General features: G+C 41.3%; 3 protein-coding genes across 13 annotated transcripts in view; 2 read left to right on the forward strand and 1 right to left on the reverse strand.

Annotated features, from left to right (window-relative positions):
- Positions 1-21,255: 21,255 nt before the first annotated feature.
- Positions 21,256-42,574, forward strand: Bnip2 (BCL2 interacting protein 2). 4 transcript variants are annotated; one of them, NM_001436461.1, is given in 11 exon segments: positions 21,258-21,446; positions 26,669-26,775; positions 27,383-27,450; positions 28,387-28,563; positions 30,374-30,550; positions 31,510-31,612; positions 32,593-32,724; positions 33,994-34,080; positions 34,184-34,282; positions 34,960-34,995; positions 37,838-42,574. In NM_001436461.1, coding segments are annotated over 10 exon segments (981 nt in total). In that variant the 5' UTR covers positions 21,258-21,446; positions 26,669-26,725; the 3' UTR covers positions 37,890-42,574.
- Positions 42,575-43,227: 653 nt separating this feature from the next.
- Gtf2a2 (general transcription factor 2A subunit 2) lies at positions 43,228-56,365 on the forward strand. 7 transcript variants are annotated; one of them, XM_087563933.1, is made up of 6 exons: positions 43,228-43,332; positions 46,811-47,001; positions 47,174-47,292; positions 48,482-48,577; positions 53,097-53,223; positions 56,062-56,365. In XM_087563933.1, the coding sequence occupies exons 3-6, from the start codon at positions 47,221-47,223 to the stop codon at positions 56,085-56,087; spliced, it is 321 nt and encodes a 106-aa protein (XP_087420059.1). In that variant the 5' UTR covers positions 43,228-43,332; positions 46,811-47,001; positions 47,174-47,220; the 3' UTR covers positions 56,088-56,365. The 7 variants fall into 7 exon arrangements, 6 of the variants coding, with proteins under 6 accessions (XP_087420059.1, XP_087420057.1, XP_087420058.1 ...); NR_178067.1 differs by lacking the exon at positions 46,811-47,001 and adding an exon at positions 48,826-48,873 and having other exon boundaries at positions 43,239-43,332; positions 48,473-48,577; NM_001412186.1 differs by having other exon boundaries at positions 43,239-43,332; positions 48,473-48,577.
- Positions 56,366-67,600: 11,235 nt separating this feature from the next.
- Positions 67,601-71,492, reverse strand: part of Gcnt3 (glucosaminyl (N-acetyl) transferase 3, mucin type) — a 9,598-nt gene continuing 5,706 nt past the window's right edge. For both annotated transcript variants that reach the window (NM_001433050.1, NM_173312.3), the window contains 1 exon segment: positions 67,601-71,492. This exon segment is cut by the window's right edge and continues 197 nt beyond it. In NM_001433050.1, coding sequence (NP_001419979.1) covers positions 70,323-71,492 — 1,170 coding nt within the window. In that variant the 3' untranslated portion in view covers positions 67,601-70,322.

Below are 71,492 nucleotides of genomic sequence, written 5' to 3' on the forward strand. Positions count from 1 at the left end.
CTTGTTCTCACTGGCCAGCCAATCTCACCAAATCAGTGAGTTCTAGGTTGAGCAAAAGATTCCTGTCTTAAAAAATAAGGTGGAGGGGTTGGGGATTTAGCTCAATGGTAAAGCGCTTGCCTAGCAAGTGGAAGACCCTGGGTTCGGTCCCCAGCTCCGAAAAAAAGAAAAAAAAAATAAGGTGGAGAATGACTGAGGAAGACACAAGGATGTCAACGTCTGTCTTCTACACAATGTGCACATGAACATGTACACAGAAGAAAGCAGGACTCGAGACTTGTTAAATTGTATTGTCTAAAATGAAAGTGCTTAACAAATGTTACCACAGATAAATGCAAGCGCGTTCTTTTTGGCATGTGCATTCATAACAAGGCTCTTCAAAATGATATTCATGAATCATACCTTAAAAAGAGATTCTTTGGAGGCAAAAGAGATGGCTCAGTGGTTAAGCACTTGCTGTTCTTGCAGAGAAGTTCCCAGTACTCACACAGGGCGCTCATAACCTCCAGTAACTCCATTTCTAGGGGAGACAGTGCCCTCTTCTGGCCTATAGACACACTATGCACATAGATTGCATGAACAGACAAGCAGGCAAACACATGCACTTAAATTTTAAGATTAAAATAATTTTCAACTACAGAATGAAGGCTCTGACATAAACATTATCTTTTTCACATGAACACTTCGCTCAAGCCATAATCCTGAAGGAAGGGCAGTTGGCGAATGAAGCTGGCTTCACAAACACTTGGACGATAACGAATGAAGCTCTCTAAGCTTAAAGATTATATTTCTACTAAAGGATTGTGTCCACCTCAAATACAGAGGAATCTAGCTGAAAGTGACTTGCATGAAAGACTATTTAGTGTGTCACGTGAAAAGAGGTTTACTGATGAATAGTGGCTGTGGAGAAGGTTGACTCAGTCTGCAATGTCTACTGTGTCCCAGGCTCTCTGTCTTAATGCTTGTTAGTCTCTAGTGTGGCCCTCTCATCTGTTTCCTCATCATGGCAAGGTGGCTGCTGCTGGTCCGACAAGTTATGACACATAACTGTGCCCAAAGGTTGAAACAGAAATGTTTACATATTCAGGGTTTGTTTTGTTGTTGTTGTTTTGGTTTTTTGTTTTGTTTTGTCTTTTTGTCTTTTTTGTTTTTTTTTTGTGATTTTGGTTTTTTTATTTGGTTTGGTTTTTGGTCTTGGTTTTGTTTTTTGGTGTGTGTGTGTGTGTGTGTGTGTGTGTGTGTGTGTGTGTGTGTGTGCCTAGGGAGGGAATTTTTCACATTACAGTATGAACCAGAATTTCAGATGGCTCAGACAGTGGCAGTGCTTGTCACACAAACATGAGGACCAGAGTTCAATGCCCAGTTTCCCATGGAAAGAAATCAAGCCTTGGTGGCTGTACTTGTAAATCTAGCGCTGTGAAAGATTCCTGGGTGGATTCCTGGGGCTCCCTAAGCTGACAGTCTCACCTAATAGAGAAATTCACACGGCGAGAGACTGTCTCAAAACAAACAAATGAACAAATAAATAAATGAAGGTGGATGGATGCCTAGAGTCCACATGACAGATAAAGTTGTCCTCTATCGGGTTAAACCTAGCACCACAGGATAAAAGAAGAACGGAAGCTGGATGAGGTAATCATTAACTCAGTTTACAGAGAGTAAGAGTAATCCCAAGCGTGTACTAACTCCAGATACTCAGTCATCCACCACCTCCCAGAAATTTTGATGCAGGAAGCCTTGGGGAGGGCAAGGGAAAAAATCTGGACAAGTGTCCAGGTCATTCTGATGGTGTGGGTCAACAGAATTACCTTCTAGTTTGGATTGAGCTGTTAGCCACTTAAGGAGCAGCAGTGTGCCTTAGATTCCTTTCGTATCCCACACAGGGTCAAATTACACTTTAAATGAGTTAGGTCACTGGGACCGACTCCAGAACAGCTATTCTATAAAGACGGGTATCTATAACTAAGTACCTGCCACTGCCAAGTGTTGTTCTAGGCACTACGGACTGGGTAGTGTGCACAGCAAAGTCCCTTCTCATGTTCAAAGGCCTTGGCGAGACTGGAAACAATGAGAAAATTACTACTTGACAGTGTTTCTTAAAGATAGCAGCTGTGTGTGGGATGGGAGGGAGGAGAGAAGCGAGTAGAAGGTCAGCTAGGAGACCAGGGTTAGAGGAAGCATAGCAAGAACTCAACAGTAAGAATGGAAAGGAGTTGATCAGTCACATTTTTTGGATTTGTTGATTTTTTTTTATGAGTATACATATACCTGTGTGAGTTAATGTGTGCCTCGTGTATGCAGGTGCCTGAGGAAGTCAGATGACATACAATCCCCTGCAACTGGAGCTGTTGGTAAGTTACCTGATACAGTATAGGGAGCTGAACTGAAGCCTTCAGAGCAGGACATGCTCTTAACCCATAAGTCATCTCTCTTGCCCCACCTTTTGGTCATTTTAAAAACAACAAATGGGACTGGGGAGATGGCTCAGAGGTTAGGAGCTCTTTTTCTCTATCTGACTGGTCTGATTCTTTTTTACTTTATGATTTTTCTCTCTTAAACAATTGCTTAGCAACCATCCCAGCATGCAATTTCAATTAATTTCTTAATATTACTGTACTTAATTCAACCATCAAATGCTTATCACGCTGAGCAGATGAGTAAGAGAGCTTGTTGTGTAAGTATGAGGACCTAAATTCAGGTCCCCAGAATTCATCTAAAGCTGGAAGTGGCTATTCACATGCCCACAACCTCTCAGTAATGTGTGGGGCAAAAACAAGAGAGTTTTTCTGGCCACCGTCTTGGCTTGTGGTTCAGTGATAGATCCTGTCCCAAAAGAAAAAGGTAGAGAGTAGCAGAGAGGGAGGGACACCTGGCATCCTTCCTGGCCTCTTCACATGCTTCTGCACACAGGTGTTTATGTAGCAGACACACACACACACACACACACACACACACACACACACACACACACACACACACATAGGATAATAGACTAGAGAAAGCAAATGAATCAAATGAATGGTTGAATGGAACCAGTAAGCATCACTGAGCTAGAATCCTGAATTTGGAGGCACAGGAAGTGGACCCCCTTCTTCCCAGAAAAGGAAAAGCAGGTACAGCCAGTGAAAGAATATTTTCAAAAGGCTTTGAAAATTCTGAGGACTGTTGGAGTGGTCAGGAGAGGAATGTTCTGGCAAAAGGAAGAGAATTGAGGGAACGAATCTTCATCCTGCCTCAAGCATTATCTGAATACTCTCAAGATGTCCCCCAATATACCACAATGCTTCCCAATGTACCATGATGCTGAGGCTCAGCCCCCCTCCCCACATCAGTGGCAGTGCCTTTAAAAAAACAGGCGATAATGTACACCTCTGTGTCTGTCTGTAAAAACTGGCTCTAAAGAAACTGATGAGATTAAGTGTCTGTGGAAGGGAATATTGCAGGGAACTGGTGACATCAGGGGCCTGCAGGGAAAATAGCCAAGGGCCCGAGGGAGTTTGCTCTGTATACTTTTTTTTTGTGCTTTGAGGATCTGGAAACATTTTTCTTTCTTTCTTTCTTTCTTTCTTTCTTTTTTAAGGTTTGGCTGGCCCGTGATTCACTATACAGATGAGGCTGCACTGGAACTCACACAGATCTACCTGGATTAAAGGCCCTGGCCACAATAGATCTTTCAACCACAAACAATGTTATTAACACTTAGAAAACAGAACAAACCCCTGATGTTGTGAAATGCCTGGCATACGGCCGGAACCCAGAGACCAGTCTCTGTTTGATGAGGTTCCCACCAACGTGTTGGCGAGAAGTGACGGCTGGCTAATTTGCTTCCAATATTGCTCTCTCTTGCTCCTGGAAGAGCCAAGGTGTTGAGCTAAGAGGAGGAACAAAAACGGAAACACGGACATGCAGGAGAGGAGAGCTCATTACCGATCTGCCTCTGCCACAACCACTGAAGCCCGCCTTTCCAAAGTAGACCTTATCTTAGTGAGGCTACCCCATCTGTGATTTGCCCGGAGTACACTGAGAGTGGAGAATCCAAGTAATGACAGTGGCCACAGATGTCAGGGCAGGTTGCTTTCAAATAGGTTACAAAATCCCACCACTGAGGAGACGTGGACATGAAGTCTCAGCCCTAAGCAAAAGCTGCTGGCAGTTGTTACTTGCTAGGAGAAGGAAAATCCGTTTTCTCCAATGGAGTGCCACTGGATACACCAGTCACACTCTAGGGCAGACCTCATGCCCAAACGTAGTTGGCCAATACAGAGTGAACTCCATGGTTATTGTGAGGAGGGAGTTCATTATATTTTGTTTTGGCTTTTTTTTTTTTGTCTGATTGGTTTTTTGTTTGTTTTGATTTTTGTTTTGTTGGTTTTGAAGAGAAAAAAAGGAACATGAAGTTGAGTGGGTAGAGAGATGGGGGTGATCTGGGAGGTATCAAGGATGGAGAAGGAATAGGATTAAATTTATATGAAAAATTTTTACTAAAAATTAATTGAAAAAAGAAACAATTTTAGCCGCTTCCACAGCTCAAGGGTGTTGTTCTCTCTCTCTCTCTCTCTCTCTCTCTCTCTCTCTCTCTCTCTCTCTCTCTCTCTGTGTGTGTGTGTGTGTGTGTGTGTGTGTGTGTGTGTGTGTGTGTGTGTGTTTGCTGACATTCAAGGTACAGAAGGAGCACTCTGTATCAGACATCCATCTATAGCAGAATTTCTTCTAACTGTGGGTCCCAGGGTCATTATTCCCCTCTGCCTTCTACAATATATGGTAGTAGATGAGTATTCAGATCCTATAAGTACTACTCCCATGGAGGGCTGCCGATTTAACTAGGGATCATTACACCTCTTAGAAAAAAAACAAAAAACAAACAAACAAATAAAAAGCAGGGCCCAGGTATGATGACCAGAAAGGACCCCCAATGCCACTGTGAGGGCTAATTAAGCTATAGATGTCATCTTTGTTTGCCAAATGAGGGGGAAACCTTCAAAAAGAGAGACAGATAGACAGAGAGAGACAAAGAGACAGAGAGGAAGAAAGAGGAAAAAAGAAAGAAAAGAAAAGCCATAACTCTTTTCTTCCCCACCCTAATTTTATCCATCTGGATAAATATAATTTTAGGTTCTAGATGACGGTTTGTTAGCATTTTATTTCCTGTGTTTGCAGGGCATTCAGAGTGATCGTAAGGCTCACAACAAGCAGGATGGGTCTCTGACTTTCACCAGAGAAGTACGTGACTTTGAAGCGTCAAATGCAGGAGTGAGCATTTGTGCAAATTAACTCTTCCTGGATTCTGAAGAGGATCGAGGCGACCTTGTCTTAGCTGATTTGCATGCACTAATTGCTGGTTCTGTGTTAATGCAGAGCGATCACCGACGTGATCACATTCATAAATTAATATTTTTACTTTGCATTTACACACAGAAAGAAACAGTATAAATAATTTTAAAGCTGTGACTACACTTACATAATGAAGTGGTTAATTAAAGTAATGAGCTGGTTAATCACAACCCCCTCCTCCAAATTTTTCATAAGACATCCATATAAGGGAGAAAGAAATATCTTAGCTTGGATAATTATCATAACTGCCTCAATATTTGATTTTACTTTTTACATGGATATATGCCCTAAATGTCACTCTGGTTATCAATCTGAATTATTCTTGCCTTTCTTATGAAAATATGAATGCCAAGGCTAATTACCAAGGTAACAGAGGCATCTCAAAGGATGGAGATGCCCTCATTCCACTGTCAGTACCAAAGGGCTTCCTCCTACCTTCAGCCCAGAACGCACATTCCAATTTGCAAGGAGCCCATTCTTCTAGGGAGCTCTAATCCTAATAGGCCCTTCCCTTAAATGAGAGAATGGGGAGACCCGGGGGGAGATGGCTCAGTGGTTAAACCACTTGTCCTACTTGCATGAGAAACAAAGTTTAGATCCTCAGAAGCCATAGAAATACTTGGTGGGCATGGCAACCGCATGCAATTTCAGCCTCAGAAAGTACAGTCGGAATTCCCAGAGGAAGCTGGCTAGGGAGACTGGCCGTATCTGCAAGCTCTGGTTTGAATGAGAGATGCTGACTCTGAATAAGGTGAGAGAGAAATCGAGGGGGAGTCCAGACATTAACCTTGGGTGTTCACAGGTGTGTGTCTCTGCTCCTCCACTCTGTTTGCTCTCCTTTGGTCATTCATGTTTAAATGTGTGTGTGTGTGTGTGTGTGTGTGTGTGTGTGTGTGTGTGTGTGTGTGTGTGTTTTGCCTGCATGTATGTATCTCTACCATGTCTGCTGTCCTCAGAGGGCAGAGAGGATGTTGAAGCCCTTAGAACTGGAGTTACAGATGGTTGCTAAAAACTGAACCTGGGTCTTCTGAAAGAACTAGCAAGAACTCCTAACCACTGAGCCACCTCTCCAGTTCCCACTCTAAAGTTATAAAAAAGTATGAGACCACTCAAACACAGGGCTTTGGGCATTTTTACTCCTGTATTACATCCCTTGGAATGGCCTCTGCCTATAGACACACATAGGTACCTATGACAGGTACCTTAGGAAGATCTGTGGGAGTGTTCTCTCATTTGTTCATTCCATGTACAGGAAATGCAGGTGTGGTTGGCTACTTCCTGTTTAGGTTTGGCCTGATCTGAACATGTTTCTGAATAAAGAGGGTTAGATGGATGACTGTAAGACCGCTCCACTCTAACCTCAGTGAGGGGAAGGTGTTATCCATCTCCTGTGATTTCATCCACAAGCACACAGAACTTCCTTGGGATCTAAATGGCACAGCTGAGCAATGTGTGACCAATGAGAGGTGGTGTCAGGGTGAGGGTGGGAGGGGGCGGTGACAGCAGTTGGAAACTAGTCGATGCGTTAACACCCACAGGACCTTAGAAATGAAAGCAGAGAGAATTCCACTTCAGCATGGTGACAACTCTTGTGTTGGGGAAGATGCGAGCATCTCCACCGATCTGTGCAGCTCGCTTGTTTTCCCTTTCTTTCTATTCAGGCTGGAGGCACAACATGCTTTTCGATGACTAAATACCACTCCCTTTGAGGAGAGAGGAATTTGAACCTCAGCTTAACAGTGTTTTCAGTAACTATATCCCCATGTTCAATATTTTCTTAAATAATGATTATATACAACAGGCCATTCTGGAGCATGATAAATGATGGATTCTAGGTTCTAAGAATGGCCAGTATTACTTATGATCCTTTCTGTGGCAACAGCCAGTAAAAGGATCATATTTTTAGCCTATACATATCCTTCTGAAGTCCCTAATGTGCAGAGTCTATTTCTTTAATTTATAGGACTGTGAAAGCCATTCTAAGAATAGCATTTCACGCGTCCACACTCATCAATATCTGATACCCGGCATCTCTCGTTGAGCCTCTCTCTTTCCCATTGTCATGTCTGAATTACCTCTGTTATTGTATTTCACCTATTTCAATGTCTACTTCTTTCCTCCTGAAAATGAATTCATGAAGTGGAGGTCAAAATGAGCCTAGAGACCCTTCCGATTTAAAACACACATTAAGTCGTCACCTATCCTACCGGAAAATCAGATGTGGCTCTCTCTGATAAGAACTATGTTTACATTTTTTCATCATTAGATCAGACTTATTAAAGAGACATTTTAACTGGAATAAAGAGAGACGTGCAAGCTAAAACTTTAATGTCCTGTTACTTTCTTGTTTTTCAAGTTTTAAGCTCTTCATTCATAAATGCTGTCATAACTACATTTCCTTTGTGCCACTTCTTAATTCTCTTAAGGGAAAAATTGGTGAAAGATTTAGGCCTACATATAAATAAATCTAAGAATGTGTGTGTGAACATATAAATATATACACAGCAGACAGTGCCATAATGGCTCACGAAAACCTGTAGGTGAGGCTGCTCCAATAGCAGAGATCACCCAGAGTTATCAGAGATTATCGTAAAGGAGCATTTCTCAACCTGTGAACTAAGACCCCTCTGAGAGTAGCATATCAAATATCTTGCATATCATATGTTTGCATTATGATTCATAACAGTAGCAAAATTACAGTTATGAAGTAGCAACCCAACAATTTTATGGTGGCGGGGGAGGTGGGGTCACCACACCATGAGGAACTGTAAAACTTAGGAAGGAAGGTTGAGAATCACTTGTGTAGAGGAACACATAATTCATTTCAGGTCATCCCTCATGGGGTCGATTATAATCAAGAAAACTTTGTTCCAACTTCTCATGTATAGCCTAGGCTTCCCTAGTGGACATTTTATAACAACTCTGAAGAATAATCCAGTTTGTAAGGATGCAGTCACTGTGTTGACATCTTACTTAACCCCGCACTGTAAATGTTCAGTTTTGCCTTCTAGTCGAATGGCTGAGAAAAATAAGGACGAAACATGGCTTTGTTTTATTAGCACTAAAAATCATCTAAAAAGTTAGCTTACTGTCCGTGGCTAAGTGTTTAAGTGTTTGACTCACATAAAGAAATTGTATGTATTACTGAATTGGGTGATGTTATCAACTGTATCAGACATTCAGACTTTCAATAACATACTATTTTCAGTTCTCATCTATTCTGCCAGTAAATTTTTCTTCTACTGGTTTAGCTTTTCTGTTCACTTTCCAAATATAAAGTTTATATTTTTCTACTGTAGAATAAATACAGTATCTTTGAGACAGGTTCTCCTGCATCCCAGGCTAGCTTCAAGTTCTCTACAGAGCTGAGGATGGCCTTGCATTTCTGACTTCTGATCCTCCTACCTCCAGTTCCCAAGCACTAGAATTATTGGCTCCCCCAGCCTAGTACAGAATGAATAAAATCACCTTGCTCTATAACCCAAACATATATAGTATAGAAACTATGAAATGTGTGACTTTTTAAAAAAAAACAAATAGATACCAGTTATAGACACTGATGCTGCATTTTCAAATGTCTAGCAGATACTGTGACATCAGGTCCTAGCTAACAGAAACTTAGAACAAAATAACCCAGTATGGAGGTGGACAATAACAACAAAGTAGCCAAGGAGGACAGGAAGGCCTTATCTCTGAGGAGAATCCACATAACATTCCCAGCACCCCATCAGGAGATCAACGCTAAGAAATAAACATTTGAGTTGGTTTTGTAAGACCCATGTATCTTTGCAGTTACTATTTATCTACAAATGAAACATGATGGCATTTAAGATAGACAGCTGCTAATTATTTTATTTTGTAAGCGCTGTCCAAATACAACTCAATTAACTTTTCTCCTGTACCTTTCTGAGTTTACCTCCATCCAGTGTTTCATCTACGGGGGAAATGTGAGCTGTTGACCATTTCCTAGACGGAACATCTATCTTCAAAACATTGTGCCAATGATGATTATTTTATTTTGCAAAATATTCTTTTCTCCCTAATAGACAATTTAGGCATGTAGAAGAAATAAAATAATTTTAAATGTGCAAATGAAATGAATACCACCACCAACAAAAACTGTTCGGGGCATTGGATAATAGAGTTTTAATGTATCTTTGCTGTCGAGTTAGTGTATTTGTGTGATAATTTTATGTGACAGTATAATTAAACTGTAAAACAATTCCCATTGCCTATGTATTTTATCTATTTATCATCATTTATTTCTCTACCTCTTTTGCTGCAATAAATATTATTGTAAGGAGAGTTAAATAAGTTAAACCAATGCAATTACTTTTACAGATTGAAATTAACTTCATATATCAATTTGTACACATTTATACAAAGTACCTATAACTGGCCTGGTATAAATAAATGCATTTATTGCAGTATATTTATGATGTCACTGTGGTTTCCATGTTTGCCTTCCTTTTGAGTAATGATATATATGTTTAAACTTGACATTTTAACAGTTTTTTCAAACAATTTCATTCATTATCAAATAACCATTTATTACACTGTGGCAATTTCATACCATTTACTGAACCCTTTAGGCGCTCCTAAACAATGATTTATCAACCAATATACAGATTTAAATGCTTATCACAGCAAATACAGAAAGCAACATTAAATAGTGACCTGACAAGAGATAACTAAGTTATCTTTTTAAAAATCTCCCGTCATTTTTAGTGTCCGCCCGCATGCGCTTACATACGGCAGACGGAAATTAGGGGTGCTATAGTTGACTGTCACAGTCTTCACTTATCAAGTTGGCTAATTATTTTTTTTATCAAGTTGGCTAATTATAAAAAAATACAAGTATTAGTCGTATGACCCTGATTGTTGATTTTAGAGGAGAGGAGGATGTTTGAACCATCTCAGATGCTACCTTCTTGGTAGTCCTTTGTACTGTGGCCTCTCTCTAGGAGATAAAAATATTCCTCCCCAGAAAAGTCATCTCTGGGTAACGAATCAGGGATGATCCAGATGGACCATGTTGTGCGAGATAAATGGCTGCTTAAAATAATCGGATCTGCTCACTGCACACAAGGCACAGCCTGACCGTTTCAATCCTCCTGAGGTCTGGCCACATCGTCTTCACTGGAGCATCCCGCCAAAGTTATGTAGTTGGGAACTTTTATTAGAATGAGGAAATTGAATTTCTCAATCCAAAGATGCCAAGCCAGAAGGAGTCAGTCATCTTTGTGGGATCCCACAGTGAACCCCATGAACACTCTAGTCCGGAGAGAATACTGAAAGTTTATTTAAAAACAATTAGCAGGGACTGCAAAGGAGGAGGGAAGAAGCAGGACAAGCTTTTCAAGTGGGGTCATTTACATAAAACATTAAACCTGATAAAGGTGTCTGTCAGCCTGTGGGAGGGTCTGTATGTCTTCAGTTATTCGAGTCCAGAGTGAATTAATTTGACACTAATTGCAGAAGGATTAAATTTATTCCATCTCTATAGGCTACTCCTTGACTATTAAAATTAGATGAAGATAAAAATGAATTATTCTTTCCTAGCTCAAAAATTAAACACCAAACCAATTTATGGGTGTGTGGGAGAAGATGGGCAATCAGTATCACAGCCTGTGCTGTTCTGTTTTCTAAAATAAATTGAAATAAGAAATGTAATTTTACATCGATTCATTAATTTAACCAAAAGATCCCTTATTTGGGAGACCCCTGGAACACCTTTGGAAATGTTACTTGGTAGAACCTAAAAAATATAAACACTTTAATACTTTAAAAGTATACAGCAGAATGCATAGAAGTATATTTACTACAGAATGGTTTAAATGATCAAACTAAGCAGAAATTACTAAAGTGAAAAAAGTATATTTTGAGTCATTCAGCACTGAGGTGGGACCTTAAGAAATAATCTTATAAACCAAATTTCGAAGGGACTCCCTATTTTCAGATGGTCCTTAATCATAAATGACTAGTTCAAGGACTAAGAGCCCTTGAGACTCCCCGAGAATATCTGGCTCTCAGGCTATGGCCTGCTCTCTGGTCTAGGGGATGGCTACAGGGTCAGGAATGGGGAAGAATCTATGACTTCCATGATTAGTTTGGAGTCTAAGTGATGTTTCCTGACTCTGTGTCCATGTATGGGCTTTGTCAAATACACTGAACAAATCTGCAAACTCCAAATATGACATATAAATATTCAGATTAAGGCATCTTCCTTTTTATGGGACATGAAATTGTGCATTAATTTGGATTTTTTGATGCTTATACCATATTTTTTAATTTAATTTTTTTTACCTATTCACTTTACATCCCACTCACTGCTCCCTCCCTTTCTCCCCTTTCCACAACCCTTCCCCCATGCTCCCTCCCCTTCTCTGAGTGGGTGAGGCTTGCCTGAGTACCCACCCTGTGCCCTGGCACCACCCTGTGCCCTGGCACCTCACTGTGCCCGTGTCTCTGCACAGCTAGGTGCCTCCTCTCTCACTGAGTCCAGACAAGGCAGTCCAGCTATTAGAACAGCTTTTGGGATAGCCCCCCGATCCAGTTGTTCAGGTCCCACGTGAAGATCAAGCTAAGCATCTGCTACAGATGGGTATCAAGGGGCCTAGGTCCAGTGTGTGTATGTTCTTTGATTGGTGCTTCAGACTCTGAAAGCCCCAAGGGTCCAGAAAAAGATGGAAAAATAGACATACAAGATATGATTTTTTTCAGATGTTTGTACTTGAACATCTATATAGCATTTTGCAAATTCTGAGACAGAGAGAGAGAGAGAGAGAGAGAGAGAGAGAGAGAGATTATCCTACCTTTGACAAAATGCCAAAATAGATGAAAAGCAAATCTTTAGGACCTCATAAATAGCAGGGAAATGAGAGGTGATTGAGAATTACACAACTTGCCCTGTGCCATATGGAACTATCAAAATAAGGTCTAAAATGTCTTCTCTCACCCCAACGCCTTTCACTTCAGCAGATTATGCACAAAAACCTTTATATAAAATAGAATGCATTTTAACATGGATTGGTGTCATAAACTAACTAAGGAAAGACTAACTGAGTAATTTCAGGCATTAGTTATTGTCTTAGTCAGGGTTTCTATTCCTGCACAAACGCCATGACCAAGAAGCAAGTTGGGGAGGAAAGAGTTTATTCAGCTTACACTTCCACATTGCTGTTCATCACCAAAGGGAGTCAGGACTGGATCTCAAGCAGGTCAGGAAGCAGGAGCTGATGCAGAGGCCATGGAGGGATGTTACTTACTGGCTTGCTTCCCCTGGCTTGCTCAGCTTGCTCTCTTATAGAACCCAAGACTACCACCAGCCCAGGGACGGCACCACCCACAACGGGCTGGACCCTCCCCCCTTGATCACTAGTTGAGAAAACGCCTTACAGCTGGAGCTCATGGAGGCATTTCCACAACTGAGGCTCCTTTCTCTGTGATAACTTCAGCTCTCGTCAAGTTGACACACAAAACCATCCAGTATAGTTATCTTCCTGGTTTAACTCTCCCCTCCATACTCTCTTATAACCTAAACACAATCTGCACACAAATATAAAGCATATATATAGTCCTGTATGTATGAGTGACTTCCTGAGGCCAAGTCTAGAAGTTTAGATATCAAGGATGTCTTAAATGTTCCAAGGAAACCTGTCACTTCATCTCTTTCCATTCCATAAGTGTGTATGAACACTGTGTCTGTCTGCCTCTCTGAAATAGGACATTTTTCTTCCTTTTTCCAGACAAGTGTAATACGGTACTTTAGAAATTGTGCTGGAAGAAAGTGCTTATAAATGAAGAATGTGATGATTTTCATATTTCCTCGAGTTGTAACGAACGTTATTTTAAAAAGAGTTGTTAGGGGACAAGAAAGATACTTCAGCTTGTCAGGTGTTTGTATTGAAAGTACAAGGATCTGTTCGACACCCCAGAACCCACATTTTGTTGTTTTGGTTGTTTGGGGGTTTGGTTTGTTTAAGGCTAGGTATGGTGACACTCTTAATCCTGGCACTGAGAGGTAGAGACAAGGGGACCCTTAAGGTTCGTCTACCATCCAACTTAGCAAGTCACAATGACCTTGACAATGTAGGCTACTCCTGAGGAACGGCACCCAAAGCTGTCCTCTGCCTCCACATGCATACATACACACATACACATGGAGAAAACTGTTAGTAAGAGCGCATTTTCTTGTTGTTTGTTTTGTTTTTCTTTGACAGTCTCACTATAAAACCAGCTGGCCTGGAACTCACTATGTAGCTCATGGTAGCCTTGATTTCACAATCCTCCTGCCTCAAGTTTCCCAAGCACTGAAGTTACAGACCTGCACCATCATGCCTGGCTCCCATGCTTTACAACACAAATAATTCCTTAGATTCTCTACTGAGTGCATTACTCTCGGGATGTGGGGTGGTTTGGATGAGAAAGTCTCCCATTGACGCACAGCTGTGAGCATTTGGTCCCTGGTTAGTGGTGCTATTTGGGATCTCTTATGTGGTGTATGTAACTGGTGGTGGGCTTCGAGGGTTTACAGCTAAGCCTCATGTCCAGTTAGCTCTGCCTGCTTTCTGGATGTATTTGAAGATGTGCTCTCTCGGCTGTCTGATCTGGCTACCTGCTGCCATGCATCTCCCACCATTCCAGATTCTCCCTCTGAACGAAGTCTCTCTTCCCTTCAGTCTCTTTGATCACAGTACTTTATCACAGCAACAGAAAGTAACTACTGTGGGATATAAAGTATCTTTCAGAGTACTACTGTGGGATATAAAGTATCTTTCCTAGTACACTTAGAGGCTATTTATCCAATGCAGCAATGAATGGTCTGATACCTACACTTCAATCCACAAAGCATGTTAATGCTTTCTCTTTTTTTGGCTAAATATCATAAAATCTCCAATCAATGCAGCAGTTGCTTGTGTATCTTGCAATGTGCTTTGCTTTTCCCAAAGTAGATCACATTCTAAAGAAGATAAACCTTCCGGTGAACAACAGTATTGCAGGTTTGTGTCAGTCAGGGCGAGGATTTCATAGGCAATCCGGAAACAGTCGACTTTAGTTAATCAGTTTCCAGAGTTGAGAAAGCTCTACCTCAGCTAAAATCATCTGTTCCAGCAGCAGTCAATCAAACTCTACATCTTTTCTGGTTTTTTTTTCCTTTTAATTTACTTTTTTTTTTTGAATGTTCATAGTGCTACCAACACTTCATACCTTTAAGAAGAGTGGAGTCTACCTCCCTCTTTCAAACTAACCGTTATTTCCATCATGAACTGGTCGTGGTGACACCATGTCTTCATCCTTATTAGGTGGAGTGATTTTTTTTCTAATTTTTTTGCACTGATTCCTGTTTAGGACACGATGTCTTGGGTTCTGTTTCAAAGTGAAGGGTCGGGCTGGAGAGATGGCTCAGTGGTTAAGAGCACCGACTGCTCTCCCAGAGGTCCTGAGTTCAATTCCCAGCAACCACATGGCGCCTCACAACCATCTGTAATGGGATCTGTTGCCCTCTTTGGGTGTGTCTGAAGACATTAAATAAATAAATCAAAGTGAAGGGTCAGTGTAAATGAGCTCCAATTAAATAGATCTCTGCCTGCACAGTGGCTATGATAACAAGTTGTTGTATTTTATCAAACCTTGGGATTTGCTTGCTTATTTGTTTGTTTTGAGACACCATCTGTCTGTGTAGCCTTGGCTGTCCTAGAACTTGCTATACAGGCTAGGCTGACCTCAAACTCACAGAGATCTGCCTGCTTCTACTTCCTGAATGCTGGGACTAAAGTCCTGCAACATCATGCCACCTTAGGATTTTATATTACAAAATATAGTTTTAAAATTGCGTCTGTCCCTTCTTCATTCTATCCCCGTGTGTGTGTGTGTGTGTGTGTGTGTGTGTGTGTGTGTGTGTGTGTGACTGTACCAGCATGTGCACTGACATCCATGTGCTCACCCATGTGTGCTCACATAGAGGTCAGAGGAGATGTTGGGGTGTCTTCTTGAATTGTACTTCACCTCATTTTTTGAGGCATGGTCCCTCGTTGAACCTGAGGCTTACATTTGTGGAGCCAGTAGCCCCCGGGATCTGCCTGTGTCCGTCCCCAGCTCTAAGGTTACAGGTATATACCACCACACCTGGCATTTACTTGGGTGCTGGTGACCCAAACTTTGGTCTCCGCATTGGCACAGCAAGCACCTACTGCTCTATCTTCCTAGCCCCATTCTTTTAGACTCACAGAAACCTCTTACCAAAAATGTTGAAGATAAACTCTGATTGGTCCCATTATTAGTTGCGACAGGTAATGGAACCTCCTGTTAATCTTTCCTCACTGAATGATGAGGACCATCTCTTGCATATTCAACAAACATAGCCATGCTCAAATTTGAAGGCTCACACTTGTATAACCTCAAACCACAGCCTACCTATTCTTGAGCAAGGCAAGTTCTTAAGACCCAGTGTACTAAAATACTCGAACACACAAGCCTAGCGCTCCCTAGGGACGGCTGTAATCCAACCCTAAGCATGCGGATGTCTCTTTAAAATGTGCGTTACTGGTTCTCTCCAGTACTCTCTGGGATAGAGAGTAGCATACACGGTGCTCTGTACAGTTCAATCTGACTTTCAGAAACAGGAGTACACAAATTCTCTCTGGAACAACTTCTTTGACAAGTTCATCATAGAATGGAAACATTTACCAGGCCCGAGTAAAACTGCTGCTGGGTTTCATTTTTGGATTTTATAAAGTGAATATGTATGAATACATATGCATTTCAGACTGGCTTTATGAATAATTAAATGGATATACAATTATATCCACTTTTATCCTCAGCTTTACCAGCAAAAATATCTTCAATCTATGTGGGGGGAAAAAAGGGTATTTTGTGGGTTTTTTCCAAATTTGTGTGGGAACTGCTAGTGTATTTTGAATTTATATGCTTTTTTTATTAAATACATCTTATGCTTCATGAAATGGGAATGATTCTAACATCATTTCAAATATATAATTCTTCACTGTGTCTTATTTTTCTGGCCCTAGGTTTGAAGAGCAGATCTAGGAGTGGCACTGAATAGCATCTATGAGTCGATCTAGGCACTGCTTCATGTTAGAACCAGTCCTCCAGAGGGGCCTTGTTGGCAGAATAAGACATTCCTTCTAGTAGAAATAAAGGGATTGCATTCACTTCTAAGATATCGGTAGGGAATGAGGGAATGACTTGAAATTTAAAAAAAAAAAGTGCCTGTGTGAGGATCAGAAAAAACAGCATTTACTTCTGAGAGATGACTGCCTGCTCTATTGGTAAAGGGCCTGGTGTTGGAGCCACCAGGACCTGAGTTCAATCCCTAGCAGCAATGTAAACAGCTGGCATGGTGGCACACACTTGTAATCTCGTTGCTGGGGAAGCAGAGATGAGAGTGTCTCTGGATTTCAAGGGACACCTAGACCAGCTCAATCCATGAGTTCCAAGGCCTCTTCTCAGAAACAAGTAACTGAGATTGAAGTGATGGTTCACTGGTTAAGAGTGATTGTTGCTCATAAGAGGCCCTGGGTTTGGCTCACGTGATGGCTCACGATCATCTTTAACTTCAGTTCCAGGGTATCAAACACTCTCTTCTGACCTCTAAAGCACACACATAAGCACACACATGGTATACAGACTTACATGCAGGCAAAACACCCAGGCACACAAACAAATCTGGAAAAAGAAACAAGGTAGAGGCTGAGAAAGGACACCTCAGGTGAGTTCACACACACACATAGTCACACTCATACATACATGCATACAGACACATTCAGACACACACATGCACACACAGAGACACAGATGACAAATACACAAACCCATTTACACACGTGCACACACACACACACACACACACACACTCACATGTGCACTCATTACCCTTAGCCCAAGGAACTTCACCCAACCAGAAGGAATTCCCAGGGCTACTCTGTCTCTACAACTGTCTCTGTGAAAAACTTCCTTCCTCTAATGGATAACCCTGATTTTGCCATATATCACAGAGAAAGCTGTGTGACTATATTCTTTTTTAAAATAGATTTATTCTCTTGTAGCACTTTATGTATATTTTAGAACCTTGGAAAAAATATTCCCTGGTTTTCCCTCCTGTGTGCCTCCATTTTGCTTCTTCCCAGCCCATGAGACCAGCAAAGGTAGTCAGGACAATAAAACCAAACCTATGGGGTGGGACCAGATTATTCTGCCCTCTAAGTCTTTGAACCACACATCAGATCTGAGGCTGATCCCTCTACACTTGCTTAACCTGCCTGTGAAGTTCACAGTGATTTTCTTAGTTCTGAGATCATCAATGGCCTCAAACCTGCTACTGTAATAATGCTTCATTAGTAAAGTTAGGGATCTGACAATGACTTGGGAGAATGGTCCCGTGTTTGCCTCTCTTTGCAGCATCGTTGATACCTGAGAGTATCAGTTAGTGTTTTCAGGCACACCAAGACGGCAGTGTGGAAAGACTACTTAGTTATGTGTATATATGTAGGTGTGTGCTATGAGCACATGGGAATGTGCAGGTGCACAGGGAGGCTAGAGGAGGATGTTGTAGCTGTGGAGAGGGAGTTATAGTTGGCTGTGAGCCCTTGACTCGGGGGCTGGGAACAAAAGCGGTATGTGCGCTTATGCACTGAGCCATCTTTCCAGCCCTTTTCACCACGCACAAAAGTAATTTCAAGGAATACAATGTGTCCTTTTAGAACAGATTCACAACATGTCCCAAGGGGAGAAGGACTGATGGTGGGAACAGAAGATCACAAAGCTGAACAGAACAACTGGAGAAGCTGAGTGCCATGGAGTGGAAAGTATAACTCACTCAGGCTTCCCTGAAAGAGAAGGCAAGGCAGAGAGGGGGAATAGACAGCAAAGGCATATGCCAAGATCACAGGGCTGGAGAGATGGCTCAGCAGTTAAGAGAATTCGCTTTCTTGCTGATGATCTGGAGTCCATTCCCAGCATCCATATGGCAGCTCACAACCATCTAAAACTCCTGTTCCAGGCTATCTGATACCCTCTTCTGGTTTCTGCAGGAACCAGGCAAACACAGAACACAGCACACACAAACATACATGCAGACAAACAGTCATACACATAAAATAAGCTTTTAAAAAACTATTAAACATTGCCTCCAAAGTTTGTAAACACAGGGATTGAAACAGTATTTAACACATTTAGATACAATTGGTTTAAAGGTATAGATGTAAGTTAAGAAAAATATTATGGGGGGCTGGAGAGATGGCTCAGTGGTTAAGAGCACCGACTGCTCTTCCCAAGGTCCTGAGTTCAAATCCCAGCAACCACATGGTGGCTCACAACCATCTGAAACGAGTCTGATGCCCTCTTCTGGTGTGTCTGAAGATAGCGACAGTGTAATCATAATATATAATAAATAAATAAAATATTAAAAAAAAAAAGAAAAATATTATGTATTATCTGAAAATGTATTATCTGAAAATGTTAGCAGTCCGTTTTTTCTGATTGTTTGAACATTTTTGAAATGTTTTTAAATATGAAATATGGAACTACTTGAATGGTAAATAAAAGATTGGTAATAAATGTTGAAAATTAAGCAAAGGGCTCAATCCCTATACTTGGGAAGTAATGGCAGGAAGGTCAGGAGTTCAAAGACAGGCTCAGCTATACTGCAATTTGGAGGCTAGCCTGAGATACACTAGACCTTGTCTTTTAAAACTGGAATAAATGAATGAATGGATGAATAAATGAGATGAAATTCAGTTACAGATATGAAAGGGAATTCCTGATATATTTCCAAACAAAAGAGGAAGGGTAGCACAGTGATAGAGTGCTTGCATAAGATCCTAAAAATAAATTTGAAGTTTTTTAAATAGACTTATAAACCTAATTATCTGATTAAACTACATTCACGAATTTTTTAGAAAGAATGCAATTAATATAAGTATATTCGAATCTGAAAGGTATCATTCATAAGGATTCTCTTTTTAGTTAATAGTTTTTAATATTTCAACAATAAGTATAAATAGTTCACGAAAGGAAAATGTAGTAGAATAGTTTACTCAGAACCAAACATGGAATCAAGTTTATTCATGTTAAGTTACTAAAATGAAGAAACTAAAGACCACAAAAACCTCACTCTTTGGCATGGTTGCAAGTGATTTTCTGCCACCGTGTGGAGAACTCTGCACGCTGCAGAACTGAAATACAAATTGGAACTCTGAAAAATCTGTAACTGAGGAGAAAATGCTTCCTTCCAGTGGCCAAGTGGTTTTGCTAAAACTTTGTGGATCAGTTTGTCATCTGTTTCCCCTCTAGCAATTAAGAAAATTGCTAGGGGAAATAATAATCCTTATCACATATGATAACAACATTCCAAGCGTCCGTCTAATAAATATGTACTGTTCTGTCTCTAAAGCCCTGTGAGGCGGGCATTGTTTTTTTTTTCCCCCTAAAAATAGGTACGTCACAGAGCGCTTAACTCTCTGCCAACAGGGAACAGATCTAAACTGTATCTCCAAAGTACTGTGCTTCGGGTCAATTTAAAATATTTTTGACCTCACCATTCCTTTTAGGACTGATAGACTTGCCCAAATAGTTACTTACTAGGTCTAGTAAGTAACGGATTGAGCACGTTCAACTTCTTGGTTCTTTTTTTTTTTTGGTTCTTTTTTTCGGAGCTGGGGACCGAACCCAGGGCCTTGCGCTTCCTAGGTAAGCGCTCTACCACTGAGCTAAATCCCCAGCCCCCGTTCAACTTCTAAGAGGGATGGCTGTGTCCTCCAAACTAATAGTCCCTTGAAGCTCCTTAAAAGTACAGCTCATAGACTGGAGCCCTTCAAAAAATTCTTAATGGCCCCCACAAAAAAGTACAGAAATTGAGATCTTTTGACAAATTTTTTACGACAGCCAATTTTAGGACTGTTGACTGTGCTAATAAAATATTTTACATTTATTGGCTTCATTTTAATTTTCATTTTTTTATGTCATCAAGTTAGGATCCACAAATAATCGGGGAAAGCATGCTTTAAAGCAATAGTTCTAAACCTTCCTAATGTTGGGACCCTTTAATACAGTTCCTCATGTTGTGGAGACCGCCAGCCACCAAATTACTACGTTGCAACTTCAGAACAGTAATTTTGCTACAGTCATGAATCGTAATGTAAATATCTGATATTTCCTATGCTCTTAGGCAGCCCCTGCGAGAAAGGGTCCTTTGTCACACTCCCAGGGGATCCACTAGTGGAGAACCGCTATTTTAAAGGGTGAGGGGGCGGAGAGTTCAGATAATAGAGTGCTTACCTAGCAGCCAGGAAGCCCTATGTTGTCTGTCTCTGCCACAATGTGGTAACAATCATGTTGATAATCTTAGCACGCTAGAGACTGGGGCAGGAGGATTATTTTTCAAGGTTATTTCAGATACACTGGGAGAAATTCAAGGCCAACCCGGAACACAAGAGAAGAGTCTGGGAAGGGGGCGGGGGGTACTTATTACTCTCCGAAGCACTACTGGAGAGAAAAGCTATTCACGTCGGGAAATTCTATCAAAGTAGATTCTTCTAGGACCTGGCTACCCTTCATAAGACATCGACTATCTCCCCCCCCCCCTTTTCGTTCACTTTGTAATATAGTTAACATAATGTCAAGTATAGGCAAAGAGAAACTACTAGCCCTTTCAGACAGCAAGGTTATGTCCCTGTAGAAACAGAAGGTGCGTGAGCCTTAGAAAGCACGCCCATCTCCTCCCCGGCCAGCAGCCAGCCAAAGCTGTAGCTAGCCCGGGACAGGAAAAAAAAAAAAAAAGTCTCAGAACTGCGCGTGCGCAGAGAGGAGACCCGCTGGGGATTTTAGGATAACGCCACGCCCCTGCTTCCTCCCTCAGCCGCGCCCGGCGCCGGTCCGGAGGTGGTCACTTCCGCCGCGGCGTGCTCACTGAATCCGGGTCAGCTGCTGCCTCCGGGACTGCAGCTGAGACCGTCCGGGAAAAGCTGGGCCCCGTCTCCACAGCCGACCAAGGGCAGCGGGCTCTGCCCGGCGCCACTTTCTGCGACCTGGCCGTCAGCCCCACGTCGCCGGCCTGGAGGGGCAAAGAGGACGAGGGGGCCGCGGCTTCCTCCGGGGTGAGCGCAGCCGGGGTAGCGGGCCGGGCTAGGGCGCAGCTGGAGGGCTGCAAGAGAATCCGCCAGGCCAGGCGGGGGCGGCGGCCGAGGACTGTCGCGTTCGCGTTCCGGGTCCGAGCGCTGCCGGGCCCCGCCCTGCCTCGGACGCTGGTGCCAGTCTTGCGTCCCCTTCCTTTTCCGTCTGTGGCCGAGAGCCTGGGGCGGAACCTCCCGGTTCCTGGCTTCCCCTAGCCACGTTTGTTCCGTGTTCCTAACCGGCGTCAGTCCGGAGCAGAACAAAGAAACTTGGGCGTGTAGTGCACCCCGTAGCCTCGGGGAGGTGGACGCAGACAGCATACTATCAATCATCAGGGCTCTTTTAAACCTTCCTTAGTGTGATACCTAGGGTAGGGTGTGTACGTCAATGCCCGATGCTTGGTTGTTCTCTGACACTTAACCTCTTCATTTAAATACCGACCCGGATGCTTTGGATTGCTCTATGCATCTGATGCCACTGAAGAATTCTAACTAGGTCTGTTCACGTTCAAGCAGAAACTTATTTGAATCTATAATACATTGCTTCGAAACTTCCTTTGTCCTAGGAACTCTTTGAGGACACAGCTTTTGCAGTATTAAGGTATTTCTAGTGCATTCCATTTGCGATTGCATCTTAGTATTGCTTTCTTTAGCATCACTTTTATTTTCATCAGGATGTTTTCCCTCATACTTGAATTCCCACCTTCAATGAAATGCGCGTTTTCTTATGATTTATTAGAATCTTTTAATTGTAAAATTTTTCTCTCTTTTATTTTTCCTCAAAAGTTTTTTTTTTTTTAATGTGTCTGTGGCATGCGACTGCAGAGGGCATTGGAACCCATTGGAACTGCTGGCAATTATAGGCTGTTGTGGTGGGAACTGAAACAGGGTCCCCTGAAGAGCAGCAAGGTTGCTTAACCACTTACCCATCCCTCCAGCCCTCACTTGTAGAAACTCTGTAATTCCTGAGTGGATGTTTTCTTCAAATTTAGAGTTAAAGTTATCTAATTAAGTCACCCATACTTGAAGTTACCAGTGTTTGGTTGCCTTGCACATTTTTTTGCTTGGTTCTTAATCAGTCTTTCTCTATCTCTCAATGCTATCATTAGGTCTTTTCTAGCTGTAGCTTGATGTTGCTGAACTAGGAAATGTGGCCCATGTGTGCATGGAATAGGAACTAAGTTACCATAAACATAGTCACATCTTTGGGTATACCTTTCACACTAAGTATACCCAGATCTGGTTTTACAGACCTATTTGCATGGACAGATCTGCTATAGTTCTGGGAATCGGGATGTGGGGTCTGTCTTTTCCCTCTTGTCTAAGGTTAAGGGCTAATAACATTGCATTCCCACATTTGTTGGTCAGTAGAAGCCCTAACTACGCATCAGTTTTGAATGGGTATAGAAGTAAGGTAGAATACTCTTTGGAGCAGTGCTTCTTTGTGTTCTCTCTGTAGCAATGAGAGAAGAGGGCGTCTGAGAACAAAAGTTATGTCTCTAGACCAAGAGTGGCTTTGGCTGGCACTGGTCAGTTCTTGTGTTAAGATTACATCCCACAAAGCAAGCATTATCACAGATAGTCCTGACTTAACATTGTAACCAGCTTCTAACAAGCAGACTCTTTGAGATAGGGTGTTAGAGTTTAGTCTACTTAAAGGTATCAATACATCTCTAGTACATTCTGCACACTGATAATTTAATAAATCTATTCTTAGAGGTGTTTATCCTATGTTATGTTTTTATAGTTTTGAGAGAAGTTAGCACCATTCTAGTTTGTTGATTGTGTGTATGTGTGTGTGAACACTGTTGTGGAAGCATTTTGTCCTTGAAACCTACAAGGGGAGATGACTCAGTGAGTAAGGGCACTTGCCTAGAAACCCTGAACCCCTGAGTTTGACTCCCAGAACCCACATAAACCAGCTGTAATCCCAGCAGTCCTATAGCGAGATGGGAGGAGAAGACAAGAGAAACTTCTTGAACTTTATGGCCAGCTAGCTTGGAGCTAGCAAAGAAAGTAGAAGACAGACCCTACCTCAAAATAAAGTCGACAGAACCACAACTAAAAATTGTCATTTGCGTGTGTGTGTGTGTGTGTGTGTGTGTGTGTGTGTGTGTGTTTAAAAGATAGAATTTTAAAGGGAACAATGACAAGCAGGTATGAAGGATTTTTCCAGGGACTTTTGTGGACTTTTGTGTGGGCATATAGGCTGTCCGTAATAAATGAAAGTAAAGGAAGCAGAACCTTTCGTGTTAGTGCAGGCTTCTGCCTTTGTGTTTGCTCTCAGCATGCACAGCAGTTACTTAAACCTATCTTAGCAGCAGTGTTTAAAGTATGTAACCGTAAAGTTACCATGAAAACTGTCAAGTCACAGCCTACATAGGTCAAAATAGGATCCTAATACTTCATTCTGTCACCTTCCTAAACTGCTTGTAGCTTCCCTCCTCTAGCTTGTTTGGATAGGGAGGAGTCTATCATCTTTGATTTTTAACCTGACTAGGGGCGAAGGCTGTTGATTTCATTATGACTGCCTCATATAACTGGCATAAAGATATCCTAACAAGCTGCCCAGATACAGATTATTTCTGTGGAAGTATGTTATTTTGCCAAGTAGTGTATTAAAGTACTATTTCTGTAGTCTATAACATTTTAGAGTTCTAGAAGCAAAACTGGGAAGGCAGTGGTCTTGGGAGTCAGAGGCATCCAGATTCTCTCAGAGCAGTTAATGCTTTTTTCAATGCCTTTCTTGCTGTTTCCTGTTCCTTCTGCTGCCTGGTGATAAAGTGCTTCCAAGAACAGAACTCGATTGTTGGCTTTGTTTTCATCTACCTAGTCTGCTACCCCCGTCGTTCTTGGTGAAATTGTGGAGTTAGTCTATTTCTCTCTGTTCCTTCTTTGTTAAACTAGCCTGATAATCGTCCCTCCCCATAACTAAAAATCCATGATAATGTGTGTGACCAGCACATGACTGAGAACATTAGTAAAATTGAGGAAGTTGGCTGCAAGGGCTCAAGGAGTTGGGCTTCCATGTTTGCCTGTGCTGTGGAGAATGGAACCCAGGGCCCCAGGCGCTGAGCAGTGTCTGAGCACCAGCACCGCTCTCCAGGTTTACTTTGTAACAGGGTCTTACATAAAGGCTCAGGGTAGCCTTGAACTTGCAGTCTTCCTGCCTCAGCCTCTGAGGGAGCTGGGATTACAACCCTGTATGTAAGGAGCCCCCTTTTTGTTGTTTGGTTTTAGTCGTGTTAAGACAAGGGTCTAGCTACATAGATATCCTAGGCTAGTCTCAATCTCAACAGTAATCCTCTTGTAGGCCTCAAAGTACTAGGATTACAAACCTGAGCCTTCATGGCAGTTTTGAAGGAGTTAGTTTTCAACTAAGAAAGTAATAAATGCTAAGAGAAATAAGAGAAATAAAGAACAACTTTACCAACAGTAATTTACATTGTATATATTTATGTTCCCAAAAAGTATTTTCATAACATTTTTAAGGGAAACTCATAATAACTATTTATATAATTCAGAAAGCAAAAGAAACTTAAGGGTTGACCAAGGCCTGGCCCAGTTCTGGTGCACCGCCACTGTGAAGCCCCGTAACGTGCTGAGCATTGTGCTGATGTTAATGTATTGATTACAACTGCCAGTTCCTGCTGTTACTTCTGAGATTTTTTTTTTTCTGGTTATTTAAAAAAGATGCCCAGAATATTCTGCTTCTCCCCACCCCACCCCCAGTACCCAGGAGAAAGGCAGGACAAGACCGAGGGAACTGTTGTGGTTATTTACCCGCACGTAGTTCAGTAACAGAACGTCAGCACGTTATCTTTTCTTCCCAGTACTAATAAAAAGGTTTGTAAAATTGTAAGCCCTTTGAGACTTTCCCACGTATAAGTAAATACTCAACCTGGGAGGCAGAGACTCTAGTCATTCATTGAGGAATGAATTTAGTTTGCTGTATGAAACTTAACAATTCAAGCATTTAATTTCCTTTAGTTTGTTTTTAGAATATCATTTGATATGAATGTGAATAGCTCTCGTCTATTAGAAAGGTTTTGGGTGGTGTTTCGTTTTGTTTGGTACATGGTTTTTTAAAATCGGGTATTAGAGAAGGACGTGGGTGCGCTGCTTGGGCATGCTGCCCTTTCTCTGTGTCAGCCACTCGGAACTACTACTTTGTTTTTGTTTATATTTATTTTTGTAGCTCCAGTTATGATGTATGGCTCTTAAGAAAAATTCAAAGGTAGCATCCTGGCCAATACCTGTAGTCCCAGAACTCAGGAGATTGGAACAGAAAGGTCACAAGTTTGAAGACAGTCTAAACTGAAGGGCAAGGATGTGTCTGAGAGATTGAGAACTGTGTCAATGCTGTCTGTAGGAACTTGCTCTGTGTTACTCTGATGTAAACGAGTTAACACTCAGAGTGCCTCCGTGTCAGTGATCTGCCACCTGCTTCTGTTGAACTTCTTACCAACTGATAGTCATGACTTTTTAAAGATTTGTTTGTTTTTTATTTTATGTGTGAGTGATTTGTCAACATGTTTGTGTGCCACATGCATGCCATACTCTCGAAGGTCAAAGAGGGTATGTAGCACCCCTGAAACTGGGGTCTCAAGTGTCATGAGGGTGCTGGGAACTGACCCCTGAGCCATCTCTCTTGCCTCTCTTCATGACTTATACTGTACTTCAGCTGAATTATTCTGTCAGACAGAAAGTGAGTTGGTGCAGAAAAAAACAAGATTAGCGTTTAGGGCATGAATTAAAATAGATAGTTGCACATGTGACAGACAGCATCAGTAGATGGGACACCGAGTTATGAGAAGGGCGTGGCACAAATGGGAAGCACATCATCAACCAGTACAGTCTGCTGCTGGACAGGCTCCACACACTGAGTAGACTAAGTGGCTAGCAGTGGTGAGAAGGAGCCGTAAACACTGCAGAGCGCTGGGCTCCGGTGGCTGTGTCTGTACATGGAACGCACTCCTGTGCTTCAGGATCCACCCTGTGCAGAGGGCAGACAGCCAATTTGTTATTCTATAGTAGAGACGCCATTTGTCTATCTGCAGTAGGTCAAGTCTCATAACCAGACCACTGAGCTAAAGCCTCTGTGGCTGCTGGCATGGAGATGCGAGCTGGAGGGGAGACTGCTGCACCTTTGCAGCAGATGAAGGGCAGAGGTGGAAATGAAGCTGTTGCTCATCTTTCTCCCCCAGGACCTCGGCTGCCTGGATTGCCAGGAGCTGGAAGTTGACATTGAGTCTAGGCTGAGGATGGAAGGTGTGGAACTGAAAGAAGAATGGCAGGATGAAGACTTCCCAATGTGAGCGGTACTTTTTATTAAACAGATTTGGACCAAAGCATCAGGATTCCTTTAATGAAATGTCAGCTCATGAATGCTGGGCTTCTTTAAAGAGAAGGTTACAGTGATCACTGGATACTAGGAGATGAAAGTTATTTTCTACCAAATATGTGACTGACTTATCTTTTCACATTTATTTGAATCATTTCAGCTTCAGGTTTTAGGTTTTTGTGCTTTAAGCTAAAGTCTTAGGTTTTTGGAGGAATGGGCTATCAGCTCTCTGAAAAGTGAATGGAGTGCCAAGCTGGTAGGATCCACTTGTAACCCCAGCACTGTGGAGATGGAGACCAGATCCCCAGGCCTACCTGCCTGGGCCATGTAATTAGTCCCAGGCTGGTGACAAATGCTGTCTCAAATGGTGGACAGCCCCGAGGAACATCTGAGATTTTCTCTGACTGCAACACACACACACACACACACACACACACACACACACACACACACACTGGTTTGTAGAACTTTTGAAACATAGCTTTAGTCCTTATAATTGTGACATTTTAATGGATCTTTGAGCTTCAAAAGAGTTATTTTTAATTTCTGGAATAAAGAGCTTATCTATGTCTTCTAGACCTTTACCAGAAGATGACAGCATTGAAGCAGATATACTAGATGTAACTGATCCAGACAGACAGCCTGGTAAGAATTTGTGTTACTTTTGAATACATTTCTTTACATATATAGAGAGAAACCAACAACATTGAGCCCCCCATCCCACCCCATAGAGGGCGTCAAAGGGCAAATTTTGGAATTCTTGAGAAATTTAACTTTATAAAATAGTATATCTTTGGTTTTAGAAATTTTTACAAGGAGCAAAAGAGACTATTTAATAAGAAATGACAATAAAGTCTGTCTCTGTTGTTTCAAAGGAAATTGGTACTTTCTTGATCTCTCTTTTTTTTTTTTTTTTTTTTTTTTTTTTTTTTCTTTTTTTCGGAGCTGGGGACCGAACCCAGGGCCTTGCGCTTGCTAGGCAAGCGCTCTACCACTGAGCTAAATCCCCAACCCCGTCTTGATCTCTTGACAAAGAAATAATCGTAAATAATTCTTTTAAGAAGAGACAGTGCCACTCTCCAAGTCCACTCAGACATCTCACAGTGCTTATAATTAGTTCCCTGAGCCCACTCTCCTCTCCTGGACTCTGGGCGCTGCACTCAGGTGCATCCACCCACACATAGACACACATGTATGCACATACTTAAAAATAAATTGGGTCTGGAGAGATGGCCTACAGTTAAGAACACTTGCTGCTCCTACAGAGAACCCAGGTTCAATTCTTACATCCACATTGCAGCTCACAGCCATCTGTAACTGCCGTTTGGGGGATCTGAGGAATTCTTCTGGCCTCCTCAAGCACTGCACAGAAGTGGCGTGCAGACATAATACGCAAGCAAAACACCCATACACACAAAATTAAAACAAATACAATGTATCTACTTATAAAAGCAGCAGCCGCAGTCACAACCAGGTTTTATTAATTAATACTTTGGAATTTCCTTTTAAATGTTTTTCTGAGGAATGAAGTGACTAAAATGTCTGAGTAGTCCAGTCTTCTTCCTTGTTTTCCAATTTCAGGCTCGTTAGAAGTTAATGGAAACAAAGTACGGAAGAAACTGGTGGCCCCAGACATCAGCCTGACCTTGGATCCTGGTGAAGACTCTCTGTGGTCAGATGATTTGGATGAAGGTGGAGAAGTTGACCTGGATGGCTTAGACACCCCCTCAGAGAACAGTGATGAGTTTGAGTGGGAAGGTAATTCACTCTTTATATGAGCCTTGTGAATGAATGTTTATATTACACAGTGTTTACCATGGTGTTCTCTTTAGGAAAAATAGGATATGGCCAAATCTAACATAAAGCCTGCTAAAGTCCATTGAAGGATTTTGTTTGAAATATGTTATTTTTTCTGCAGTTCCTAAGTTTGTTTCTAAAGTAGAAGATTCTGAAAATACTTGAAGTTTTCAAGACTAGATTATGCAGGTAGATTTCTTTTAGTTTAGTTTTGTTTTTCCTTACTTCCCCAATATTGTATAGTTTTGATTTTTCATAGTTGCTTCCAAAGTATTATCTAATATTCTAGTATATTCTTGTCAGTCAATCGAGGAGGGGAAAAAAGTCCTCAAAGAGACATAAAAAATAGACTAAAAAGCACCTATGGGGCTGGGCATAGTGGTACAGCCCTTTAACCCCGGCCCTCCAGAGGCAGAAGCAGAAGGATCTCTTGAATTCTAGGCCAGTCTGGTCGACATAGTGAGTTCAGTGACATTCAGGACTACATAGATCCTGTCACAAATAATAACACTAACTATGTAAGCGTGGCAGAGAAGGTGCTGAGGACAGCTGCACCTGTAAAGCTGTGCCTTGAGGAGCGAGTGCTCAGCCCCAATCTGACACTGCTGCTCTCCTATTCAGTGTTCAGAGGCATTGGCGTGTGTTTTGCTGTGTGTGCTTTCTAGAATTAGGCAGTAGTTGATTGTGATTTTAGACAGATGTTAATAATCTTTTCATTTCATCTTTAAAGTGAATTTTGCAACAAAACTGTACTTAAAAGAGGTAGACAATAGGTAATGAAGAGTGATACTCTGTAGTTTTTGTTCTTTTTTTCCCTTCCCTGTTTTACTGGTTCAATAAGCAGCCCAGTAAGAAGCAATCTTTTATACAGACACTGAAATAGTTTTCTGCCTGTGTGTTTTGTCTCTTCTCTCCTTAACGCTGCTGTAGTCATTTCCTGGAAGGATATTTTCCGTTAACAGCTTTGTCTTGGAAACAACTAACATGCAGTAGGTTTCCCCTCCCCCCATCTTTTGGTAAGGACTATCGTACTAAAGTTTTGAAAATCATTCGTTTTAAATCAACTAAAGCGCAATCTGCAAACATAAATTACACGTAATCATTGGAGCTTTGGCTGGTGTTAATTTGTGTAAATTTTTGCATGTGTTCTTCAGAAGTCCATGTCTGCTTTATAAAACTGATCAAAGGGAAAACAATCGCCAAGTAGTTAACCACTTTCTATCTCGTATTACAATGTTTTGTAATTAGTGTATGTGCTAAGAAGGCAGTTGGCTCTCGGGTAGTTACTGGCAGTAAGCTGCGTCAGTAACTCTAGTGGGCACTGTTGTCCTGAATGGAATCTGGAAAGGCACATGAGGTGCTGAGGTTCCGATTGCTCTGTCTTTCTTAAGCCTGATGTAAACATTGCACTCTAACGTGGTGCTTTGTTGAATTGGGCAGCAGAAAGTTCAAGTAAGCTGATTTTAAAGACATAAATTGGCCTTAAGTAAGAACAAGCCTTTTCTTGTTATAAAAGTGATAATGTCAGCTTATATATTAAATTCTCTGTAAATAATTGTATGTGGTGACGTGCACCTGTGCTCCCAGATGCTGGGAGATTAAAGCAGGATCACCTGAGCCCATGAATGCGCGGCTAGCCTGGGAGCCACACAGGACACCAATAAGAAAACAGAAAACTTGGAATAATCTAGATAGTAAAGTGGTTAACATAAATTTTGATTTTTATTGTGTAAACAACAGTTTGTGATTCAAAAGCCTTTTATTTTAACAGATGATCTTCCCAAACCCAAAACTACTGAAGTCATTAGGAAAGGCTCAATTACTGAATATGCAGCTACAGAAGAAAAGGAAGATGGACGCCGCTGGCGCATGTTCAGGATTGGAGAGCAGGACCATAGAGTGGACATGAAGGCAATCGAACCCTACAAAAAAGTTATTAGCCATGGAGGTAAGGGTTAGGGCGGATCCTCTGGATCTTTAGATACTGTTTCCAAAATCTAAATGCTGTCAAAAAAAATGTATCTAGAGATAGTAGCTTATTTTGAAAGAAAAAGGTTTACCGCTTTGGGGATTTTTAATGTAAATGTGTGTTTGGCCTGTATGATGTCTGGACACCACCACTTAGCTATCTCGTGTCTCCATAGAGGCTAGAAAAGGGCAGTAGATCCTCTGGAGCTGGAGCTAGGAATGGTTGTGAGCTTCCATGTGGTTGCTGGAGTCAAATCTGAGTCCTCTGGAAGAACAGCCCGTGCTCATAGCTGCTGAGCCATCTCTCCAGCCCAAGGATTATAAAAGGTTTGAAGTAAAATGATAAAAGGACAACTGAGAATTACTTATATATATAGAACTGGAAAGATGGGTCAGCAGTAAGATTACTGGCTGCTCCCCCAGTGAACCCAAGTTCAATTCCCAGCACCCACATGACAGCTCTCAGCTATCTGCAGCTCCAGTCCCATGGGATCCAGTACCTTCTTTGCAAGCATTTACACTTATCTTAGTTTACTTAACTAATTCAGTTGGATGAGTTTCAACAAAAGTTTGTGTATGTCTCAGTTTATTCAAAATACATGTATGCACACATAGGTACGATCCACGCTCATACAGAACATTTCCCTTTGTCTATGACTCTCCACATTTCCAGTGAGCCCATCCTCTCTAATAACCACTACTTACAATCTAGCCTGTGGTCAACTTTGCCTCTTAAGAAATGTCACGTGACTGGTTTCTCAGTGTGTGTTTCTTGTCATTCAGCATGTTTCTTAGCTACATCCATGTCGGGGTCTAGTTTATTCTCTGTCAATGTCATTGTTCATCAGGAAACTCTGCATTCACATGTACATAGTTAAAAATTATAATCCTATAGAGCAAAATTATGCCAAAGACTTTACCCTTCTTTTTTCTTCCCAGGCTATTATGGGGATGGCTTAAATGCCATTGTTGTATTTGCTGTCTGTTTCATGCCTGAGAGTGGTCAGCCTAACTATAGATATTTGATGGACAATCTCTTTAAGTAAGTATGGCTTTGGGGACCCGTGTTCAAGACAGGATTTCTGTGTATCTTTGGCTGTCCTGAAACTCACTCTGTAGCCCAGGCTGGCCTTAAACTCACAGAGATCTGCCTGCCTCTGCCTCCTGAGTGCTGGATTAAAGGCCTGAGCTACTACTGCCCACCTAAGTAACCGTATCTTAACAAGATGTTTGAACAGAATTCTGAACTGATTAGGCTCATAATTTATGCAAGTCTTGTAAAAATTAGAAAGCAAGAAGCCAGCTTGATAATATGGGCCAATAATCCCAGCTGTTCAGCAGGTTAGGGGAGAAAAGGATCACAAGTTGACGGCATGTCCAAACTATATACAGATCAAGGTTAGGGTCAACCTGGGCAACTTAATGAGACCTTGATGCGAAGTAAAATGTCAGGAAGAACTGGGGACACAGGGGAGTGACTGCTCTGGCCTGGCATATATATATTCCATCAGGCAATAGCAGTAACAACATACATAAGTCGTCCTATTTCTGAGTCCCCAGGTCTTTATATTTTTAGCATTATGAAACTGTATTTTCCAACTCAGTAGAAAAAAGTTGCATTTTAAAATTATTATAGATTATCTTATTCAACTTGAGTATTTGGAAACATTGCTTAAAAAGGTAACTGACCATCTCAAAATTATATGACTAAATTACTTACATCCCTGAGACTTGACCTAGTCACTCTTTTTCTTGGCTTAGTGCAGTTTTCCATTTTGTACAGTGAAGCTCTCAAGCATACACAGAGAAAAGCCGAGCCTGCCGTGCCTGGTCCCCCTACCCCGACCACACACGTGCCACTCAGGCTTCAGGATCTGCTGTGGCTTTGTTTTAAGCAGTCCCACCATCACCTACTGCTGGTGCTTGCTCCGACTGTGGAAGAAGAAGGGAACTGTGTTCCTTTGGGAGCCTGTTCAGTCCTGAAGGTGATGTTTACGACATGTACTTAATTTGTTTTTATAGATATGTTATTGGCACTTTAGAGCTGTTGGTAGCAGAGAACTACATGATCATTTACTTAAATGGTGCGACAACGCGAAGGAAAATGCCCAGTCTGGGATGGCTCAGGAGATGCTACCAGCAAATCGACAGACGGTGATGTAGACTTGGCTGAGAGATTTTTATAGTAGTTTTATTAGATTAAAGTATACTTTCTGTTGGCATTTAAAGATAACATTGATTTTTCAGTTGTACTTGTCAACCTGTGAATGTTTTTATTTTTTTAAAGATGACACTGAACAATGTCATGGCGAATAACTTGAGTCTGCTTTTAGTAAGAGTAGCTTTAATTCTTCAAAACACCCGGGGTTGCTCCCATTCTTTCTTACGCCATTTGGAACACATGATTTAATACTCACCCTCTGCTGTGTACTGTACTCTGGGGCCTGGGCAGTGCACAAGTTCTGTGTAGAAGCCAGGAGTCACTAAGCTTACTACTGTAGTGCTGTCCTCTTGGTTTGTCGAGACAGTTTCTAGCTCAGACTTGGAGCTCTCTGACCAGGCTAGTAAGCCAGGTACCTAGAGAGTTCCAGCACTGGGAGTACATACCTGCCACACCATTCTCTTCTTTTTTATCTGGGTTCTAGAGAATGATAGCTTGGGCCCCGTGCTTACACTATAGGCACTGGACCTTCTAGGCCATCCCCCAACTCTCAGGTTTTTTAAAGATACTCATCCAGCTATAGTTTTTCAGAACAAACACTAAAAATGTGTTCTCTTGAGAGTCATTGTCCACACCAGTGGAGTGACTTTAATCTTGCTAATGGTTCAATTTTACCCTCGTTGATTGAAATGGTTTACCCCAACCTATTAGTAGGTTTTTTTTTTTTTACATGCAAACATACTCACTATCTTCTGAGATTTTTTTTTTTAAATACATACAAATATCTAAAAAGAGGCTTTTACTTTGTAGTAAAATTTTTAAATCTCAAAAATGTTACTGGGTCTGACTCTTGTGCTCATTCCTTTGGTTTTCCCTGCCCCGTCCCCCTTTACAAGTTAGTGCTTTTCATGGTATTTGAAGCAAATGTCAGTTTCTCCCTAGACTTGAACAGAAAAATACGGTTACTTTCATGTTGAGTATCAGCTCTTTCCTTGCAGTTCAGTGTGTGTGCTGGTAGATTTGAAAGCAGGCAAAATGAGACATGAATTTGGACAAATTAAATAAATTCTATTTCACAGAGTAGGAGGGATATTTAGAACTTAAGAATCTATTTTCTTATCTTTAGAAGTGTTATACTTAAATGAAAATTTTTGCAGACTTTTTCATCTATTTTGTACAGACTTGCATTATACTTATTTATGTCTAACTTTTTGCTACAATTTATAGAAATTTGTATAATTTTTTTTCTTTTTTTTCTCCAGATTAAGGAAAAACCTAAAGTCTCTAATCATTGTGCACCCCTCTTGGTTTATCCGAACACTTCTGGCTGTTACAAGACCATTTATCAGGTAATTTTCTGAGAGTCCTTTTTTAAAAAAAAGTTCCTTGTATTTAAATGTCAGTTTTATGTGTCACAAGTCCTGAGGGTATTGTTTGTGTTTTTGTCCCCAGTTCAAAATTCAGTCAGAAGATTAGATACGTCTTTAATTTGGCTGAACTGGCGGAGCTTGTTCCCATGGAGTACGTCGGCATACCAGAGTGCATCAAACAGTGCGTCTCCCTCCTTTGTTTCTCTTCCTGGATCTGGGCAAGAGGGCTGCTTCTCTGTCTCACTGTGCTCAAGAACACAGGGCTGTAAGGAAGAGGTAGAGGAGGAACCTGTTTGTCCCACAGCCTTCCCTCACAGCTTCCCCTTGCAGCACCAGGTTTGCATAACCGGAGGGGACTGTGCTCATGAGTCCTTCTGTACCTTACGTGCTGTTTAAGTCTGAGAGATGACGTCCTGAGGAGGCAGTCCTGTAGAGTCGCTTCTCTACTTGACATGTTACTCTCACGAGTTTATCGTGTTACTGTGTTACTGAAGGAACTCCTATTGCTAAAGAAACAAGTTGTTGTTTAAAGCAGCCTGGTCTTAATATTTTCCAGAAATTAGAATTTTCTGTTTCATTGTTCACATCCACCTGCCTTCTAAGAGACTTGGTGAGACTCTTGGTGTGAACACTTGTCATCGAATTGCTGTGGTGCAGGAAGTGTTTCTCTTACTGTTGGTCTTAGGGTTTAGGCTTAAGTGTACCCAAACCAGAGTTTACCGAGTTGATTTTTATTTTCTACATCATGTGAAAGTGTTAGCATTTCATACTTGTGCCTACATAGTTACACGTTCAGTCTTTTTTTTTTTTTTTTAATCTCAAAATGTGCATTTACTGAAATAACTCTTCCCTACCAAGGTATGAAGAAGAAAAGTTTAAAAAGAGACAAAAAAGGTACATGCACACCTCGACTGGGTTGCATCTAGACTAGTCCATTCGCATCGCACAGACTAACCCTGCTGCTCGTTGGTTAGCTCGCAAACAGAGAATAGCATTTGTAAATATAAATGTCGCCCAGAACCCAGTACAGGGCGAACCCCAGCTCCTCCTGCTCTGTATGAGCATGCTCAAAGCCTGTTCACATCAAAGCCCTCCCACTCTGTGTGCTGGTCTCAATACTGATGCTGAACCCAGAGAAATGACTGGGAGCCCTGGTTAAAGTCCCAGGTCCTTGAAGCCTCGCATTTTGCTTGTGGAATAGGTATACAGATGTTCCCAGCAGCAGCTTGGGCCGATGATTATATTTGCAATGCATATACTCTTTAGCTAACCAACATTGATTTTCTTTATATGCTTAAATAGCCTGCTAACCAGTCAGATCTACATGTGATAAAATACCTAAAATCCAGTGTACCATTTAACAGTTAAACACTCTGCTTTCTTCTTTAAATTTAATTTTGAACACTTCTTCTTTGAGTGTAACAACCTTTCATTTGTTAATGTCTTAGTGTAAAGATGAAAGGCAGAGTATAAATAGTTTACTGTTTTATATAGTAGTTTAGAAAACTATAGGCCTTGGGCCCAATTTATTCATAGTTTAGTTCGGGAGTGTTTGTTTTGTTTTGGAGCTGGTCTTAAATCTGTCTCAGGCTGGCCTCTCTTTCACAGAAGGGCTTCAGTGTCCAATGTGAGGCTGCGGCTCTACCACCACACCCACTGTTAATGAGTTTATTTTTAAATTTTAACAGCATTAGCAATTGTGACTTACTATGACCTCGGAGACAAATATGAGAGGTTCCCATGTGTTCCTTTAACCTCTGTGGGCTAGTTAGAGTCTTTGCTAGTATAGTCTTAATTCTGAACAATTTGATTCTTTTGGTGAGAATTCAGCTAACCATTTAAGAGTTATTTCTGTGTGACACTTTACAGTTTCAACAAGATTCACTGATCTTGTGTAAAGCAGTACGTAAGCAGCTTGAGTAATGGAGTCTGCTTTTCTCTCTAGGCAGTGCTGTGTATATGCCTGACAAGTGGATGAAACTCAAATATCATCGATAATTATAGATAGTAGTTAGAAGCCACCTACCTTCTAGACTTTAAAATGACTTACTGGGAATTGGTGCTGGCAAATACCTTTAGTCACAGCACTTGAGAGGCAGAGACTGGCAGATTCTGTGAATTGAGGGCAGCCTGGTCTACATTTTTCCCCCCTGTTGAGGAAATGCCCCTTTAAAAAGGTTTTAGTATTTAGTTGCTGTCAGAAGTATTTCAGGCATCACATAAAAAGTACAATTTAAATGTTTTACTTCCGTTGTTTGAAAGCATTCGAGGTTGTTCCATCCTGAGTATTCCTCCCTTGGAATCCCCTCTGCTTTCTCACCTGTCCTTAATCTATGTTCCCCTGCTAAAAGATAAACATAGTCATTTATCTTGGATTTTTTTTCCCATTTTGCTTGTGTTCAGTCCTCAGCAGGGTCATTACAGATGTCTCTTAGCACTTAATTCTTATAAAACTTCCTTTGGTCATTAAAAGGATGATTTGGAAATGTTTAATTAGCTCTAAATACAGAAATAAGTTTAAGACAAACTTAGGATAGTGGATATGGCAAGCATCTATTAAGTGAAACCCAGAGAGGTGTTCCCAGTATTTGCTAAGAACTAAGGATTGAAGTATAGTCTATAGTCCTTTTAAATGTTTTACCTGTTTTCTTTCTGGAATGTGGTGTCCTGTGGCCAGGCAACTGTCATACTTCAACAATGCCTACAATTACTTCTTAACAGTAGTTCATATTTAAAAAATCAGTTGTATATTGTAGACCTTCCTTAAAAAGACTTATCTTTGATGCCAAGGTAATATATTTTTGCAAAAGATTTTTGCAATATATTTTGCTTTTTACTTTTGATTGATAGATATTTAGGTGATTGTAGGAATGGAAACAGGTGTGAAAAGGGCCACCCTGCTCTGTGTACTAGTGTGACTTACATATCCCACACCAGCCATTCAGGCTACTACAGAGTCAGTACTGTTCCCACATTATCTTCTCATCTCCATGTGCCTACATTTTCGTAGTACCTCTGGCCAGCCAACCATTAATCCAATGAGATTTTTAACTCGTGTAGATACTTCTGAATGTTGAGTCCATATGGCTTACTGTCAAAATAAATGAAAAGCATTCACACACAGTGTACCAGTGAATTCCAGACAATAGGTGCTATTGTGTAATACACAGTTTAGTTCTGGATTTTAAAGTGCTCATTGGTCAGTTGGTGATGTAAGTGACATATTTAAAGTTCAGTTAACAGTCATTTTTGAGAGAGTTGATGTTCTGTCAGCAGTCTTGTCCACTAAACTTCCTGCTGTAATGCAGTTATAAGTCATCAGCTCTCAGGATGTTTATGGCTATAAACATAAAGTACCCTGTGGTCGTTAAAGAAGTAGTGACGGGTTGGGGATTTAGCTCAGTGGTAGAGCGATTGCTTAGGAAGCGCAAGGCCCTGGGTTTGGTCCCCAGCTCTGAAAAAAAGAACCAAAAAAAAAAAAAAGAAGTAGTGACAACATTTGTATCCTTGCCAGTGTCCTGTTGCTTAGAAAAATTCTGTTCCTTTTGGGAAATGTTAGTTTGATTTTTTTTTTATTGTTGTTGTTGTTTTTGTTTTTTAACTATGTTTTGTTTGCAAAGCTTCGTTTTTTTTTTTTAACAGAATAATCTGCTAAAAGTAGTAGCTTTCAGAAAGAAGTCATTCAGTTGCCGGTGTCATGACTATTTTTAATTAGCTGTGTTTTTTCATTGAACAGAGTTGATCAAGAGCTTAATGGGAAACAGGAACCACCAAAGAGTGAGCAGTAAGTTCCGCATCCATCCCGGAGGAGGCAGAGCACCGGGGGCAGGGCTGTAGTGCATCCTAGTGCACTGCTGGCTCAAGGGTTTATGTCATCTGTTACAAAATTTACTTGACTTCTTTCCAAATGAACTCTTGTACAAGGGACTGTTCACTGCTGTCATGGTTTGCAACTGTTGAATTTAGCTCTTTAATAACTAATTATATTGTAATCGTTTTATATTGCTAAATAGCAAAAACTACACTTTATATAAAACAATTTTTACATTTGTTTATTTGAAATGATGCATCTTCAGTAAAGTATTTATATACATAAATGACAAAGGAAAGAAATAATATATATTTTTATGTTTGGGGGCAATATTTTTTAGTGTGTACCTATCTCGTGGATGAATATGTACAAGTAAATAAGACCACGATTTTAAGTGTAAAGTGCATGTAAGACTTTGTTTTTGTAAATGGTTGGATACATTTCCTGGGTAACTTAGGCTGGGTTGTCCTAAAGCAGGGGCAGGTAAATTGACGCCAAGAAGTACCTAAGGTCATGCATGTGGTCTGGGCAGTAGCAGCAGCCTGAGCTTCTCCTCACCTGAAAGCACGTTGTATCTTAATGTGGTGGAAAGGCAGGTGGGTGAATGACTTGTTTTCCTCTCTGAAGACATGTTGGAACTAGAACTAGAGATTTTGAAAAGCTAGTAGTTAGGGTTTATTATATATTTGTATATAAGGGACACTGTACTTTACCCAAAGTCAGAACTGTTCTAAGAAGAAAGCAAGCTCTTAAGATGTGTTCAGTCACGTGAGCTGAGTGGTGTCGTGTGTGTGAAGCTGTGAGGTGTGCAGAGGCTTCGATGAGCATTCATGGTCAGCTGCATCTGTAGAGCAGATGGCGCTATGGCATGCTCTCACAGTGGGGCACTTTACCAGAGTACGTCCTCGCCGGCTGTCCGACCACAGTGGTATTTGGCCTCAGCAGATGGGCGTTCTCGCTGCTGTCGGATGGTGTGACAGTGCTGTCCATGGGTCAGTTCTGTAAGTGCTGAGGTGCTACTGCTGTGCACCCGGGATGCCATTTGCTGTATGTAAGCCTTTAGCTCATGTGGTTAAGTACCTTGACTGAACGTTGAAATAAATATTATTTGTGCCTCCAACCAGGGTCTAAAAGTCATTCTAAAACAACAGATTTGTCTAGTCTTGTGTCATGGACTTGCCTGGTGTATGTATGTTTAGTGCACTATCAGCTTCACGACCCCCAGCCTGTCATGTAAATTGTTTACAGAAGTGATCCAGCAAAATAACATTGAACAGGCGTAAACTAAGCTTAGGTTATTTCCTCCCACACTGAGCACATGACCTTCACCATTGCAGTTTTTAGGGTTAAGCTTCTATTGCAATAGGGAATTTTTCTTTATTTCTTTGTCCTTCTTGGACATAAATTTGACCTACTAGATTAAAACCAGTTATGGTCAAGCTGGAGGACTTTGTGGATAAAACATTTCTCCACAACCTCAGCCTAGATCCAGGACTCGTGTTGTTGCAGTGCATTGAGCCAAAACCATTTTGCTTGTGTTGATGAAGGAAACTTTGAGAATAACTATATAACACCAGGCATGGTGGCATGAATTTAAGGGCAGCCTGGCCTACATAGCTGCATAGACAACCTTCTGAACTTACCCAAGAGTCGCGAGTAGCTTGTAGATACAGTGGCTTACAGAGCCTCTCACCTACCTTGTCTCAGAATGGACTGAGCTTTGTCTTTGGTTTTCTTCCACATTAAATACTAAGATCATCAGTTTCAAAATACAGACGATAGCCTCAGCTTTTTACTGTGTTTTACTTTTTGCAGAAATGGTTGGTTTGGGGTTTTTTGTTTGTTTTGGGTCTTTTTAAAAATTAAAAGTAGCCTATATTCAGTTAGAACATGGAGAGCTGGCTCAACAGTTGTAAGAACACTTCCAAGTTTAGTTCCCAGCACCAATGGCCAGCAGCAGCTCACGGCTGCCTTTAATTCCAGCTCCAGGGGATTTGCTTCAGTCTCTGGCCTCTGGGCATCTGCATACACATGCACACATACACAGAATCTTTTTTTAAAAATGAATAAAATTCACAAGGAACAGCCTAATATAATATATACCTTCTTGCCTAGGGAGTCTGAAACAGAATTCTAAGTTGGGGCCTATCTGGGCTACATAGCAAGCCCTTGACTGAAGAAGAAGGAGAACAGTGCTTTAACTGCACTTGAATGAATGTGGTATAGAGATGTGCCCACAGTAAATGTAAACATACCTGTACAGCTGGTGATAAATAGTAGGTTAGAGGAAAAGCCATATTAAGTTGATATTTAATTGGTACAATATAACTTTTTCCCATGTCATATTTTAATTTTCATGATTAACTGAGATGAAAATGCATAGAGTAATTCTTTGACTTTTTTTAATTCTTTTGACTTTTTTTGCAGGAGTCTTAGCTAAATTTGACAGGTTTAATTCAGGTTTAATTCAGGTTTTTGTTACCATCTCTGTTACTTTGGCTCTGACTGCCCTCTTTTTATCAAGTTTTTCTTAGAAAATAATGTAACTCTGTTCTGCTTGTGTTCCTGAAAAAGCACCAAGGGAAGCTGTGAGGTTTCCACCTCACATTGAAGCCTTTAACCAGGGGCAAGAGGGGCCAGGAAGTGTGGTGCTAAGCAGAGTTAGAAGATAAGTGAGAAAATGGGCCATTAAAAAGGCTTGGTTATCACCTACATGCTCTCTTAAGGAACGTACTCTGTATAGCTGCCGGTGGTTTCATTTCCCATTTCCATACAGAAACAGATGTAAGGCATGGATTGACGAGGGAACTGCTGGTAGCCCTGGGATGATACTCTCCTGTCCTTTGCATCTTCAGGCAGAAACAGGTCTGAACAATGGCGTAGCAGCTACAGTCTCCATGTCAAGACCAATCCCACCCTTCACAGTTGGTAACGTTAATGTTGGCTTCTGTGCTACCTGTCATGACTTAAGTGTCACCAGCTCCTTGACAGTATTCTTCCAGAGAACTTGTGTCATGTTCCTGCAGCCATGTATGTGAGTGCTCAGGGAACTTGAAGAGATAATCTCATGAAGTGTGCTGGGAATTAGCACTGTGACACATGTAGCAGAGCAGGCCAGTTTCTTGATGGAATTGGTAGGTCTCTATGAAAGGTGACAGTAGCTTTGGCATTCTTTGTCCCGTGTTTTAAGTAGAGAATTGTTGCTGGAAGATAGTGGTGCACACTCTTTATCCCAGCACTTTGGAGGCAGAGGCAGGCTGATCTCTGAATTCTACAGACTGAGTTCCAAGACAGCCAGAGAAACCCTGTCTCAAAATGTAGAAAAATTGTTAACACTGTTAGAGACACAGATAGTTGACAATAGAGGTAGTCACCCCATTCTGCTTTGGTTTTGTTCTGCTGCCTCCCCTCCCTCCCCTCACCCCTGTTTTCCTTTGGTATTTTAGACATTGATCAGTCATATCTCAGAGGGCTGGAATAAGAAAAATCTATACACAGGTGAACACTTGTACTAGTGAGAGTTTACTTTGTACTAGAAAATGGGAATTGGGTAGTGGGCCTTGCTAAGACCATCAAGAAACTAGGTTTAAGCTGTGTTCTAAGCTGGTACAAATGACCTGTCAGAGGACCCCTTTACCTTCAGCTCCCCTTCTGAGATCCTAAATTCTGAATTCAGAATCAGGATGGCAGAAGACAGTAATGGAGCTTTTAAGTTCTTAATGGTAATTGAAACAAAACAGGATGTGAAACAGTAAGAGGTAACTTTAATTTGAATAGGGCAGTTTGTTGCTATTATATATAATATGTAATGGTGTGGAACCAAATTTAAAATACTTTGAGAAATTCACATAGAACATTTTAGGATCAAGCACCAGGTGAAAACCAATCATTTTAGGACCTACCATGGTCATGTACATGTGATTCCAATACTGGAGGCTAAGGCAGAAGGATTAGGAGTTGGGGGCCAGTCTGGATTACTTAGCAAGTTCAGGACAACCTAGGCGGGTGTACAGAGTGAAACCTGCCCTGGGTTTGGGGGTGGGGTGGGGTGGGCGTGATGGTGGAGTAACACATTGCATTAAAATTAGTTTTAAAATGATAAAAGCTATTTCAGATAACTGCCTTAAATTTCCTACAATAATTAAAACTTGGAATTCGAAGTTTTTGTGTATTTGTATACTCCATCCTACCTTCGTATATAGACTTCCAAAGGTTAATGTCCTAACAGCCGCTACAATGTTTACTCATGAAAACCCAGCTAGTAAATATTGGTGTTCAGGGCTGCCAGCTTGCCCAGTCCTTGGGGTTCTGTTCACATAGAACACAATTCGGAGTTGATCAAACACTGTTGCACTTTGCTTCATACTTCAAAACAACTTTCATTAGGAGCTCACATGCTGTCACTTAGACAAAATTAACTCACTGTGACCTTTTTGCTGTTCTTACATAGTACTGACTCTAGTGTTGTCATTTCAGTGAGAATTCAGTCTGTCTGTCTTCGGGAAACGGCTCTAGTTCTAGGCAGTGAGAAGCAGCTCTTTAGCATCCGCAAAGTGTGCTATTTTCTCTTCCTTTGACTTGTTCGGAATACAGTGGTGTGTCCTCATTTGTTACACGTATTACCATAATATTAATGCATCTTAATAAATCAGTTGGAATATACATTTGTGCCTTGTTTTCATCTTTAATTGTTAACTTTTTATACTGAATTACCTGATGAAGCTTTCAAGTATCAGGCCTTTACAACCCTGCAGTGTGGACCCTTCTGGTTCTTTTGATAACGAGGTCAACCTGTTGAAAATCTTAACACTATTTGAACTTTAATCAGATTTGTATTCCATAGTTTCAAATTGTTTAACTAGTTTGTATTGCAAGGATATGATTTTAAAAGGGGAAACCTACAGCATGGCACGAAGGAGAACATGTTTAATTCCCAGACCTCGGGTGTTTGCACTGACTCCAAAGTCACAATTCATGTACTCAATTGGCCATTTGTAGTGCCTATAGCTGCTGTTTTGAAAGCAGAAAACCAAGTGCCCGGGCTAATATGGAAAAGAATCTGAAATTCTGGAAAGTAAGAATATCCACGTATTTGCTTTTGTATTGGGCACAAAGTTTATGCAGCAGATCTTCCAAGTAAAAAGGATTAATGAGTCACAAACCTCTCACTGCACTACACTGCAGCCACAAATTTTGACAAGCACCTCACGGGACTCTGCTTCCTCAGCGCCAGTGGGAGAGACCACGCCCCTTCTCGGAAACTGAGGTGGGGGCGGGCGGTGGCTCCTGTGGCGTCACCTCCGGGCTGCGCGAGCACTTCCGGGTCACTGGCACAGGGCTGCGGTTTCCGCGGCTGAGGTGGTCGCAGCGGGCTCCCTACCTGGCTCTGCTACCGCCGCGGCGGAAGCGCCTTCCCTCAGGTAGGCGGCGACGGGGCCGGGAGCGGGGAGGCCGCGGCGGGGCGGGCGGTACGGGGCGCTGCGCCCGCCGGAAGCCGACCCCAGGCAGACACAGCCGCGCGGGAGCAGCCTCCTCTCCTCAGGCCGCGCTTAGTAGACCGGCGTCTAGCTCTGAGACCAAGCAAGCACACAGCGCTTGCGCTCCAGCTCCACAGTGAGGATGAGACTCCGAAGTTCTGCAGCTGCCGCTATCTTGAAAGATTGGAGATGGCCGAGGCAACAAGTTTCATTAGACGCTGGAGTCGCTGTTAGCTGTTTTCTAAATGCTTAGATGTCAGATAGAGCGTGGCATGGCTCCCTCCTGGCCTGTTTTAAAAGTTTATATCTATCTGACTGTTTTCGGACCTTCTCCACACACACCTACTGACTGGCATTTTACCTTCAACGAACTAAATGTTTTGTTTGACACCGGTCCAGTATCCAGTACTGTTCTCGGCCTGCAGGTTACATCAAGTGAACAAAACGTAATGATTCATGCCCTCGTGGACTTTACATTTTATGCAGAAAATAAATATAAGACCGTTATGCATCTTGTTGGCAGATGGTGCTATCAAAACAATGTTAGCGAGATAAAGGGTTTGGAGAAGTTTCATGTTGGATGTCGGAGTTCATAGTGTGGTGGTCATTTTAGGCGCAATTAAGTGGGAACTATAGGAGTTGTGTGTGAGCCAAATTAATAGCTGAGCAAGAACATTTCAGGCAAAAGAACAGCCATCACAAAGGCAGTAACATGCCTGTCGTGCTCAGGGCAGTTAAGAGTGCAAAGGGAGGTGGAAAGTAGATAAAACCAAACATAAAGGGTAGCCAGATCGTCAGGCCTGATGGAAGCTGATGGAAAACAGGTTCTTGTCCATAGTTTCAAAAGATAACCCACTGTAAATCATAAGATGTCGGGGACAAGTATAAAGTAAAGGAAATCTGGACACCACGACTCAAATAACTTGCGCAAGGAAGTAATAATGGGAATGTTGAGAAATGGTTAGATTCTGGATTCATTTTGAAGGTTACCCTTACAAGATTTGCTAGGAAGTGCACTGTCTTTATGGTTTATGTGACTTTGAGAGCCCATAGAAGTATAGTAGAAGTATAGTGTTACTTCAGCTGAGATACAAAGGACACATAGAGGTTTTGAATAAATTAGTTCCAGAATTGAGAATCCGTAGGAGGATGTGTGAAATTGGGAATCACCAGCTGATGTTCAAAGTCATAAGAAATGAATGTAAATTTACTTCGTAAATGTATTTAGAACAAAAATAGTAAACAGTCAAATACTGTCTTATGATTGTAAAGACTGGAGGAAGGGCCAGGCATGGTGGTGTACATCCTTGATTTCAGCACCCTGGAGGCAGAGATCCAGACAAGCAAGCCTAGAGAAGGTCAGTCAGCAGGATGAATCAGTGAATCTAAGAAGACAACTCAAAACTCATCCTGTAACCATAAGAAGTCGTTTGTGTCAGAGTCTCCAGTCTAGTAAAGATCAGCCTTAGCGCACCATTGGTTACCTGCAGCATCAAGTTTTATACAGTTAGAGCCTAACGCTTGGTGTGAGTTTAGTAGTGGTGATGGTAGGGCAGGGGAGAAAATGGAAAACCGTGGAATGACTTTTGCCAATCTGAGGAATACAATGTAGGTGTCAGGGCAGTTGATGTGAGTGGTTGTTGTTGTTACTCCATCTACAGTGAGAGAAGGAGCTGCCAGTTTGCTTGCAGATAGAAATGGTGGAAAAAAGGGAAAGTTCGATTATGAACGGAATCACTTGAAATGTTAAACAAAATCTTCAAGTATGCTAGAGAAAGGGGCCTGATAGGTGGAAAGTTGCATGCAGATAAAAGCATGTTGACTATAATGACAGATCTGACAGAAAGACTGAGTGTATGGGTGCAGGCAGAAGTGAATAGGTGGATGCAGTTGTATGATTCTAGTTTTCATTAATTTTGTCAGTAAAGTAGAAATATGCCCATGTAAATGTATTTCTAATGTTTTATATTAGAACTTTGACATGCCAACTGTTTTCACTCAAATATTTTTGAATGCATACTACATGCATTGTTCTGAGTGGTACATACATAGCTGAACTAGATTTCCCCATCTTCCTGTAGCATCTAGTACAGTAGATGAAGACAGTACCATGTATGTGTGAGCCTTAGTTATTGATAGGAGTGGAACTCTGTGTGAGTGTGCACTTGAGTGCATGTATGTGGGTGCTCATGGAGGCCAGAAGAGGACATGGGATTCCCTGGAGCTAGAGTTACAGCCAATTGAGACCTGCCCAGTGCAGGTGCCTCTAACTGAACCAGGGTTTTCTGCAAGAGGTCTTCTGCATTTGCTCCCAACTGTAGGAGAGGTGTCTTAGCTATTTGATAATTGTTTCTATGTAGAGTACAAAGAGAGAAATGAGGGAAAGAGATACAAGTTTGAAAGTCATCAACACATAGACGGGATTAGATGGAATAACGAATGGGGAAGCAGGTGAAGGGAAGACTTTGGAGCCTTAGGGTAGGTAATTCAGGAAGTCAGGGAGCTGAGGAAGAATTGTCAAAGAAAACAAAGTACGGTTCCATGAGCAGGGAGGAAAGAACTTAGAGTGGTAACCCAGATTCTGTGATCTGTTGGGTCAGTTGCTGACCAAGTATAATGACCTACTGGTCATTAGTTTTGCTAAATTTCATGGTACTCCTTCCTGGATGGGAGGGAACTCCTTAGGATTCAGGAAGGGTTTTTTGTTTTGTTTCGTTTGGTTTGGTTTTTTGTTTGTTTGTTTTTTAGATTTATTTTCATTTTATGTGCATTTGTGTTTTGCCTGCATGTATGTATGTGAGATCCCCTGGAACTGGAGTTACAGTTGGTTTCGAGCTGCCATGTGTGTACTTGGAATCAAACCTGGGTCCTCTGGATGAGCTACCAGTGCTCTTAACTGTTGAGCCACCTTTCCAGCCTCACCATGTCTTATCTGATAATGATTGTTTGAATATGTCTCCTGTCCATCTCTGGACTATAAGTACTATGAGGTCAATAAATGTGTTAAGTCTATACTCCTATAACCCCTTTCAGGTCCCATAAGCCAGATTTTTTACCTTTCTTGCCTGAAGTTTTTTTTTTCAAGGGCTTTTTGTTGCCTTCAGCTCTCTTGTGGGGCAAACTATCTTGCCTCTGCTTCAGCTTCACCTGTTGCTCCTTTCTACTCACAGAGATTTCCACAAACCTTACACTTCACACTTCTGTGGCTTTTCTTACCCTCCTCTCACCTTTACCCATCCTAGGGTAGCTTTCCTTTGAAGACTGGGAAGCTTTTCTAAGCCAACTCAAGCAGCCTACATCATTACAATGTATTATTTCTTTTTACACAAAAATTTAAATTTTTTGTGTGTCCATTACTCTTTGTAGACAGATTCTAGGACCTGTTCATCTTTATTTATCTTGCCTCTGTTTCCTATCGTAGTGCCATCCTTTTGGTGAAAACTCTAATGGAATTTTAAGAAAACAGAAAAATAAAGGTCCCAATTATAGATGTCAAGTCACTATGTGACTGCAGGTAGAATGTATGCTATGTGGAAAATTCTACACTAAGAGAAACCTGTGGGAAAATAAAGATGTACATTTTAATGAATATGTCAGCATACTGAATTAAAGGTAAATACTATACTGGTAAAATCAGAAAAATCAACTTCTTTGAACTTATAAGATAATTAATGTAGTAATCTATAATCGAGTTCTCATAGTTCCATGTTAGAATACATGAAGTGATAGGCTACTGTATACAATTTACATTGTTACAAGTTGGTCTTTTATATTAAATTTGTAGGACATCAATGCAAGCCTGAAGAAAAAGTAATCGCTTCCTTTTAAGCCATGGCATATCAGTTATACAGAAATACAACTTTGGGGAACAGTCTTCAAGAGAGCCTTGATGAGCTCATACAGGTGCGGTCAGACATAAACATGGTCTATATACATCTTCAAATTTTTTTGTTACGAAATTTTAAAGTTAATGGTTTTCCCTTCTGAGGTTCAATGATAAACTACAAAAATGATCCCTGAAAGTAGTCTTCTCATCTCAAATTTAGAAGAAAGGTAAATTATATCATTTTAGAAGTAATTCTGCCCAATATTATAAAGTTCTTTGAAATTTGAGTTAGAACTTTGAATTTCTATTTCAATTTTAGAAGAATTAATCTTACTCAAATCATACAACTAAGAAAGTGCTAAGTATTTCTTTTTATGTTTTCTTGGGGTCTGGAGGGAAGTTTAGGAGTGAAGTTGTTTTTTGAGACAGGGTCCAGGCTGTCATTGAATGGTCTGTAGTTAAGAATGGCCTAGAACGGCTGAAGAAATGACTAAGCAGTTAAGGGTACAGATTACTCTTCTAGACATCCTGAGTTCAATTCTAAGCAACCATATGATGGCTCACAACCATCTGTAATGGGATCCGATTCCCTTTTTTGGGTGTGTATAAAGACAAATCATATACATAAAAATTAATAAATATTTAGAGAGAGATGGGGGGAGGGAGAGAGAGAATAGCCTACAGCTTCTGATCTTCCTGCGCTTGCCCCCACCTGCTGGGATTGCAGCTGTGCACCGCCATGCCTGGCCCCATCTGCTCTGGTGTTATTATATAGACTTTGGTATGATTTGGCTTTGTTTTGTTCTTTATATATAGGTCTCATGTTTTATTAAGGAAAACACTTAGCTGCACAATGGTGGTGCACTCCTTTAATCCCAGCACTCAGGAGGCAGAAACAGGTGGAGTTCAAGGCCAGCATGGTCTATAGAATGAGTGCTCAGACAACCAAGACTACACAGAAAACACTGTCTTGAAACAAAACAAAAGAAAGAAAAAACTTGTTTTCCCATTTGTTGAATATTTTGTCTAGCCACTGAAGAATTAGCAAATCGTTTTTGGCTTTGCAACTCACCACAAGTTTCCTTTTCTTGTCAAGATAGGGCAGTGATTGTCAGGCTTTGCTTCCTTATCACAGGAGACTAAGGGCTGCTTCTTCACAGTTCTGATAAACTTATGTTACTTTTAGACTATGATCAGTATGCTTTGTCTTAAATGTTCTTCCCTTAGCAAATTTTATGTTCTTCATTTTTCTCTTAGTCTCAACAGATCACCCCCCAGCTTGCCCTTCAAGTTCTACTTCAGTTTGATAAAGCTATAAATTCAGCATTGGCTCAGAGAGTCAGGAACAGAGTCAATTTCAGGGTAAGGATATTTTCCTGTATCTGGAAGTCTACATGTTAACTCTGAAAGCTTACTTAGACTTAATTCATCATAGCAGGAAGATTTGGCTAGTCTGGTTTGGGAACTTGTTCTATAGTAGTTGAATGATTTGCTGTTTTTAAGTCAGCTGTGCTAAGTCCATCTATTCCGTGTGATACAGAATTGCTTTTAGATTTTAATTTATTGTTTCACAAATCTTCCTATATATGTTTGACTTTTCCCCCCTGGAGAATTACTGAGATTTCAAAGGCCTGAAACTAGCAGCTGCGAGACGGAAGGTAAGTGATGAGTGATTCTTAAGTTCCACACCCTGTTCTTCAGGACAGCGTGGCTATCTGTGGAGTCTTCCTGTCGCCTCCCACCTGCCCTTAAATAGCTTGGCTTATAAAGTCTGTTCTGGTGGCTGGCTGTCTTTTGGATCATCTCTGCTTTGAACCAAATACCACTCTCAATATTATGGTGATTTAGAATTAAGAACTCATTGCAGAATGTGGCAAAACTGTTTACCATGTGATGTCGGTAGAGCTGCATTGTGGACAAAGATGTTTGCTGTTACCCTGTTATGTTTCTCTAATTTCTTACACTATGTTACAAGATATACAGCCCTACTATACAAATAAATTTAAAGCATATGAAGGCCAATACAGGAAAAGAACCGAAGAGTTACTTTACATTTAAGAAAACCTCAGTGTTGGGGTTGGGGATTTAGCTCAGTGGTAGAGCACTTGCCTAGGAAGCGCAAGGCCCTGGGTTCGGTCCCCAGCTCCGGAAAAAAAAGAACCAAAAAAAAGAAAAAGAAAAAGAAAACCTCTGTGTTGAGGCAAGAAGAGTGTTTTGTTGATAAAATACAAAGGAATGTATTTTTTAAGCATTTAAGTGCCTATTAGGTTGTAGGCACTGAAAATGCAAAGGTAAACATGATAGATACAGTCTCTATTTGACTTATATTTTACTCAAGAGATTAAAATATGTTTATGTTATATATAAATGTCTTATCAGTTTTACTTATTTACAAACTACACGCATAAACAGTCAAATGAAAAGGTATCAGCCAAGCATAATAGCACATACCTCTAATCATAGCACTCTGCCTCTGCCTTTGTCTCTGCCTCTGAGGCCAGCATGGTCTACAGACCAAGTGCTTGGATAGCCAGGACTCAAAGAAGTGAGAAGGGGAGTGTCCTGTCTCTAATAGTATAAAATTTGACAAGTGGATTCTTGAATTTTAACAGTAGAGTTTCTGACAGTTTTTCGTAGTAATCTGCCCAGTTTAAAATTTCAACTTTTATTTTAAATTGATCCATGTTAAACTACATGAGTTTTGGCTGTTTGGAAGTTACTGTGGACTACTTATCAGAGGTAGTAAGAGTCCCAAGACCTGGAAATCTGGGAGAAGTATCTAGTGTAGGTCTCTGGCAGAAGTTAATTGGACACTTTCATTTCTCATGCATGGTGTTTTGTGAGTCTTACCGATTTTCCAAGAGTTGTAATGGCTTGGTGCCCTGACCAGGTCTTAATTTTCCAGTTATTTTTTCTTTTTCCATTACTACTGCTGCAGCCTAGGCTTCTATACCCTGCCCCTGGGTTACAGCTAACTACGTGTATGAAGCATTCTGTTTAGCTTAGTAGCAAAGAGGTAATATATTGCCATTACTTAATTTTCCAAGTCACATTGCTTGACCAAATATAAATATGTATTTTTTATATATAATAATCTTGCTACCAATAAGATTAGGTCTACTCGTTTTAGGAATAGAGTCATCATACCCAACATATAAGCCAACTTTTGATTTCAAAGCCTTAAGTAAATTCTGTATAAGTGATATTAAAACAATCTTTGAATATGAGAACTAAAGCTTTAATAGTTTACATGTTGACATTTCTTAATAAAAAAGTCAAAAATAAATAGCAGATAACTCGTGGTAGATTTTTATACAGTAAATTCACATAGAATTAATATATATGTACACGAGGCTTTTAAAAAGTCTCTGTATGCACTGAAGAGAATGTCTGGCCATAGATAGAAGAAATGGCTACCTAAACATCATAATACTGAGCTTCAACACTAAGCATTAAAACATTTAAATGATCAAGAAAAATACTCCTCCTTTCACCAGTTTCTTTTACTTTAGTGGTTTTGTTGTCTCTACAAATGAGTACTGTAATTTTTAAATTGCTGATTTAACTTTAGAAATGCAGATGCCGGGGTTGGGGATTTAGCTCAGTGGTAGAGCACTTGCCTAGCAAGCGCAAGGCCCTGGGTTCGATCCCCAGCTCCGAAAAAAAGAAAAGGAGAAAAAAAAAAAAAAAAAGAAATGCAGATGCCACCTATTGTGTATATGTAGTAAAAGACTCTATTAAGACCATTGGTAAAATCAGTATTGAGCCAAAGGCAAGTGTTCACTTTACAAGGAACTCTTTGAACAAAACGAATGAGTCTAAATCATTTAAAATGGAACTCCTCTTCCAGTTCTTATAGGTGAGATACTAGGTTCTGAGCCTTAAATGAAATACAAGAAAAAACAGATATCTGAGTAACTAAAAATTATACATAGTAAAAGTCCACTGTCCTTTGCAAGCTGATTCTTTGTTGTTTTGTTTGATTTTTTTTGTTTTTGTTTTTGGTTGGTTGGGTTGGGGGTGTTGGTTTTTTTCTTGTTTTCTTTGTTGTTGTTGTTTTGGTTTAGATTTTTATCTAGGAGCAGCAACATATCCTTAGATAGAAGGAAATATTTTAAGTATGAAAAAAGTATTAGTTTAAACACCAACAAAATGGAATCCAAACCTAATATGAATTATGCATGCATGCATACACTCACATGTGAAATTAAGCAGAAGACATTTAAACAAAAAAATTCTAAATTAGTCCTAAAGTATCATCCATATTGATGAAAACTGATTGAACCTAAACATAAGGATGATTTTTTTTAAAAACTGATGGCTGTAAACTAAGTAGACATGAATAAGTACCATGTACGAGATTTGTAGACTCTGAGAATACAGAAGAAAGCAAGCTTTCTGCTACCAGCACAGCTCAGCAAGCAGACGGTTGAAACGGATCTGTTAGCAGTGTTAGGAGAACACATTGGAGTAGAGCAGATGTGCAGTTCAAAGGGCTTGAGTCGTGAAGAATGAATCAGTCAAATAAAGGAGTGGTGGTGCTGTAGGGGGAATAGGGTAGGAAGTTCCAGAAAACAGTGCTTCAGGAGGGACTGGTGTGAAGGAGACCTTAAAGAAACTATAAGCTCCAACAAGTCCACACTCTGCGCTAATGTTTTTAGGATGTCATGAAGGACTGTTAACCACATTCGATTTGCCTTTTTGGTGTTGACATGAACAGTGGGTTACCAAGGAATGAGGCTAGAGGCAGAAAACCATGCCTCCTAGCCTGCTGAATGAGAGGGGTCAAAGTAGCTCTACTACAGTTCTAACAAGGGATGGCTAGAAATGGAGAGACTTTAAAAGGCACTTCTAACAGAACTTGACAGCTATGGATATGGTGAAATGGAGATAGACAGATTGGTAATTTTCTGGTTTCAGGCTAACATGACACTATGTAGAGTCACAAAAAAAAAAACTGATTTAGACGTAGTCTCGAAGAATAGATAATAGTAATACTTTTGAGCCAGTAATAGAATTTGGCTTAATTTTTTTTAATTTCTGCTTTTATACAAGTTTAGAAAACGAACACACAATGAAATATGGAGTCTTAGATATTAAATGGAGCCAGGTGCATGTGTTTAATTCTAGTACTCCAGAGGCAGATCTCTTTGAGTTGGAGGCCAGTCTGGTCTATATACTGAATTTCAGGACAGACAGGACTACGTAGTAAAATACTGTCTTAAAAAACAAGAAGTCAGAAGTGAGGGCTGTAGAGAAAGTTTAATGACTAAGAGCACTTACTGCTCTTGCAAAAAAAAAAAAATGGGTTTGGTAAGTACATACATTTAAATTCAGGCAAGCATGAACCAAACACATAGACATATGCATATATCTATAAAGTTTTTTAATCAAATGAGCAGAGTGTAGTGATGCACATCTTTAATCCTAACGCTTGGGAGAAAGAAGTAGACAGTTTCAGGACAGCCTAGTCTACATAGTGAGTTCCAGGTTAGCCAGGGCTCTTAGCCAGATCCTTTCTCAAGAGAGAACGCAAATGGTGGAATTTTCATAATTTATCCGCAAGAGGGCAGTAGACACACAAATTCAAGCTTTCATACAGCTTTTCCTCTCAGGTAAGTAATTTGCAAATTGTTTTAGAGTACTAAAAATAGTTGGCTAGCTAAAATGTTTTTAAACTCTTCCCTGGGCTGACTTATCAGGGTTTTCTCTTGCTTTTTCTAAATAGATGAAATTAAGTAATTAATTAAACATATTAAGCTAAGCACATTGTGTTTAGCAGCTATATACTTGGTAGCTGAGCTTTCTTGAGTTGCTTTGAAATAAAGCAGGAGGGAAAACAATGGCTTCTCATGGCATTTCTCAATGTTTTGTTTTAAAGGGCTCTCTAAATACATACAGATTCTGCGATAATGTTTGGACTTTTGTATTGAATGATGTTGAATTCAGAGAGGTGACAGAACTTATTAAAGTGGATAAAGTGAAAATTGTAGCCTGTGATGGTAAAAGTAAGTACTCACCTAATTACTGTGAAAGCAAACTTTGTTGAAATATTTTCTTCTGCTCTTTAATTATCTTGATCTCTCTGAAAACCTCAAGGGAAAGTGGCCAGGTGACCCTCAGATTAAAAACCTAGCTTCAGGATTCTATATCTGACCTCTTACTGACCTTTCATCTGTACACCCAGGTGACACGTAGACACTTAACACAGATTTGATTCATGTGCAAAGAAAATAAGCTACTTCCTAAATTTCCTTCCATTATTTATTTGAAGCAGTCATTAGGTTTCTCACTGCCACCTTGCTCTTTAAGAAAGTAATGTAGTTTTGACCATTTATCTTAAGATTTCTGTGTTGCTGGATAACCTTACACTTTATATATAAGAAGTTAATTATTTTAAAGTTGATTTAAAGTAATCATGAACCTCCCAGTTACAATATGAGATACTCATTTTTCGGATTTGCACATTTTATACAAGAGAATTTTCCATATCAGACCTTGAAGTGTTTTCAGGTCCTCAGACATTGTTAAAGTGGCACACCTCTACCTGGTGCTTCATGGCCGCTTATTTATATTTATTTTTAAATAGAGCCCAAGGCCGTGTACTTGCTGTTTTTGTGTCTAATACTAAGTCATGCCCCAGCCTGTTTTATTGGGGGTTTAATTTAATTTATAATCCAAGCAGCTTGTGTTTAAAGTACCAGTCCCTGGAGTATATAAAAGGGAGGGAGCCATGAGAAGGAAGGCAAAGAGAAATATAGAAAGTAATGTCCCCATTTCTTGTGGATTTTGTTTGTTTTGGTTTTAGTTTTTGAGACAGGATCTCTGCAGCCCTGACCAGCCTGGAACTCACTGTGTAAACCAGGCTGTCTTCAGACTCAGCTTCTCCTGCCTCTGCTTCCTAAGAGCTGACATTAAAGGCATGGGCCACCCTGCCTAGTTATAGTTGGATTTTAAGGAAATATCTAATCACTGAAGAAATGTAGAGAATACAGAAAAGTTCCATATATGTCCCACCTCTACAGATAAGTGTTCACCTTCATAAGTAAAATGATTTTCAAGTATTAGGAATGTATTTTTATAGTAATGCATCTGTGCACAGAGATATGTTTATACATGCATTATTTTTCACATAGATTATTCTTTTTAATATAATTTGTGATGGCTATATAAAATTTTCAGCCTTTTTGACTGATTGATTTTGATTTTTCAAGACTGGGTTCCTCAATGTAGTCCTGGCTGTCCTAGAACTCATTCTGTACACCAGACTGGCCTCGAACTCAGAGATCTGCCTTTCTCTGCCTCTGAAATGCTGGGATTAATGACATGCTACCACACCTGTTCAGGTCTTTTTAAAAAAATTCTTCGAGATGACAAACGGTCCAGGAGATTAGCACCACATATTGACTTACACATCAGAAGTCTAGCCAGGGCTCCTCAGCTGTAGTCGTAGAGACTTCTTTGTATGACCAACAGATGCTTATGATATTTTATTTTTGCTAGGAACAATGTACATTTAGATCACCTTTTATTTTTCATTTCTACAAAGGTGGTACTGTTTCCTGCACTACAAGATTACATTTCTATATTTGAAATAATTTATATTTTCATGTATTTTCTCTTGTAATTTTAGCTAATAACATCATTTTAACCCTTAAGCTTTTAAGTGTTTATTAGGCCATAGAATAAATGCATTAATTGAATTGATATAAATGGGCCAGGTGGCACAGAACTGTAATCTGCTTTATTTGGGACGCTGAAATGGAGATAACAACTTCAAGGTTTGCCTAAGTTGTAGAGCGAGCTCAAGGCCAGCCTGAGCAACTTAAATGAAATCCTGTCTTGAAAGAGTAAAAAGAGGGCTGGAGATAGCATATTGATAGAGGGCTCAACATGTATGAAGTCCTTGCCCTGGGGAAGAAGCGGGTGATGAGCATCATTTCCATAATGAAGATGTTCTGTCTGCATCCTTAGTAGTCACGCATGGCCCTTGAACACTTAAAATGTGAGTAGGGCAACTAAAATATTTTCATCCTATTTCATTTCATTAGCTAATTTGAATTAATTTACATTTTAAACAGCTACATGTTGCTAACCAGTGGCTACTGTACTGAGCAGGAGAGATGTGCATAGTAGAAGGTCAGACTCACTCATTTGAACCAAACAACAAAGCCTCCGAGCCACCTTTATAACAGAAAGAGCCTGGTGTGGATAAATGTGTTAACTTCCAGGATCTTCTGCCTGGTACTTCTTGGTGCTGTTCTTGCTTAAAGATACAAGATAGTATTCCAACCTCAGACAATAAGAAGTAGCAAATTACCTGTGTCAACTCCAGTTAGGTGGTCACTGGGGAGCTGCCTTCATTTAAAGGAAACCATAGTAATTGATCCTCAACCAAGATTTAAATGCTTAAGAAATGGTTGTGGTGGACTCCATTTTTTCTGTAACCACAGGAAAAGATGAAATCATAGACATGGATAAAATATAATTTGGCCTTCAAAAATTAAGTTCAGTCTTCTAAAAATTGGTATCCTAAAATTAAGCTGTGTTTCCACTAAAGCAGCAGAGTTAAGGGCAACAGTAGACAGACACAGAGGGTTGCTGTATTTCCCAGCGGGATGTGACCTGGAAAAAACTTGTTTATACTAGCCCACAGCAAACACTTAGGCTGTATCTTATCTCTGCCTTGGGAAGGAAGCTGTTGACCTTGGCAGGCCTTTCCAGAGTGCCCCTGTCCACCAGCCTCCTCCTCCTTCCACAAACCACTTCTAGTCCCTTTCCTAGTTGTTCCTAAAGTACTGATATTTAGGACTCACTCCTTGACTTGATCTCTTTTCTGTTTCTAGATACCGGTTCCAATACCACGGAATGAGTAGAGAAATTGGGCTTTTTTATGCCACCTTCTATTATTTTCATCACTTTTTGAAGAGAAACATAGAAGAGACTTTTTTTATTTATTCTCACGGTGCAGAAATAACAACACTGTGCTATATATACCTACCCAAGGGTTCCACAGAGAGAAGCATGTGACTCTGTTCTCTTAAATGACCTTTAGTACACAGCATAAAGAAATGTAACTTTTTTTTAATGACAAATCAAAAGTGGTTGCCTTCCTAAGCATATTCTTCAATAAAACTTGTTTTAAAACTTGTTGTGAGTAATATTTGAAGCTGGTTAGCAGGAAGTTGTCAAAATACCAGATAAATTGAAGAGGGACTTGGAAAAGTTGTCCTTTGATTAAAAAAAATTTCCTGTTCACCTTGTCAATTGTAATTTTATCTGACATTGAACATACCAGGGGTGGGGGCGGGGAGCAGACCTGAATGTGGGTGGAATTTTACTAAGAAAATCTCACACACTTTTTTTTTCAAAGAACGTATTCAAAGATAATTGTTGGTGTGAGCAACCAGAACTAGGGGAGTGAGATGAACTTTAAATAACTAGTATAGTAGAACCAAACAGCAGTCCTATGTGTCATGTCACTTATTTTTGACCTGGCCCTTATCAGTGATTATACATTGGTAAATGATCTACATCTTACCAATTACTGGAATTCTAATATTTATTCAAAATCCTGGGGCTGGAGAGATGAATTAGCAGTTAAGAGCACTTGTTCTGGTGCTGGAGAGATGACTCAGTGGTTAAGAGCACTGACTGCTCTTCCAGAGGTCCTGAGTTCAATTCCCAGCAACCACATGGTGGCTCACAACCATCTATAATGGGATCAGATGCCTTCTTCTCATGTGTCTGAAGACAGTGACACACTATACTTATATACATAAAATAAATCTTTTTAAAAAAGCACTTGTTTTTCCAGAGGACCCTTGGTCCCAGCACCCACTTGGTGCCTCACAACTGTCACTCCAGTTCCAGGGGATCCAATACCCTCTTTTGACTTCTGAGGGCTCTAGGCATGCATATGGTGAATATACATACATACATACATGCAAGCAAAACACAGGTCTTTGTTAAAGTCCTAGTATAAATATACAACATCTGTTTCTACATTTTTGTGTACTTGGGGGGAAAAGGTGTCCTTTGTCAAACTAGGAAAATACAATGAAGAACATGACTATAGACACTGGAGTGGCAGATTGATACCGGGTGATTGAGGGATGGATTTGATGCTGGCTTATCCAGGCCTCACATAAAGAAGTGGCCCTTATCACTCAGTAAAAGTGAACATCTGGCATTCCCATGCTACTTGAACTTACACATCAGGATGAAAATTAGTATCAGTAGAGCTGGGGAAAGGGAACTGAAAGACAGCCAAACCTGGTCCTATTTGTACAGCCTGACAAGCTGATATAAAAACTCTGACCCCAACTTTTATCGTAGGCATTAGTTTTGTTTTACATAATGCTATTGTTTTGACTGAGACAATAGCCAAAACTGTCCAAAGATCAGACAAGGCAGACAGGTCACCAAGAGAGATATAGCCATGACTCTGGTAGCTACATTCCTGACACAATGTTAAGCATTCTTAAGGCTGCAGATAAGTGGTTCCTGCTTTATCAAAACTTAAGTGGTACTTGTGACCAAATAAAGGAGTCACATCCTAAAAAAGACTTTGTCTCCGTTATAATTATTAAAGACTTTATTGTTGATGTTGTGTGTGTAATTGGGGACATCAAAGGCAGATGTGTGCCATAGCATACAAGTGGAGGTGAGAGGACAAACTTAGGATGTCTGTTTTCTCCTTCCTTATGTGGGTTCTAGAGATTGAATATACAAATGGTTAGGCATTTTGTGGCTGAGCCATGTTGCCTGCCCCCTATGTTGTGGTTTTGACACATTCCCTTTGTAGGTTTTTCTAGAGGATCATGAAAAATATACCCTATAGTCCCCTACTGGCCTACCATAATTTGGGCATTGTCTTAGTTAGAGTTTCCATTGCTGTGAAGAGACACCATGGCCAAAGCAACTCTTATAAAGGGTTTAGTTGGGATTAGCTTACAGTTTCAGAGGTTCAGTCCATTATCAGGCAGGAAGCGTAGCAGTGACCAGGCAGGCATGGCACTGAAGAAGGAGCTGAGAGTTCTACATCTTGTTCTGAAGACAAACAGAAGATTGGCTCCCACATTGCTAGGAGGAGGGTCTTAAAGCCCTACAGTGACACACTTCCTCTAATAAGGCCACACCTCCTAATAGTGCCACTCCCTGGGCCAAGCATACTCAAACCACCACAGGTACATTCATTAGTATGGATGGGTGTAGGGGTGGAACTAGCCCCAGCAGGTGTCTACTTGTAGGTTCTTCTTGGGGCAGGAGAGGGAAGAGCTTCGGAGGCAGGTAAGACTTGGTCTTATGAGATATACGGGATTAAGACTTTGTGAAATATTTAGGGTTGTACAGTAATAAAAAGTTTACTTATCTAAATCTAAGTTACTATGCTACTGTAGCTGACCTACCTTCTGTGTTCCTCTGAGACCAGAAACTGCAGTCTCTGGCACTTAGCACCTCATCCTAAACAGCAGGAGATTAAGTAAAGGATTAATTGCTAGAGCTTTTTCCCTTTTTCCAGATGCCTCCTGCTTGTGGAGCTAGGGGGAGTTTGGAGCAATAAACTTCAGTTAGTGAACCAGGAGAAAAGAACACTCTCAGAAGGGAAAACCTTTACATAAGCAAATAGCATTAACTCACAAAAGTTCACAAACAGATTTATGTGTGTGAATTTATACATTTCAATTCAAACTAGTAAGGGCCAGCCTACATGCATTCTCACAGTTACATATGAAAACTCCCGGAGTGGGGAGACCCTCACTCAAGTCTCAAGTCTCAGGATGACTCGATCCCAATCCCCCAAGAACTCACATAAGACCGTCTTTGCTGTAATCACATGAGGTTTATAGATAGGAACCAGTGCACTGGGGTCAAGACTCATATCACACACAGGGGCAGAGGAGTTCGACCATAAGTAGCTGAGAGAAGAGGTATTTAAAGGAAGAAGCCACAACCCAAGAGGGTAGGGATGGAGTCATTGGAAAATGTCGAGAATACCAGTGAAAAATCACAAGGAGAAGCTTCCTGTCTCACGATTGCTTTTAAGATTGTAATCTAACTATATGGTCAGCTAGTTTCTGGGAGAAGCTTTCTGTTATCTTTACTAGGTCAGGGTCACCTAAGGGCCGTAAGCACTTTTATCTAGTTCTTGGGAGAGCAGGCTCAAGAAATATGACCTTTTATCTACTCACTGGCCGAGAGCAGGGTCTGGAATTTGAGGTATTTAGGGCTTTTTAGGGGTGAGATAGCATTTCTAAACTTCTGACTTCTTGGCTGTATTTTTTATTTTTTCACATACTTACACACACATCCATACTTACCTAGGCATATGGAGCAAGAAGACCAAGCACCAGTGCAGAAAGCACTCACTCATTCTGGATGAAAAATGAGCTCCAATCTTTATTGCATAGAGAAAGAAAAAGCTTCTACCCTTTTAATGCTAAATGAGGTAAACCTGAGTTTGTAAGAAAAAAAAGCTTGTTCCTTTAATACGACTAAGCCTGTGTTATTATTAAGAAAGGACCTGTTCTGTCCCATGGTAAGGAAAAACCTGCCTACTCCTTCTGCTCTCTGCAGCTACTTCCTTTTTCCTTTTCTCTCTGCATTCTGCACAATGCTCTCTTAGTATTTTTTATGCTACCTCTAGTTTCTAAGTTATTCTGCTCTGCATTCTCCTACTTGCTCTCTACTCCTGTCACAATAATACTCTTACTCCCAATGCCTTCCCTCCCAATGCTATGCCTGTCCTTCTAAGTTCTTCTTGAGTTCAGTTCTGTCTAAAAACTTCTCCTCAGCTCAGTTCCCTCTCACAGCTCAATTCTTCTCAGTTTAGTTCCTCTCAGCTCAGGTCTGACTCTTCTCTTTGTCCTCAACACTTAAACATCTTTCAGAATACACGGTCACATGTTAAAAAGTTCACACACAAAACCAAATCATAAATTGAAATAGAAGTTTACAGCAGAGAGTGTTTGCATGCTTATCCATTAGGAGTAATTATCTGGCTAAACATCCATCACCTGTCACAGCTCCACAGGTTCACTGAAGGTTTAAAGCCATAACTAAGTTATTAGTGGTTTTGTATAGATAAACCTAGTCAATATTTTAGTACCTATAATAAATCATTAGTTCCCTCTTAATGACCTTTGGTTACTTGTTTTACAACCTCTTGGAATGTGCTCTGAGTAGGAGAAAGTCTGGTTACCATCTAAGAGCAATTTACTGGTGACACATGGGAGACTGACAGAGTTCTCTGAAGTTTTGAACTATCAGAAAAGGACCTAATAGCAATCCCACTATTAAAAAAAAAGCTTAATTTTTTTGATATAATTTTATGAATTCTTATGGTATCATCACTAAGACATGTCATCTGTTTGTCTACATAGCATCACTACATCTTCAGAGATCTGCTCCAAAGAGGTGAGCTATTACCTAGTGATTGCTATATAGGTTTAATAATAACAGGAAAAGCATATTAATAGCAGGAATCTTTCCTAAAACGAATTCTCTTACAGCCTTGCCTCATAGGGGTGAATCTGTCACTCCTATAATTGTATAATAATCCGAAGCAGATCATCTCAGGAAGATCACCTGCTAGCATTCAGCTTGTCCTGTTATGGCTCTTGACAATGGACTTCTTAAGTGTTTCATACAACTTTAAAATTCACAGTGCAGATCATGCCCACCCCAAGCACCCTGGAGTACTTGCTTTGCTAAAACTTCTGCTTAAACATGTGCAACCCAGACTGTGAAGATAGCTCAGCAAGTAATTTGTTTCTGCTCAAAATGAGGACCAAGAGTTTGGATCCTTAGAACCCACACAAAAGCCTCTCAAAGGGTACCTGTAATCCCAGCCCTGGTTAGGCAGAGACAGGATTCCTAGAACTTGCTGACCAGCCGGTCTTGAAAGAGAAGCAAGCTCCAGATTCAGTAAGATAGTCTCAAAAATGAAGAATTGAGGAAGACATTTCGCTGTCAGCCTCCAGCCTCCGTGTAAATGCACACACCCACACAAGCACTATATTGCACTCGCACACACACACACACACACACACACACACACACACACACACACACACAAAGGGAAAAACTGTTTCAATAGAATTCTTTTGTTTGAGAACTGAGAGGACACCTCCGGGGGAAAAAGGTCATTATTTCCCCTCTACTGAGAGATACTAAGTTGGCAGAACTATTTAGCCAAATAGCTTTTCATAAATGTGTTAAAAGATCCTTCCCCGAGGATCCGAGTTTCACCCACAATGCCCACATTTGAAAAATGAATAAACAAGGCTCTCACTGAGACCTGAGACTTGCCATGTAGTGGCACTGTAGTGCCATGTGGACTAGGTGGCTATCAAGTCCTGAAACTCCTCCTGTCTAGTGCTGAGATTACAGGTGGACTTCAGCACAGCTGGCTTGTTAAGTGGACTTTAGGGTCAAGTGTTTTTCATGCTTATTAGACACTTTACCTACCGAGGTCTCTTCAGGCCCTTACCGATTGTTCAGTAGCTTCTTACAAGGCAGCACACGGGCTAAGAATGATGAAAATAAGTGTATAGTGTAGTTCAATCCAGATTTCTACATAGAACTGTGTGTGGTGAAATGATCTGAACTTGAGGTTTTGCTCAGAAGCCAGAGTGGCCTCTGTGAGTGGAATTCTTGTGTAAGGCTTAGCCACAACACTCGCCTGCTTTGGCCTTGGCAGATTATTTTTATACACCACGTATCGTGTGACCAACACTTGCTCTGCAGTGTAGTGTATTTTTTTTTATTGCATTTCTATTTAATGTGGAGGTCATCTGTGAATTGGCATGTAGAGGTCAGAGGACAACTTGTGGAAGCCTGTTTTCTTCTACAATGTAGCTCTGAGGGATCAACACATGCTGTCAGGTTTGGCAGCAAGTGCTTCTAGCTATAGAGCCATCTTGCCAGCCCTGTGATATTTAAACTTCTCATGGTGCTAATGGGGGCTCTGCTGGAATTAGAGGAAAGGGTCACACAAGAGACTGCACAAGACAAGGCTTCACAGATTGAAGCTCAGTTGTCGTCAGTGTACAAGGGGGAAACAGTTAGCTTGTCTGCTTTCAGGAGGTAAAGAAAGCTGTGCTTTTGAGATCATCCGGATGCATGCTACTTAAGATCCAGACAAAGAATTGCCTTTTCTGTGGCTTTAATAACTGCTGAGTGATTGGTTGGTATCTGTGGTCATCCCCCTTGAGTCAGAGGTGATGGTATCTTAGTTACTACTCTGTTGCTGTGAAAAACATTATGATCAAGGCAATTTCCTTAAAGAAGGAGGAGGAGGAAGAAGAGAAGGAGAAAGACAGAGAGAGAGAGAGAGAGAGAGAGAGAGAGAGAGAGAGAGAGAGAGAGAGAGAAAGTTGGGTGCTTACTTTTAGAAGGTGAGTCCATGACACCATGGCAGGGACCAGGTAGGCATGACATTGAAGCAGTAGTTGAAAGTTTTACATTCTAATCTACAGCCAGAAGGGGATGGAGGGGGGCAGCAAGACTAGTCTGGCTGTGGACTTTTGAATCCTCAAAGCCCACTCCCAGGGACACAACCTCCTCCAACTAGGCCACACCTATGTCCTCCCCAACAGCTCCAATAACTGGAAACTTGTAATCATTCAAACATATGAGCCTATGGAGGCTATCCTCATTCCAACCACAGTAGTAAATACTTCATCTCTTAATAGTCCTTAAACCTAGTGCTCACAATTTGTCATTAACACATTCTGAAAATCATAAATGTATAGGTATATGAGAAACTATACACAGTCATATGCATACTTTGTGTATAAACACGTGTCTCAACTAAGGAGACCATTTGCAGCATAATAAGGAAATGTGGGTTTGGTGAGATCAAAATACATGACAAGAAGAAGTAGAAAACACTTCATTTCTGTACACCCTGGAGAATCAGCATAGCTTATAGGAGGCCTCAAAATCTAGACATGGAAATCTTAGTCGCTTGGCTAGCTTGCTCTGTCTTCCTTCCTTCCTTCCTTCCTTCCTTCCTTCCTTCCTTCCTTCCTTCCTTCCTTTCTTCCCTCCTTCCTTCCTTTCTTCCTTCCTTCCTTCCTTTCTTTTTTCTTTATTTCTTTCTTTCTTCTTCCCTTCCTTTTTCCTTTTTTGTTTCCTTTCTTTCAGTTATTTTACCCTTTAAGGGAAGACCTATGTCCCTGTGTAGATCCCTGGGCTGGTCTAAAACTTGCTATGTAGAACAAGCTGACCTCAAACTCAAAACAAGTCCTCCTGCTTCTGCCACCTAAGTGCTGGGGTCACTGCTGTGCATCGCCACACATTTGGAGCGTGGGTGTGTGCCCCAGGACATGTTCATGAAGCCAGAGGAGGTCAGATGGCCTACTCTAGTACTCTCCACCTTGTTCCCTTGAGATAGGGTCTTTCTCTGAACCTTAACCTCTCCATTTTACCCAGACTCCCTGGATCCATCCGCCCTGATCCAAACTCTGGTCCTCACTGAGCCATCTCCCCAGCTCTGCACACCTATCTCATTATGGAGCCATTTAATGTTCTTTGTGGATAAAAAAATTACAAAGGACAAAGTTGAAATGCTCCAAAAGGAAAGAGAGATTTAAAAAATGCTCAGACAAGATGTTAAATTAGGTTTAGGAGAATAATTACAGGAACGGGGGGCCCCGGAAGAGGGTATCTTCCACAACAAATCAACAGAGCCTGAAGTTCAGACAGTTGAGCAAGATCTACTGGCTAAGATGCCCGCTCTGGTCACAGATGCAGTTCACCAATCAGAAGTGTTCAAGGATGATGGCGCTCAAGGATGGGTCCAGACTCCTCATATGAGTGCAGGGAAAAAGGGAGATCCTGATAGAAGCTGCTTCCATGGCCAAAAACTCAGTCGGGGAGAAAACTGACCATGAAACCTTACCAGCTAAAAATGAATGCATGAAAATATCCCAGCTATCCTTTGTGGCATTGGTCAACTACAGAAGCAGCTTAAATCTCTGAGGCTCACCAAGGGGCAGCATGCTATGTGGAATGGAGTGAGGACCCACTGGATTAACACGGGCTCTTACTCGTGTGTGTGTGTGTGTGTGTGTGTGTGTGTGTGTGTGTGTGTGTGTGTGTATGCATATACATACACACACTTGGGGTCTACCATTTCAGAAAACATAGAGGGTAAGAAGTGGGTATTAAAAATAGTCGTTGAAATAGTAACCACCACCCAAGGGACAGGTATGCACCAGTACACCTGGTGTCCGTGACCCTGGGCATCCAACACAGGATTTCATGCACGCTAAGGGAGTGTCCTACCAACTGAGTTCTGTTTCAAAGCTTCTTACAAGACTTTACACACCAGGAAGTATACTCTGCAGCATAAAAGACTGAGGGCTTGCTTATTCCAGTACCATATTATGTTAATATCACAATACAGTCTACACAACTGCTTGCTGTCTGCTACTGTTAGAGTCTAAGAGACTCCAAGATAAATTTATTTTATTACATCATTTTAAAAAATGCCTCGGGGTTGGGGATTTAGCTCAGTGATAGAGCGCTTGCCTTGCAAGCGCAAGGCCCTGGGTTCAGTCCCCAGCTCCGAAAAAAGGAAAAAAGAAAAAAAATTAAAAATGCCTCTATGTTGGTAAGAACTCATATGTCTATTTTTTTTTTTGCATGACGTGATAAAATGTTTTATCTTCTGAGTACGTGGAATCCTCCTGGGACTGGGGGTAAGCAAGGTGTTTTACTTTACAGAAGGCGCAGCAGCTTCTAACACGCTGAAAGCATCTCCTGGGCAGCCCCTGGGGCCCCTGTGTACTCTCCACGGAATGCTCTTCCACTCTAAGTCTATGGTGCTTCTGACACTCCAGACCAGGAGGAATTGCCCTTAAGACTGTATTTTGGGGCTGAAGAGGGTTGCCCAGTGGTTAAGAGCATGCCCTGTCTCCACAGAGAGCCTGCGTTAATTCCCAGCACCCATGTCAGCTGACTCACAACCACTTTGAACTCCAGCTTCAGAGCTGCTGATACCCTTTTCCGTTCTCCTCCAGCGCCGACAGGCAGAATATTGGACATGTCGGTGAGTCTGTAAAGCAATTAGAACCCGTGTGCCCAGTCGATAGGAAAGTAACATGGTGTAGTGAATTCACTATGGAAAGGGCACAGAAGTACCCTGGGTTGTGAGTCATGGTACATTCCATGACCTGGGTTCCACTTGTACAGGTGTGTTTACTTTGTAAAACTTCTTCCGGCATATATGGGCGTTTTGTACTTTTCTATATGTATATTATATATATATATATATTCTATATGTATATTCTATATGTATATAATATATGTATATTATATATATTCTATATGTATATTCTATATGTATATAATATATGTATATTATACCTCAGATGATGTGTTAATGAGATGGGTGGCTAGGAAGATGGCTCGAGTTGGTGAAGTGCCTGCCTGGAAAGCATGAGAACTTGAGTTTGATTCCCAACCCATACATTATAAAAAGCCAGGTGATGTGTCATGCACCCTTAATCCCAGCACTGGAGTAGCAGAGACAGAAGGACTCCTGGGGATTGCTGGCCAGCCAGACTAGCAAAGCTGGCAAGCTCCATGTTCAGTGACATACTCTGTCTCAAACAAGGAAGGTGGGGTGTAACTGAGGAAGAAGACTCCAGTGTTCTGTTCTGTCCTTCACCTGTATGGGCAGCCCACCATGTCTGCCCGTCTACCCATGGCTAAGTCTACCCGCTTTGCCTCCAGTCCTGCGGGGGCCTTGTCCCTGGCTCCATTGAAGATAAAGCTTCTATCCTGCTCACTAGCCATCCCTTTCTTCCTCGCATCCTGGCACTCTGGCAAGCCTCTCCAGGATTCCCACATTTTTGCTCTGATTGGATCTCCCCTACACAAAAACACACGATCACTTTTCAAAAGTTCAAGATAACTTCAGTTAGTGGAGGATCTCCTTCCTCCTCAGCTTAAAACAAAACCCCTCAGGTAATTTATCTATACCCTTTTAACCCAGTTTTGCTCCAGCGTTCTCTTCAAATCACCTTCAGTCAGGTTCTTGCCTCCTCACGCCACACACACTGATCTCTATCAAGGTCATGAGGTCACCATCACACTTTTCCTTCCAGTGACCACGTCTTCATCTGCCCTGACCTCCTCTCATTTCTGAGACTGTGATAAAACACCCTTTCCATTAAAGGGTGAAAAGGGCAATTAAAAGGAGGAAGGGGTTATTTGGCTTTCGGTTCTAGGTTACAGTCCATCACTAGGGGCCAGTCAAGGCAAGAACTTTAGGTAGCTACTGGCATCAAATCCACAAGGAAGAACACAGAGCAGGAATGCTTGCTGGCTGACTGGCTGACTGGCTGACTGTCTTAGCTCTCAATGTTTCCTCTTTCTTTCTTTTCTTCTTTCTTTCCTTCTTTCTTTCTTTTCTTTTTTCTTTCTTCCTTTCTTTCCTTTTTCATTTCACTGTGTTGCCCAGCTGGCCTGAAACTTGCTATGTAGTCCAGGCTGGCCTCAAACTCAACAGAGGGTCCCCTGCCCCTGCCTCCTGAGTTCTAGGAGTACAGAAATCTCTCCACTCTTGTATGGCTCAGGACCTCCTGCTCAAGGAATGGTGCCACTGACACTAGATTAGATTGGGTCCAATTAACTGAATCGACTCCCACAGACACACCCACAGCCCGATCCAAGGCCCATAGTCCTTCGCTGACACTCCCATACAGCCCAGAAGACACTCCCCAGAGACCAAATTGATGGGGCTGCCCAATTGCTAAACTGATCAATCCCTTTTCTTTAGTAGGTATCCAACTGGCCTTCCACTCCATTCCATGCAAACTAGCTTCCTTGATGTTCTGAAATTTGGCCTGGGCGATCCTGCTGCGAGGCTTTAAAAGTCTCTCCTTTTGGCCTAGAATGTTCTTCTTTCATTAACCTCCATGGATTGTCCCTAGCCTGCTTCAGACCTCTACTAGAAAATGATGTTTTCACTGAGGGCCTCCTCAACCACCTTAGAAAATGTGAAACGTCCTCATACAGCTGCACCCTGCTCTCCCAAGGTCTCCACCACGCCCTTCAATTTCTCTCTAGCACTTGGCACTTTTAATAATTAATGGATAATGTGAGTGTGGGAACTTTCACATTTTGATGACTGTTGTATTCCCAGTGTCCATAACAATGTGTGGGACCAGCCAGGTGACTGATCAGGTCTTGCCACAAAGCCTCGTACCGGAGTTCACTCCTGGAATGAACACAGTGGAAGGAGAGCACCTACTCCCCACACAGTCCCCTGACCACCACGCCCAAGCCATCCCATGTGTGTGTCCTGCCATGCCTCCCTCCATGCACAAATGAATAAATGTGTGGCAAGCACCAAGAACTCGGTTCACATGAGTGGAATGAATTGTTTTATTGGTTGTCAGCACATCAAGGTTTATGAAGAATCATAACATGTTCTACCTTTCCAATAAATTCCAACTGAGTGAGAAACATACAGATAGACCTTTGGTTTGGTCAGTGAAGGTGTTTTAAGGCAGGCAAGATGTTAGTCTCTCCATTTTTAAACACCTTATCTGACCTCTCCAACTAAAATTAGAAGCCCCAAAGTTAGCAACTGCTTTCTCTCTCTCTCTCTCTCTTAATAAACTTTCCCTAAACCAAGAACAAAAAGAATGAGCAGAAAAATGTTATTATCTTGCCCAATCACAGGCTCTGGCCTGTTAGTTAAACAATTAATTTTAATTGTTTAAACTTACTTAACCAATTAACTTTAAATGGGCAAGCAAAGTTTGCACAACAAAAGCTGGTGTACATGGGAATTTGCGTATCTTGGGGCAACCACATCTTGGGGTACAGAATTTAGCATTTGAATACCTAAGAGCACTAGGCCCATGGGCAAGATGTTATTCTCTCCATTTTTAAACAGCATATCTGACTTCTCCAACTAAATTAGATGCCCCAAAGTTAACAACTGCTTTGTCTTCTCTTAATAAATGTTCACTAAACTGAGAACAAATAGAATAAGCAGCAAAAACTTATTTAGAACACAGCTCAGGGATGGCCGTACATCAAAATGAGGAGGAAACTTGAGCCTTGGAAGGTGCCACAAGTATAAAGCTCCAGTTGCTTCTGGGGCTTTCCCTTTCCAGAGAAGGGTTAATGAAACAGAGAAGACTCAAAAAGGAAAGAGCAACAGATGTGCTGGCTTACCCATGTGACCTTGAAAGAACACCAAACAAACCAGGTGAAGTGTGATGCTTCTGATTTGATGACCTCATCCTATTGAACAAACTATTTTCGTCCACCCAACATACTTTCTAGAGAAAATTTTAATGCTTGGGAAAATTACCAAAACATTGCAGGCCCTCAGCCCAGTAGCTTGAATGTATTTCTGTGAAAAGCTGCTGCTCCGTTTATTACCAAAGCTTTGCGGGAGGCTTGACTCTGAAGAATCTGGCTTCTCTCCTCAGGATATGTGTCTTCGGGAAGGTGTTTCTACACACATCCCACAGGCCAGCAACCCCTCTACTTTCCTCCTGAGGGAAGGGCCAGGAATAATCACAGCTGCCAGCAGCAGATTTCATGACAGTCACCTCTGAGGTAAGGCTGCAAACAAAGACTTAACATTGCGGTGTTGGGTGAGTTTGTGGTGACAATGCCCATGCCCACAGAGGCCAATCTTTAAAAAAAGAGAAGAAGAAGAAGTTGCTCACTTTGAAATAGAAATTCCACTAGGCATGGAGGAGACAGCCTGGTCTACAGAGTTCTAGGACAGTCAGAGCTATATGGGGAAACCTTTCTTGAAACCAAAAAGGGGGGAAAAAAAGACATTCCCATCACCCACTAACTGTTAAAGGGACAAGGGCTACGGTTGAAATGAAGAAGCCTGTTGACAGTCTAACATATCGATGGGAGCCTCATTCAAATTACGCAAGTTAATTTGTACATAAACCCCTCTTCAGGGGCACACACACAGAAAGTCAGCTAAACCAAGTCAAAGGTTCTGCCTATAGTTTCTAGTGCCCCCTGCTGGTTACAGAATAGAATGCATACTGGCCAAATTTGAGCTCTGGGTCTTCAGAGAGGAAGTGATTTCACTGGGGAATGTGTTCCTGTAAATTTACATATTTTAGCATTTGTACATATGTATTTACACACATCCCTGCGTCCCCACAGGGAAAGGCACAATCTACAAAGTGGCAAATAGTGAGCCTGATATTTACATAATGAAATCAAGAAACTTTGATTTAAGAGGTTTAAACACAGAATCTCAGGCATCTTGGGTTAGCACAACGGTTTCCTTTTACTCCCCAGCCTAAGCATTAACAGTGCAGCTTCTACCCCCACCCCCACCAAACTGAACTCCAGTGAATTTGGCTGCTCGGTACAGGATGCTAAGCTTTGGCCATGAAGCTACCTCTCTCCTAAACACATAATAGCAAACTAGTTAAATCACTCTGTTTTTCCCCTTATGGAAAATTCAGTCTACCAATGAAAGCAAAACTAGGAAGGCTCTCGCTAGCAAGACAATTAACTCTGTGATTCCGTTGGCTATCAGCTTGCTATGGAGACTTTCTTACCAGCCACTACACTAACTGTCCTCAACGTACGAGTAATGTCTCACACATTTTACCTGTTTACATTACTTCTGAATTCATAGACAACACTGTAAGGGTAGGATTTTGGTTTAGAAGCTATTTATTTTAAATTAACAATACAAAAGAGGAGGGTTCTTTGCACTAAAGTTCCCCTCCCAAGACTAAGCCAGGGGAATTTGAAACAAAGTCTCTGTAGAGAACCTGACAGGAAGCCTTCAGCCAGAATCCAGAGTCCCTGGCCACATGTCCCCTCCGTCACTTTCCCAAGTAACAGTATTTCTTTTTCTAGCTCTGTGAGGAAGCTAAAGAAAGCCTGTTGGGGAAAGAACTGGAGAACGGCCACATTCACCAGCAACAGCTCACAAGGGGCAGAGGTCTACTTACCCACTGTCCAATTGCAGCCCCTCATCCTGAGGGACACATGGAGTCTTGAGCCCCAGCTGCCTACCCCACATTGCCCCAGTAGGTCCTGGCATTTTCCTGCCACACAGGTAACAATCATCTTGCAGTGAGTCTCATAACTCGGTCCCATAGATGGCTTTGTGACGTAAATATTCTTCTAGACACTGAAGAACATTGTCATCCACCTTTGGATCAAACTTGTTGGCCAAGAGGTGATGGTTCTGAAGTATCCAGTGCAGGTCCCCTGACCCGTAAACACAGATAGCCCGCTGGTGGATTCCTGAGCAAGACGTATAAGGCGCCCCATTCTCAATGTCTCCCTCATGGTCCTGCCACTTGGTTAGTCTTGCAATGGATCTCATGTCTGATAGGTCAAATTTGGGGTGCAAGGGATCTGATCCAGGCATCCATGAGGCACGCTGGAGGGTGGCCCAAAGGTGCTCATCAGGACTGTAAGTGTCTTTTACCCATTCGATCAGTTGCCGGGCTTTTGAGTTACTTAATACATGTTCAATGAAGTCTCGAGAAGCCACCATGTAGGCATTGCCAGTGAACATGGTTATGTTGTTAGGGGGCGGGGTCTTCTCCTTGCTGGTTCTGTATAGTGTGTCGGCCACCTCATAGTGGTATTTCCAACGGAACGTTTTATGTGGAGGTGGTACCTCTGACTCCATGCTGTTCTGCCCATTCAGTAGCTTGAGGGCCTTGACCATCTCGGCATTGGTTTTGATGGGGAAGTCTGTCCCACAGGTGTTCAGGAGGTACTCCCACGGCACGGGGCTCTGGAGCAAGTCTTCCATGCAGTTCAGATCAGCCTGCACTCTGGACCAGGAGGCATAGACCACTGACACCAGCTTATTAGCTATGAAGACATTGGGGAAGCATGACACAATGGCCCTGACTGCCTGCTGAAAAGTTTCTGAAGACTTCTGGTCCACATGGACACAGTATATGTTCTGAGGGGTGTACACAGCTCGCAGCAGCCTTTCAAAGTTCTCAATCTTCTCATGAATCACCATGGAGTACGCAATGGGGAAGTTGGCCTCTTCTTTGCTCAGTGGGACCTGTATAAACTTCCTCTGGGTCTTGAAGTGCTCACAGTCTGCCGTCATGCTAAGGTAGTCGGCCTCTGTGAAGGACTGCCGCTTCCTCTTAAGTTCCAGGTTATTCAGCAGAGCCTGGGTCACCGCTTTCTGTTCCCCTCGGATGACCCCTGAACAGTTGATGGAACTCTTTGCTGGCAGCTCCAGGGTCTTGTACAGGAGGTCCCTGCAGTACTGGCT

The sequence above is a fragment of the Rattus norvegicus genome, chromosome 8, assembly GCF_021556685.1.
Source record: "Rattus norvegicus strain SHRSP/BbbUtx chromosome 8, alternate assembly SHRSP_T2T, whole genome shotgun sequence".
Lineage (NCBI taxonomy): Eukaryota > Metazoa > Chordata > Mammalia > Rodentia > Muridae > Rattus > Rattus norvegicus.

Bases quoted from the DNA above. Each gene is read 5' to 3' on its own strand.
- Bnip2 (NM_001106835.1), top strand. From the start codon at position 26,726: ATGGAAGGTGTGGAACTGAAAGAAGAATGGCAGGATGAAGACTTCCCA. The intron at 26,776-27,382 runs GTGAGCGGTACT...TATGTCTTCTAG, and splicing joins CAGGATGAAGACTTCCCAAT to ACCTTTACCAGAAGATGACA. The intron at 27,451-28,386 runs GTAAGAATTTGT...TTCCAATTTCAG, and splicing joins TGATCCAGACAGACAGCCTG to GCTCGTTAGAAGTTAATGGA.
- Gtf2a2 (XM_087563931.1), top strand. From the start codon at position 47,221: ATGGCATATCAGTTATACAGAAATACAACTTTGGGGAACAGTCTTCAA. The intron at 48,578-53,096 runs GTAAGGATATTT...TTTGTTTTAAAG, and splicing joins GGAACAGAGTCAATTTCAGG to GGCTCTCTAAATACATACAG. The intron at 53,224-56,061 runs GTAAGTACTCAC...TTCTGTTTCTAG, and splicing joins TGTAGCCTGTGATGGTAAAA to ATACCGGTTCCAATACCACG.